The sequence below is a fragment of the Mangifera indica genome, chromosome 18, assembly GCF_011075055.1.
Source record: "Mangifera indica cultivar Alphonso chromosome 18, CATAS_Mindica_2.1, whole genome shotgun sequence".
NCBI classification, from domain to species: Eukaryota; Viridiplantae; Streptophyta; class Magnoliopsida; order Sapindales; family Anacardiaceae; genus Mangifera; species Mangifera indica.
The window spans coordinates 5,324,433-5,396,521 of NC_058154.1; the positions used below are offsets into that span (position 1 = coordinate 5,324,433).

Sequence of the window (72,089 nt, forward strand, 5' to 3'; positions counted from 1 at the left end):
AACTTAAGATAGAAGTAGAGAAATGTCAAAGGTTACCTATTCAAATGCCATCAGATGTATTATGTATGCTATGGTGTATACATGCCCAGATATTCATTTTTGATTGGGCTAGTTAGTCGATATAAGTAAATGTTGAAAAGAGCACTGAAAGATTGCATGTAGAATTTTGATATTTTTAAGGCTCTGTGGATGATTGATTATGTCATTGAGGATCAAACTTGCATTTGATTGGCTATTGAGATGCCAGTTGGGGAAGTGTTTTTAAACCAATGCAAATTAAATTATGGCTAAGTTTTCTTACTCCAAAAGGGCTTATATCTTAGAGCGATAAGAAATAGAGATGCATAGTCGTATCCACATCGGAAGCCTAATATATAGTCTGTTTAGTAAATGTGCAAGAAATTGTTTGATTGAGAAAATTCTTCGTGAATTTGAGTAAACAAGACAATATTATCGGAGCAATGATTGTCTATTGAAATGAAAGATCCTGAATTTTTATAAGATAACCAAACGTATCAACACTAGACACAATGTAATAGGAGACTCCATTTCCAAGAGGGAAATAAACGTATAATATAATTCTATGCATTGTATATTCACTAATCCTTTAACCAAGATTCTTTCAAGAAAAGTATATCTTGCACATGTTAAATTTCTTGGATTGTGTAGATAATGATTGATGAGTGTTGAGCTTATATATTGTACTGATGACACAATGTCGAAAACCATGAATTCAAGTTCATTTTATGTTTTGAACTTATGTCCCAAAATTCTTGGGTTTTCATTGCATACACATCATTTTTAGCTTAACAAGATTGTAATGTCACACAAGTTAGAGATTGGCTCACTCACACGATCAATCGTCTTTGACATTGAAAGAACGAGCAAAGATGAGACATTATTCTTCAGAAATGTGATGCTGAGAGAGCATACCAATGGGAGACAAGTTTCTCAAGAAAAGATTTATTGAAATAAAAATGTCGCCTTGATGATTAATCAAGATGAGGTCATAAAACGATACATTTGAAAAATGACCGATTTGGATTCCCCACGTCCAAAATAACTTGTGAATGTCAAATGTGAGTTCTTAATATAGATAAATACCTGCAAGTGTGAAGATGATTAAGAACTCAGGTTAGGCACTGGGGGTAGCAATTGAACTAAGATATATACAATGTTGTGAATGACATTTGAGAAAATACACACTTTAGCACATGATTCATACCATGTGTGCATAAGTAAGATGACCAGTTAAAGTAGTGGAAGGATGAATCCCTGCTCCTTCACTGTATGAGACTTTACGAGGATTGCCTCATGTTGGTACCCTTTGACTCTTTACTATTGTTCGATATTTACTCTTAGTGTTGTTATCTTAGCTTGAAACCTATGGCCACGCATGATTCGGTTTATGGAACATGACTAGAAAAACAGCTAAGTTTAAATTGAGAATTTCGAGTAGAAGAGGAAGACTTATATGTTACGTGTGTCCATTGGCCGATCGATCATGTCACTCATATGGAGATTGGACTTGATCATGGATACATAGGAAAATAAAACAATGATAAATGAGGAATTAAAGGGAGTTAGTGTTATCGAGTAAGTCTGGGGTGTTGTGAGCCTAAAGCTTTATTTTTGTTTTATTCGGGTTGAAGCGGCTATGCTATTCCTAGCAGATGCATAGTATTTAGCTCCCAAGTATAGGTTGCTCACGAGGTCGCACGACACATTTGCAAGTATGAAACGTACTACTATATAGGATTTATGTGGCTAAGCATTTGGTTCAAGTATTCCGTCATGTGTGAGTGTGAGATATTGGATCCGGGTCCACCCATGACGGGTCAACCCGATCCGATTTAATATAATTGCCATGGGCAGTTATGAAGGGCAGTTGGAGGGCAGTTGGACATATATAAATTGTCCAAACTGCCTCCTCATAAACATAACGCAATTGTTATTTTTTTTTTTTTAAAAGTTCTCTCCTCTCTTCTCCTGCCAATGCAATGCACAGTAGATCATGTCTCCAAATGGAAATCAATACATGGGTAAATGGTGTTATGGAAATAGACTAACATCAATATCTCGCGTAGAATTCGAAGACACTTCATCGAAAATTAAAACGGGTACGCAAAATCTTTATTTACAGATTTCATAGATTTTGATCCTGGCATGTTTAATTATCTCCAACATTGTACTTATTGTTAGTGGATATAATTTGAAGTAGGATATCATAGAAATAAGTATTTAAATATATAGAAGATGGGGATGGATGAGTTAAAAGAATAATCTTCTACAGGTTGTGTTCATAATTAGGAAGCATAAGTAAATGTGGATCACTTAGTTAGGTATTTAGGCAATATATTAGTTTAGAAATATGTTGAAGGGATATTGGATGGGTAGAGGCATATTCTTTTGCTTGAGGTTGAGTTATGTAGCCAAAAGACTAGGGTAGGAACAAAGACAAAATTCTGAAAAATTTGTGACAAACGTTTGTATGTCTTCAAGAAATTCTAACTGTGTAGAGTGAATACACAAGAGTGTGGAATTGGAAATAGACACAAGCATGGTATGGGACACATGGTTGTATGGACACATATTTACATTTAGATGGTTTTAGATATATTATTTAGATAGTGTTTGAATCGTTGTATTAATTTTTATAATACACTATTAAGATTGTGGGATTGTTTTCAATATATTACATTTAATAAATGTGATAGCATATTATGGAAGTTTAATAGGTCATGTCTCTTAGGATGTATATTTTAGATAGGGGTAAATGCCTAAAAAAAGGTATTATAATCTGATCCCCTCATCATAGTTATACCATTCTAAAAGTATGTTATTCATATGATCATATAAATAAATACATATGAGTTGAATAATAGTAAATCCTTTTATTAATGATTAATATAACATTACATCCATAAATTTCAAATACGATTGGCTTTAGGGTATTACACTAATACTTAAGGTCTTACAAGAGTTTTATGACGAAAATTCAAAGCAGTCAAATACGACACTCTTTGATATGAGACTAAAGGAAGGTATGCCTCTAGATGACCATATCATAAAGATGATAAATATTCTAAAACAGTTAAATGTCTATAAGGTTGTCATTCCTCATAAAGTCAAGGTGAATTTGACAATCCCTCTTAAACAGTCATAAACCATTTATAACAAACTACAATTTTAATATATTTGAACACACGTTTCTAGAGCTTCTAAATGAGATTCAAGAGTTTTGCAAGTAAAGGAAAGGGCATGGGAAAGTTAACATTACTTTTACCAGTAGGACGAAGTTGAAACAAAAACAACCCCTAAAAAGATCCAAAAGTTAGATCAAAGAAAAAGAATTTCAAGAAAATTAAAACCAATACAAAGAAGGCTAGGGCTAAGAGGCAGTGCTTCCATTGCGAGAAGAATGGATATTAGAAAAAAAAATTTTCATTTTTACCTTCAGAACTTAAAAGAAAAGAAAGCAGGTATATTTCCTTCTTTTGTGATAAAATCTGAGTTAACCATTAATTAAATGATCAATCCTGGATATTAGATTCAATCTCTACATTTACATATATGTATCATTTCATAATAGTTTTGTGCTATCTCCAAGCCAAGTGAAGTAAGAATAAGCCATTAACGTAGGTATAACTCTAAAACAACTTATAAGTGTTTATACATGTCCATGAAATCTATGTGCAAAATGGGTATCTTGGTTAGAGTTTTTCATGTTTGTTTTATTTTAAAATTTTTAATTCTATTGTGCTACTGGTTACTAGTGCCCCAAAAACCTAAAAATAGTATCAGAGCCACCATTTGACATATTTTTCATGGAAAATATAGTTGCGATTTGTTTTGATTAATTGTATGTGTTAATGCATATATTTGAGATTAATAAAAACTGATTTGAAATTTGGTATTGATGATTTGCATTCATGTTGTTGCATAAATTGTTGAACTTCATGTGCAATATAAAACTGTGTTAAATTATTGAGTTTTGGTTTCTAGATTTTTGTTTGGTTTTGTTGATATTACAGGTTCATAGTGGTTAAATGTCATAGATTACATATAGTTGTACAAAATCGTCTTCGAATCATGTTGTTGCATGATTTGAGGGTTATTATTGGTGTGACTACGATTTACGTGTCGTATTTCATCACCTTGATACTATGGCTTGCCAAAAATTGGGGAATTTTCTAGTAATATTCTTCACAGGAAAAAATGGAGAATTTGAGTTAGGAAAAACCACCTGCACATGTGTGGTTGGTGTCCGGCATGGGTGTTATTAGAACTAGTAACATCATCCTCGGTACACCTGGAAATTATATTAAAGGGCATAACTGGACATCCTCATGTCTAAGCTATGCTCTGTGTTTTTTCAGCCAAGCATAAGCAGCTTTTAGTCGACCCACCCAACTGTATATGCCCTTGGAATTTTGGTGAATTTTAGAAGCATGGCAAACACCCCTCTTACACACCCAACAAGGTGTGAAAGTTTCGATTTGGTCTTATTTAGGTGAACTAGGACTAAATTGAGATTTTTTTAACCTTGGGATTAAATACGATTATGTAAAACTTTAAGGACTAAACGAATTTTACTTGGTAAATAATAATTAAAATTTTTAATTTTTAATTGGTATTTATATGTATGGATATGTGTATGCATGGTGTTTAGTATACGACCAATGGACCTATGTTTGATGTTCCTATTTTTGGGTTTGTGATTCTATAAATAAGGTCTATACATTTTGTCTTCTTTTTATTCTTCTTTTTAAATTAGGTTTAAAAGTTTGTTTTCATAGAAATTTGTAACAAGGAAAAAAAGTCATGTATTTATCGAAGACTTAAAGATGAAGGACAAGCACAAAGATTTAAAGATAAAGACTGGACTAGATTGACTAGTCAAACCCCTCTTAGCTCGAAAGGCTTGACATTAGTTATGGTTATATACTGAAATATTTATTTTATGTTGTATAATGTATGTATAGGTTTTATTTTTGCAAATATCACCTAACATGTGGCTTAAAACTAATGAGACTATTTAATAAAACCCTCATTATTGAATATTAAATCTAAATTTAATTGATGTCTTCCAATATGATGCCTTAATTAAGCCTCTATTCATTAGAACTTTGTTCACCAAAGTAACAGGTACATTTCTATTAGTTGGAAAATTAGGACTTGACCATACTAGGTCTAACTTAACTATTGTACTTTGCTTGTTAATCAAAACAAAGGTGAGATATACAAAAGGCATGAGTAAGGAATGCATTTGTAGATATAAGGAGATATATAGTATCCACCTTGCTAATACCAAGAGTCACATTTGATGTCGCATAGTTTGTTAAGGTAACACCTGACTCGAGATCATGGGCTTTTGGTGATTAATTTGAAATTTACCTATTCGATTCATTTGAACTTGTTTGCAGAAACGAATGAGAGAATTAATGCAATTAGATCTCAGTCCATTAAGAAGTTCACCAAAACTTCTCGAGTACAATAGTGAGGGTTATTGGCTTGGAAAAATAGTATGAGCATTTTAATTAATTAAACATGTAATTAAAATGTACATTAATCAATTAAAATAAAATTCTTGATTCTTTTATTTGTAAATTGTCGATAATAAATCATCATGTCAAACCCAACATATCAATCAATTCTCGAAAAAGAAAATAAACTCACTAGAAACAATTTCATTTATTGGTACAAAAATCCTTAGATTATACTTTATCAGAAAATGAGGTTATATATTCTTAAAGGGTCACTACCTTATGAGCTCGGTCCCAATGCCACCAAAGAGAAAAATTATACTTTTAACAAGTGTCTAGATGATTCTATAGAGGTTCAATACCTCATGTTGACTTCCATATCACCTAACCTTAAAAAAAAATATGAGGAAATGGATGTGTCATCCATACTTACATACCTTCGAAAGTTATATCGCACTCGTGTAAGGGCTAAATGATATGAGGTGTCAAGTGTATTGTTTGATTGTAAACTCTCAAATGGAGTCCAAGTTGGCCTTTATGTGGTCAAGATGATTGGCTATATTAAGTGGTTGGCAAGCTTGGGTCTCATCATGGACAATAAGATAGCCATTGACCTAGTGTTGAAATCACTCCCTAAGTCTTGGGCTAATTTTATTATGAATTTTTGTTAGTGTATGCCCTAGGAACCATCTATGTTGTCGGTTCCAATTCATTTCATCTTATATATTTGTAATGATAATTTATTAATAAAAGAAAGAGTTCTTTTGTTCATATATATAAATTACTTTCTTTATTTGCTTTAATATAAAGTATATATGTGAACTGTTCAGATAATTTACTTAGTATGCAAAACTGAATTATCAAATTGTTCCCTACATATGTGATATAAGTTGGGCAATAATATCACATAATAGGTATACTAAATGCCTCTATTGAGTATCATGAATGAAATTAGTGCTGGCAGCGATAATGGCATGTCATTAAGGCAGTAGTATGGATTAACAGGTAGATAACTGTTTTTCGAACATGACCAATTAAGATAAGTCACATGACTATTATGATGTAGTCAATAACTTATTGTTTGATTATACTAGAGTACAAATTAATCTTTTGACTTGAGCTATTATGGTTAGATCTAGTATAGATACTTATGATTTATATGGTGTATGAATGTAAAGCTAGTCATGTTTCATATGAAATGACCATGTTGGTCATACGTTGTTTATATGTGGAGACAAATGATGATCAAGATAGGGTTTGTTGACTCAGAGTTATTGGATTCATAGTATCCATAGATTTTATCAAGTTTCAAGTTCCTATATGAACAGTAACAAATATTAAAAGCCAAAATCTTTGATTGGAGTATAATATAAGTCATATGAAGGGTGTTTGTGATGAAATATTTTGAACATATTGATCAATGATTCATAAAGTATCTAAATTAGGGTTTCGATGAACCGTGGGCCTAAACTCGATTAAGATTGGACAACAGAAGGATCTTACCCACACAAAACGTATGATTAGAAAATTAGGTTCGATAGAGCGTTTTTTCATTGTTGTTAACACATTGTTAGATGTTTATCATAGTCGTTGAGTTTTCAAACATATTTTTGAAATTCTCCAATAAAGGGCTCACAACTATGCCACCGTGAACCTAAAGGATCACACCAATAAACAAAGTATTTCTGGGAGAAAGGATTGATTATCTGGGGTTACCTAGCACCTTTCGAAGGGTAATAAAAGAAAAATGCCAAACGACTATTTCCCACCCAAGGTTTGATGTTTTCTCAAATATCCCCCTTTTAACTATGAAAACACCAAACAGCCACCCATGAGCAGTTAAAATTAACGGTGGTAAGGGTAAAATCGTTATTTTCTCTATAATATTAAAAAATAAACTAAAATATAATATATTTTTGCCCTCTTAAACTTTGAAAACTAAAATTTTCCCCCAGCCTAAGTTTTAAAAAATGGTAGTTTCACCCTAGGGTTTCGTTTTGAAATCTTTGGCTACATCTCCGACTCCATTGTGGATGACCTCTCCCTCCTGAAGCATCCTCTCCGTTCGGCGATCTCTTTCCTCCTATTTAGAGGCCCAATCGACGTCGGAGAAACTTTGGGAGACGAAGAACTTCGTCGGGGAAGACAAAGTTCTTCGTATTCCCAGACAAAGACGAAACTATCATCTTCACCTGGGAAGACCTCTGGAAGAAGACCTTCTTCCCAGATGAAGACGACAACTTCGTCTTTGTTTAGGAATACGAAGAACTTCGTCTTCCCTAACAAAGTTCTTCATCTCCCAAGGCGTCTCTGAAGCTGATCGGGCCTCCAAATGGGAGGAAAGAGATCATCGAAAGGAGATGATACTTCGGGAGGGTCAGCAATAGAGCCGGAGATGTCCTTGAAGATTTCAAAACGAAACCCTAGGGTGAAACTGTCATTTTTTAAAACTTAGGCTGGGGAAAAATTTTAGTTTTTAAAGTTTAGGGGGGCAAAAAGAGATAAAATTTTTAAGCGTTAGGGTTCTATTAAATTTAACCGGTCATGGGTGGGTGTTTGGTGTTTCCATAGTTAAAGGGGGGATATTTGAGAAAACATCAAACCTTGGGTAGGACATAGTCGTTTGGCCAAAGAAAAATCAATAAAGTGTTATATGGATACAAAATTAACATTTTAAAATTAAGGAGGCTAATGGATATGCATGATATACATGCATGGACATTGTTTAAATTAAGAATTTGCAAGGGTCATGCAACAATTATCTAATATTTAACTAAGTCTACTAAAATATAAAGCCAAAATTAGTTCATTTTTGGAGATATGAACTCATTTTGCGCTAAAACACTTCTCTCACTTTTTGCCCATTCTAGAATTTCGGCCATAGCTTATTTTGCTTGGTTCGGTGGACTTCTTTGGAGTCTTGACAAGTATGAAGCTATTTTATGTCATTCTACATCAAATACTCAGGTTTGGAGTAGATAAAAATCTAACCTTCTTCATATATGCATGCATTGTGTTGATTCTTGCATCATTGTCACATGCATGTTGTTTTTCATCAATTTTCTTCACCACATTCTTACAAATAGTATCAAAGCCATTTTAGGCTCCTTGCATGTTTGATTTTAAGCTAAATATGTGTTATTTATGCATAAAAGTATGTATAGGCAATATAAGTATGCGTGCATGTTGTTGATTTGCTATGAAATCATGTTTCCAAGCTTATTTTGGTAGTGTACATCTTAGCCTTGCCTACTTGGTTCAGTTTTTCTTTCATTTTTTGTGTGTTCTAATGATTTTAAGATAAAGAACACATGATTTAAGACACGTATATGATGAATGGTTCATGGGATTCATGTATATATGCTTGAATGTGACATACATGTACATATTTAGCTTGTAAATTGAATTTTCAATTTTGGAATCTCATTGCATGTCTTGGCCATGATGTATACGTTGATATACATTGCATTTTTTATGTTTTTTTTATGTATGGTACATGAAACATATGAGTTAGGGACATGCATATATCGTATATGTATGGTAAATGTCAAATATATGAAGATATGTTGATGTGTATGCATATATCCTTTTGAATTGTTCAAATAAAAATTCTGGTTTTTGAGATTATTGTTTAAACATGCTAAATAGAAACTTTAATAATGATTAAAGTAGTTTTGGGTGAACATTAAGATATATAGAATTAGTGTAATTGCATATAGATGAAATATATGATTTATGGTAAAAGGAGTTTCACATAACATAATGAATGGTGTAGAATGTATATGTGTCTTGAATGTTTAATGCATAATTTATTTTAATATGATTAAATAATAAATTATGTATATATGTCAACTAGCATTTAATTGTGATTAAGTTTAAGAAATTATTTAAAGTTGACATGATAAGAAATATATTGATATAATATAAATAAGATATGTAAAATATTGCATGTACCATTTTTCAATCGTGGACTAAAAATTAAATAAATATTATGAATATTTGGAGTATACAAATTATGCCATTTGTCCTTAAGTGCATGAATCCATGCATTTTTATTATATTGTTATTGATTTGATCAATTAGATTGTTAATATTTATTTTGATTATGAATGAGTTTATAATGTTTAATGAATTTTAATTTGGTTGATGAATGGATACAATTAGGGATCATCATGGGTGTAATTTATGATTTTTCATAATTTAAATATTTAGAATGTAATATTCTTTTATTAAGGGGGTTGTAATAATTAACCCTCTATTTTTTTTTTTTTTTTAACTTTATTACACATACATGCCTAAATTTCAAATGTAACTGGAACAACTTGATAAGGACCTGAACGTACCGGATAGAGATCTAATTGAAGATATAATCCTATGTAAATAGTTTACCTTTGGGATGTATTTTCAAAAACCTCACGATTATCCCATTATGTTTTAGTTTTAGTACATATGATTTGTGTTAGGGCATATGCCCTAAGGCCAATTGATTTGACATTTATAATTTTAATTTATCTCATTAATTAATAAAATGATTTATAGTTATTCAATTCATATGTTTGTCTATTATAGATTGTGTGAATAAAATGCCCTTAAAATGGTAGAACTGTGACGAGGGCATCATACAACTAATCATAGGAACCCTATGTACACATTAAGTAGTCATTCTAGAAATGTTCCTAAGTCCAACATTACAATGAGCAAAGGCATATGTAATGGTGATGAGATTATCATAGCATTGAGTAATCTCACCGAAAGGTGGCAACAATTTTCACATATGAAAACTGTTTGCCGATAGTTTGGTGTAACACATAGGTGCATGTTATAGACATATTCATCAAACTAACCTTATCAAAGAATATTCATATGGATGGTTGCTTCAGTATCTATGGAACAAATCCTCTGAACATTACGGATGTATGTGATCCTTTGACTTGAGGTTGTTAGACTGTTTTATATAAAGATCAATATGTTTTGATACTATTTAACGTATCATCATAATAGAAGCATCATAAAGGTAATGATTGGTCATACCATGAGATGCATGGAGGCTATGGTTGATTAATAAAGGATTTGTCACTCTTGAGCATAAAAGAAGATATCTCACATGCAAATGCTAAAAGACATTCATGACTACTTGAATCTATGGCCACAGTGGGATGAGGTTGTAGCCAAATCCGTGTAAGTCATTAATGTGTATCAACTCATATCAAGGAACTATTGAGATGACATACTTCTATGTCTCAATCTCAAGAGATATCGGTGTAAGAAATGATTGAATTAAATGTAACTGTAATTTTATAAAAGTTTATAGAGATGTTCACTGACACTCTATCGTTCGGATGGCCATAATGCTTTGCTAAAGGCCAATCTTAGTCTATGTCTAAATTTAACCTGAATTTAGACACTGTCAATTTGATAGAAAGTTTATAGGCCACACGTATTAAGAGGTTGATATGAACCAAGAGGTAAGGTTCATTTGATAACAATCCTAGGATCATGGAAAAAGAAAAACATATGGATGTATTTCAACTACGTGTGTAGGGTGTCATGTGGTATCATGCAAATACACTACATGGTTTCGGTTGAACCTACTTAGGAGTCCAACCAAGCAAGGCCAAATGATAGATATGAGTCAACTGGCTGAGTTAACTCATAAATAAGGTGTTTTAGTTAAACAAGAATTTTTTAGAGTCTTTGTTTGATAAAAAGTTTAGGTTAAGTTAGAATCCTAATTTAATTAGGATTCTAATGCATTAAAACTTTCAATAAATTAAAAGTCTTAATTTAATAAGAACTCTTAGACATCTTATCACATAAGTAGTTAGAATCCTAACTTACTTAGGATTCATGCACACTTTATAAATAAAGGTGTTTAGTTTGAGTCAAAAGTTTTTTTTTATAACAACCCAACACAAACATCCTAAACACACATTTTCACGCCTAAAACCTTGTTGGCACAATCTTCCAATGTCGTGAACTTCTTCTCACTTTGTTATGATCCAATTTCCAAGATCTAATTGATAAAAGCCCTAACAGCTTTCTTTCTAGATCGCCTCTCATTCGTGTTCTGCGTGGATACCAAAGCACCACCTCAAAAGGGTTGAATAGCAATCTTTACATAGCCATGTGAAGTCTTAGAGGAGCCAACAATGTGGGTATAATTTCTAAACACCCTATGTGTGTTTAACATGTCTATGACTCTATGTATTAAAATGGATATCCTGGATAAGTTTTAAGATCTTTGATGATTTTTAAAATTTTAATTTCGTTGTACTAATGATTAACGACCCCCTAAAACCTTACAATATGTATGTCTGTTAAATTAAAATGGATTTAATTAATTTTAAATTAAACCTAAAATCTCTCTAAATAAAATTATTAAATCTAAACCTTCCACCATGGAATAACTAAATTCTCTAATATAAATTTTAATATTCCAAAATTTCTATTATGTGAGGATATGATGAAAATGTCATATTTAAAAAAATATGATGGTTCAGATTTAATTAACTAAGAGTATCAAAATTTCTATTATGTGAGATATTGGAGCAAAGGGCGAGGAATAAGAATCAAGTCTTATATAAAGATAAAAATGGAAATGGTTTCTTACTTGTTGAATTTAGTTGACCAATATATCTATTAATTGGGGTTACTTAAATTTAATAAGAATTCAATTCCAAACTAGGAATTTAATTTGATGACAATTTCTAGATTCTATATAAGGGAGTGTGAGATACAAATAAAATAATGGGAGTTAATGAAATTATGTATTAAAAAGTTTAAATTTATACAAGACACTAATAAAAATTATTTTTCTTTGCATTACTCTCTAAATTTTTCTGATAAATTAAAAATGACCAATAACATACTCTTAAGAATTTTGAATAATAATATATTGATTGGACCAAATTTCAAGAATTGACTAAAGAATCTTAGAATAATCTTAGATTTTGAGAAGATAGTTTACATCTTGGAAGCACTTCTTCCCATTAACATAGCTTTTGATGCCTCTAAGGAAGAACAAAAAACATTCAAAACGTGGATTGAGGATAATAGAAGAGCTTGAGGCTACATGTTTGCCTTAATGAATAAAGAGCTCTAAACTAAATACGAAAATGTTTTGAGTACATATGATATCCTTATTGCTCTACAAGAGTTGCATAGCAAGAATTCAAAAGTGGTAGAATATGAGTTGTAAGGTTCGCTTTTTAATATGAGAGTCAGGGAAGGATTGCCACCATATGATCACGTTATAAAAATGATCAATGGATTAAGGTTGGATGTGTATAGAGGGTAGTTATGTCAGACTGTCTTAAAGTGAATCTAATTCTACAGTCCCTCTTGCCAAGTTATAAACCATTTATAACTAACTATAATCTAAACAAAATAGAGCAAACATTTCCCTAGTTGCTTAATGAACTTCAAGATTTTTATAAGGGAAGAAAGGAACGGGACATGAGGATATCTATATGGTTTCTACCAACAAGGCAAATAAAAAAACCCAAGAAGCAATAAATAAAGGATCCAAATGTTGGACCTAAGAAAGGAAATTTTATAAAGGATGCAGCCGAGGTGGAAATAGTACAAGGAAAGGGAAAGTGTTTCCATTACCAACAGGAGTGGAAGAAGAACTATCCTTAATACTTAGAAAGTTTCAAGAAGAACAAAACATGTATAATCCACTGTCAAGTTGTTGAATTTGAATTAAGTTTGGATTCAGATAATCATTCTTGGATACTAGATTTAACAGCTACATCTCATGCATGTATTTATATGTAGGAACTTCATAATAGTTCTGTTGTGTTAAAAGGAAAAATCCTTTTAAAGATGGCAAATAGGGCAAGAGCTATAGTCAAGACTATAGGGAATTGTCATATACGACTACTGTCGAGGCATATTTTGAGATTATGTAAAGTTCTATATTTTGAAAGGTTATTATGAACATCATTTCTATTTTTACTCAGCATAATGGTGTATCTAAAAGAAGTAATCGTACCCTATTAGATATAGTATAATCAACAATAAGTTTCTTAGACTTGCTAATGTCATTATAAGGATACGTCTTCCAAATTGTTGTACACGTCCTTAATTAGGTACCATCAAAATCTGTCTAGAAAATATCGTATGAGTTATGACATTTGTCCCAATCTTAATTATATGAGAATTTGGGGTTACCTAACTTATGTTAAAATAGTTAAAATACATAAGTTGGATGTTAAATCAAAGAAAGGCTGGTTTATAGGATATCCTAAAGATAGTTTAAGATATTACTTTTACTTTTCGACTGATCAAAGAATAACGATTAGTAGAAATGCACACTTTCTCGAGAAATAGTTCTTAGAAAAATGTGGTGTAGGAATAAACAATGAGCTTAAGGAAAAGTTCAAAGAGCCTTAAGTTGAAATTACTAAAGTTGGATCATCCATTTAGCGAACCTTCATATCAAATAATACAATTCTAGCATGAATATCTTTTAGAGTATGTAGACCTCCAAAAAGATAAGAATTTCTTCATAAGCAGGATTTCAAATTCTTCTTAGTGGGAGAAATAGATCATTATAATGATCATACAAGTTATAAGGAAGTTATACTGGATATTGATTCAAATAGATGGCTAGAAGTTATGAATTCTGAAATAAAATCTATGCATGTTAATCAAGTATGAACACTTGCTGATTCACCGAAATGAATTATTCTTATAGGCTGTAAATGGGTTTTCAAGAGAAAGATTAATAAGGATGGAAAGATGGAGACCTACAAAGCTCAATTGGTAGAAAAATGTGATACTCAAAAATAGGGGTTAGATTATGAGGAAACTTTTTTGCTTATATCTATGATTAAATCCATTCGAATAATGTTAGCCATTATTGTATATCATGATTATGAGATTTGGCAGATGGATGTTAAGATAGTGTTCCTCAATGGATTTATGTAGGAAAACATATTTATGGGCAAGCCTATAGGTTTTGTATTTATTGTTAAAAGATATAAGGTATGTAAGTTGCATCGATCTATTTATGGAATGAAAAAGCTTCAAAGGGCTAGAACATCTAATTCAATGAATCAATCAAATCATTTGGTTTCGTAAAAAAATTTAGATGAACCTTATATCTACAAATGGGTTAAGGATCACATAATCACGTTTCTCATATTGTATGTAGATGACATACTATTGGTGGGTAATGATATTAGTATGATGAATGAGGTTAAAATCTAGTTATTTAGAAACTTTATGATGAAAGACTTATGAGATGTGACCTATGTCTTTGGAATTCGTATCTATAGAGATAGAACAAAAAGGATAATCAGATTATCCTATAAATTGTACATAGAAAAATTGCTGAAGAGGTTCAGTATGGAAAACTCAAAAAAAGGACTTTTTCCTTTCACTTACAGTTTTTCATCTTTTTAAAGATACAGTTTTCATCGTACGTAAAACTATTTACAATACCTGATATAACATATGTCGTAAGTGTTACAAACAAATATCAAGTCAATCTAGGGAAAAACATTGGTTCATTTTAAAATCAATCCTTAAGTACTTAAGAAGAATTGAGGATCTAATTCTAAGTTATGGATGTTTAGAGTTAAACATTCGAGGATACTCAAATTTTGACTTTCAATCAAAGATGATGGAAAGTCCACGTCAAGGTTTACTTTCATATGTAATGAGGGTACGGTTAGTTGGTAAGGTTCTAAACAATCAACCATAGTTAACCCACTATAGAGGCTAAATATATCATTGTTTCATAAGCAACAAAAAAAATTGTATAATACACAAGTTTATATCCAAACTTAGTATGGCTCTAAATATGGCTTATTCGATAACTATATTCTGTCACAATACTGGTGTTACTACACAGGCAAAGGAACCAAGAGCATATCAAAAGTCTAAACATATTTAGCGAAAGTATCACATTTTGAGAGAATTTGTTAGAACTAGAAAGATATTAATACAAAAGACTCTATCAATAGAAAATGTCATTGATCCACTAACTAAGATTATGACACTAAAACAGTTTGGCCATTATCTTGAAAAGATGGGTATGAGATACAATAGTGAATGACTCTAATGCAAATGGGAGTTTTGTTAGTGTATGTCCTATGAACCATTCACATTATCATTTTCAAGGCATTTCATCTTGTATATTTGTAATGATAATTCATTAAGAAAAGAAAAAGTTTTTTTGTTCATATACATAAATTGTTTCTTTTATTTACTTTAACATAAAGTATATATGTGAATTATCCAAATAATTCACTTAGTATGTACAATTGAATTATTGAATTGTTCTTTATGGATGTGATATAAGTTAGGCAATAATATGACATAGTAGACATACTAAATGCCTCTACTGAATATCATGAGATGATATTAGTACATGTGACAATGATGTTCATGTTATTAGGGCATTAGTATGAATTTATAGTTAAAGAACTATTTTTCAAACTTAACTAGTTATGATAAGTCACATAGTCATTACAATATAGTTAGTGACATACTGTTTCATTGTAATAATGCACAAATTAATCATTTGACCTGATATATTGTGGTTGGATCTGGAACGAATACGTATTGTTCATATGGTTTATGAATATGGAGCTAGTCATGTTTCTTACAAAAAGACCATATTGGTCATGCATTGCTTGTATGCGGACACAAATGATGATTAAGATAAGATTCGTTGACTTGGAGTTATTGGATTTAAAGTATCTGCTAACTCTATCCAGTTCTGAGTTCTTACACGAACGTCAATAAATATTAGAAACTAAAATCCTTGACTAGAGTATAATATAAGTCATATAATGGGTGTTCATGATGACATATTTGAATATATCAATCGACAATTCGTAAAGTATCGAAATTAGGGTTTTAATGAACCATAAGTCCGAACTCGATCAAGATTGGATAATAAAATGATCTTACCTATATAAAAGATACAATTGGAAAATTAAGTTCGATGAAGTGTTTCTTCATTATGGTTTAGGGGCTATGACATATTACTAGACGTTTACTATAGTCATGAAGTTTCTAAACATATTTTTGGATCGTCTAAAAAAAGGCTCATGACTATGTCATGGTGAACCTAAAAGGTCACACCAATGAACTAAGCATTTCTAAGAGTAAGGATTGATTATTTGGGGTTGACTAACACCTTTTGAAGGGTAATAAAAGTAAAATCATATAAAGTGTTATATGGGTGAAAAAGTAATATTTTAAGAGATAAAATGTTTATCTGAAAAAATTGAGGGGGCTAATGTATATGTATGATATACATGCATAAACATTGTTTAAATGAAGAATTTGCAGGGATTATGGAACAAATATCGAATTACTAACTAAGTCCACTAATATATAAAGCCAAAATTAGTTTTTTTTCTGGAGAAAGCTTATTTTGCTTAAGCTAAAACACTTTTCTCACTCTAGAATTTCAGCTATAGCTTATTTTGCTTGGTTTGATAGACTTCTTTGTAGGCTTGACAAGTGTGAAGCTATTCTTTATCATTCTACTCAAATACTCAAGCTTGGAGTTGGTAAAAATCTAACCTTTTTCATATATGCTTGTATTGTGTTATTGTCAAATGTTATTTTTCATTAATTTTCTTTATCATATTTTCACAATTTTAGCTTGAACGAAAAGTATAAGTCCTTTGAGGAGTTACGATATATGCTCAGAATAGCTAAACAAGAAGTACATAAGGTTGTTTTGAATAATGTGTTTATGGTTGAAGCCAAGACACCCAAAGCCAAGGCTAAGGCCAAAGTAAAGAAATAACCTAATACTACAATTCAACCTACAGGTGGTATGGAAAAGGAATGGTTGTCTACTTATTTTGTGGCAAAACTAGTCATTAGAAGAAATAAGGCAAGACTTTCCTAAAGAGCAAAAAGAAGAAGGTCGTTGAAACCTCTACTTCAGGTATGCTTATCATTAAGATAAACCATTTCCCTTATTCATCGTAGGTTATAGACATTAGATGTGGTTCTCATGTTAAAGGAGACTATGACAAAGTAGATTACTTGCTAAAGGAGAAATTGACCTACGTGTAAAAAATAAAGCACTCACTACTATATTAGCTATAGAGGTTTATTATCTTAGATTACCTATTGGTCTCGTTGTATAACTGGCAGTGTAGTAAAACTTATAATTTAAAAAATAAAACAATCTTGAAAACCACAAACCAATTATGCATATGATTTATGAACAAGCAAAACACACATGAACAGCTACTTCAAAACTTTATATGGCTTGAGACAATACATTATCTAACCTTTGGGACATGGTGCCTTGGTATCCACACAAAACATGAACACGAAAGAGACAAATCCAGCAAAAAAACTACTAAGGCTCTTGATTGGATGTTCTTGTGTTTACAAGTAGGAGAAAAAGAAAGAAAGAGTGGTTAGGGTTTTCGCTCTATGTTTATTGCGTATTTGATGCCAATGCATGCTTTAATTTATACATGTGAGTTAGAAGTCCAAGCACGACTAGAAGACAACTTGCACACAAGTCTCCTAAAACACTTATGCATGGTTGACACTTAACAAAGTATGGTCAACATCCTTAACGCACATGCATGACCAACACTGCATGTATGTACTAGTTATCGCCATGCATGTGCATGGCTAGCACCACCTCCCACAAAGTGCATGACTAGCATGCTTTCATGGATGGTTCTACACTTGATCAAAGTATGGTCAAATCGAGCATTTTGAACCCAAATGGGCAAACCTAATCCATTTATAATCTCTCATCCTAAACACTAGGATTGCCAATAGACAATCTTCGCTTCTAAGTGTGATTCAACTCTTATATGCATGTAATCCGTAAGCTCTTTATCAAGCCGATAGTGTATAAATTCAAATTAAATTTAGACATAGATCAAGATTGGCCTCTAGCAAGGTGTCATGGCCATCTAAATGACAATGTCAACGAGCATCTCTTAAGCTTTTACAATATCATAGTTATATGCAATTCAATTATTTCATCAACCAATATCTCTCAAAGTTGAGATATAGAAGTGTGTCTTTCTCAATGGTTCCTTGATATGAATTGATACACATCAATGACCAACATGGATTAGACTATAATCCAATCCCATTCAGTATTCTTATGTGAGATATCTTCTCTATGCTTAGAATTGACAAATCTTCTATTGATCAACCATAATCTCCCTGTGTCTTATGATATAGACAAACACTACTTTTTTTGTTATCTTAGTTATGGTGATATGTTTGATAATATCAAACCATATAAATCCTTACAAGAGATGGTCTAGCAATCTCAATTCAAAGAATCACACACAGTTGTAGTGTTCAAAGAATCTATTCTATAGACACTGAAGGACTCATCTATATGGATATCTTTTAATCAAGTCAGTATGGTGAACACATTTATAACATGGATTCATGTATTACATCGAACTGTCTACAATAGCTTCGACACGTGAGAATTATTACCACCTTTAAGTAGGATTGCTCAACACTATGATAATCACATCATCATCACCTGTGCCCTTTTTCATTGTAATGTTGGAATTACAAATATTTCTAGAATGACCAATTAATTGTAAGAAATAAAGAAGAGGAATGAAGGAAAAATAGCATGTATGAACATATAATGCAAAAATCAAGCATAGAAAGAATATGCAAGGAAAAAATTGAATTTTTACCTACTTTCTTTGATAGAGAATGATGATGGGACTTTTCCACTTGCAAGACCTCTAAAGAAATCAAACTAACTAAGCTTTAATACACATGGCCAAAATTTTAGAGAGAAGAAAGAGCAAATAGTTTTTTGAGAGAGTGAATTAGATGAAATGAGTTAGGTTAGTTTAAAATGAACTAAAGGATCATATTTATACTAATGGCTAATTAACAATTATGTAATTGTCATTTGGTCCTTCTAAATTCCTAATTTAAATTATGACTATGCAAGTATATCAAACATATACTTTAGTAACCCTAGTTTTATCTTACTAACATCTTAACCTTTAAAATGTTACTTTTGCACTCATTTAACACTTTATATGATTTTAATTTTGTTATTCTTTGGAAAGTGCTAGACAACCTTGAATAATTAATCCTTACTCTCAAAATGTTTGGCTTATTGGTGTAACCATTTAGGTTTACCATGACATAGTCGTGAGTACTTTTTTAGAAGATCCAAAAATGCATCTGAAAACTCAATAGTTATGGTGAACATCTGACAATGTGTCATAACCCTTAAACCATAATGAAGAAATATTCCATCAAAACTAATATCCCCAATCATACATTTCATGTAAGTAATATCCTTCGCGGTCCAATTTTGATTGATTTTGGGCTTATGGTTCATTAAAGCCTTAATTTCAATTTTATATGAATCGTTGACTTACATATTTAGAACACATCATTACGAACATCTTTCGTATGATTTACATCATACACATTATGAATATCCATCGTATGATTTACATCATACCCCTAGCCAGGGACTTCGGTTTCCAATATTTATTAATGTTTGACCCAACTCAGATTCGGATCAAATCAATGGATATTCATAACCTTATATTTTCTAATTCAACGGATCTCATCTTAATCATCATTCATCTCTACATACAAATAACACATAACTAATATGACTTCTTTTATGAAATATGGTTAGTCCCATATTTGTACACCACATGAATTATATGCATTTATATCAAATTCGACCATGAAGTCAAAAGATTACTTTGTACACTAGTAAATGATAAGTTATTGACTACAATCATCATGTGACTTATCATTATTAGTCACTTTCAACAAATAGTTGTCTAACTGTTAGTTCATACTAATACGTTAATGACATGACCATCATCATCACCCACACTAATATCATCTCATAGAATTCAACAAAAACATTTAATATGTCTACTATGTGATATTATTGCCTAACTTATATCACATTTGTAGGGAATAACTTGATGATTCAGTTTGTTTATTAAGTGAGTACAATTCACATACATATTTTACACTAACATAAATAAATGAAGTAGTTTCATGCATATGAACAAAAAAGAATTATTTCTTTTATTAATAAATTATTACAAGTTTATAGATAAGATAAAATGCACTGAAATTGACAACATGAATGGTTCAAAGGGCATACACTAACATTAATGTGTGCATGGGTTCCCACGATCAGTCGTTCAATTCCCTAATCATAGTTCTATCATTCTAAACGCATGTTATTCATACAATCATATAATTAAGTAATATATGAATTGAATAATAATAAATCATTTATTAATTATTAATATAAAATTATAATTACAAATGTCAAATGTGATTAGTTCCAAGGCATATACCCTAACAATTATGTTCCTTTTGTTTCTAGAAATCTTATTTCTATGCCTATTTTGGACAAAGAAAGATATTTATTTTTAATTTTTGGTGGTGGTATAACCATTAGTTTAAATAATATTCTTTATGGAACAATATTCTAAAACTTGATAATGAAATTTTCAATATGCAAAATAATAAACGATTAAAATTGAATGAACTAAATATCACATATCTATGGCATTACAGGTTAGACCACATAGAACTGAAATATATACCAAGACTCTTAAAACAAATAGTCTTGTGATTATTTGATTGTCACTAATATGATGAATGCGAATCGTACTTATTAGATAAGATGACCAAAACACCCTTCATTGGACATAGTGAAAAGGCGACTAAACTATTAGAGATCATACACTGTGATGTGTATGGGCCTATGATAATACATAGTAGATATAGGGAAACCTACTTTGTCATATGTACTAATGACCTTAGTAGATATGACTATGTGTTTTTGATAAAACACAAGTTTGAATGCTTTGATAAATTCAAAGAATTTAAGAATAAGGTAGAAAAGCAACTTGGGAAACAAATTAAAATCCTCTTAAGTGATCAAGAAGGTGAACACCTAAATGTTGAATTTAGAAAATACTTGAAGGAAAATGGTATAATATCTCAACTCACTCCTTTTGGTACACCAAAGTATAATGATGTATCTAAATGAAGAAATAGGACTTTAATAAAAATGGTAAGATCCATGGATCTATCTATGTCTTTTTGGGGTTATGCCTTAGAAATTGTTACCAACACACTAAACCATGTCTAATCTAAATCTATGGACAAAACTTCATACAAGCTGTAGATTGGACAAAAGTTTAATTTAGATTACTTGAAGATTTGGGCTTGTGAGGCTTATGTCAAGAAACTGACTTTAAACAAGCTAAATGTTAAATCTAAATAGTGTATCTTTATAGAGTACCCAAAAGAAACTAAAGGATACTACTTCTATCACCTATAAGAGCAAATGATTTTTGTAGCTTATATTGGTATATTTATTGAGAAGAAATTTCTCCATATGACTAGTGGGAGAAGGGTGAGACTTGATAAAGTTTTTATACAATAAGATACTAGAAATTCTAGACTAGATAATGTGCTATTACAAATGGTTGATCATGATGAAGGAGTTCCTTTACCCCAAGTAGAATAACCTCATCGCACACAACGGTTATGTAGGTTTACACAAGTATGTCACGAGCTAGAGAGATATAGTTTTATCCTAACTTAGCACGATAATGCACTAGTCATCTACGATAATGAACCGATAACTTATGATGATGTTGTTTCAAGTCTAAATTCTGAAAAATAATTGGATGCCATGAAATCTAAAATAAACTCTATGTACCAAAACCAAGTATGGTCTTTCATGGATGCACTTGAAGCGGTAAAACCTATAAGGTATAAATGGGTTTTCAAAAAGAAAATTGATGTGGAAGGTAACACACATACTTATAAAGCACAATTGTTTGCTAAAGGTTTCACTCAAAAACATGGTATTGACTATAATGAAACATTTTCGCTGATCACTATGGTTAAGTTTATTAAGATTATGCTTGCTATAACTACATACCATGACTACAAAATCGTACATATGGATGTTAAAACTGTTTTCTGGAATGGTAACCTTGTAGAGGAAATCTATATGGTGTAACTCAATGGTTTCATTCTTGATAGACAAGTAGACAAGTTATGCAAGCTTCAAAAGTCTATTTATGGACTTAAACAAGCTTTGAAGAGCAGGAATATTCATTTTAATGAAGCCTTTCATGAGTCTGGATTCATGAAAAATAAAGATGAATTGTGTGTGTATAAGAAGGTTAATGGAAGCATGATAACATTTTTGATATTATATATCGATGACATATTGATTATTAGAAATGACATACTAAACTTGCAATTAGTAAAGGTTTGGTTATCCATGTGTTTCTCTATGAAAGACTTAAAAGAAACAACTTACATTTTTGGAATCAAAATTTATCAAGATAAAATGCTTACACTACTTGGTTTAAGTCAAAACATGCACATAAATAAGGTACTAACTAGATTCAGTATGAAAGAATCCAAGAGAAATTTTCTACCTATGTCACATAGTGTGTATCTTTCGAAAAAGATGTGTCCATGTATATAATTTGAGAGAGATAAAGTGAGTGTGATTCCATATGCCTTAACTATAGGAATGACCATATACGCCATGATATGTATAAGGGTAGATGTCTTGTATGTCTTAAGTGTTTGTAGTAGTTATCAATCTGATCCAAGTGAAAAACACTAAAAAAGTGTCAAAAACATCTTTAAGCACCTGAAAAAAACTAAGGATGCATTTTTCATTTATGGAAAGGATCTTGAAATCATTATTAGAGGCTACAGTGATTTCAAATTCCAAACTAATCAAGATGATTTTAAATCTCAATCAGGATTTGTTTTTTGTTTGAATAATGGTGTAGTAAACTGGAAAGCTCTAAGCAAAATATATAACGGTTGATTATATAATGGGACGAGTACATTACCCTCTCAAAAGCGTTAAAAGAAGTTGTATGGATTAAGATGCTCATGACAGAACTTGAAGTGGTTTCAAGCATTATCGAGTTTATTAATCTCTATTAGAAAAACAATACAATCATTGTAACATCCCTCCCCAGAAGTATTACCCACCGAAGGAGAAATGTTATAAATTAATATCCGGAGTATCTATTTAAAAAAAAAAACTTTAAAATGAACGCATCACTAAAAGTGTTTAAAAATTATTTTAAGAAAACTGAAAATCTGGAAGCAAACAAAAGATGTATATATCTCATATGAAAACTCATCTGAAACATCTAAGATCATAGAGTAATCATATACATGCCCCTAGATACAACGATACAACTATCTGAATAGGGCCAAAAATCAATAGTATCATATGTATGTAAAAAAAACCATAGGTAACCAGCCCCAGCCTGGGTTTATCTTCGCTGACCTAACCTTGCCTTACAGTTGCCTCGATCACCAGTACTTGCAATCATGAAAGAAAAGGAAGTGAGAGATAAGAACACTCAATAAGGGGAAAGAATTAAGTAAATTATCTCCTTTCCTATTATAACTCACTCTCGAGACTCAACCTCATATCATAACCTTCATTAGAAATCGAGGGGATAATCTAGTTCATTCTTTACTATTTGGGTCATACTTTGTCCCATTTGGTGTCTATTTAATACTTTTTGGAAGCTAAATATAGGGATTTGACACTTTTCTAAGCTCAAGTTCTCTTTCTTTATCTCACTACACCATTTTTGAATCTGAATTGAGTTCTACTATGAGCATGCTCTACTGCGAGTAGACCCTACTAGGGATCTATGTCCTACTACGAACGTGTCCTACTACGAACGTGCCATATTACGAACATGCCTTACTACATGCGGTGTAGTGTAAAGTGTCCTCTCATAGTTCATAGCATGCATGTGTGTCTTATATCTTACTAATCTTGCTTCCATCTAAATCTATTCATAACTCACTAGACCATACTCTTGGGACAACCCTTGAATCTTGAACCCCAAATTCCTTTTCTTACTTTTCTTTTTCTTTTATTTTTCTCTCATTTCTTTCCTTTCCTTTCTTTCTTTCTTTCTTTCTTTCCAAAAACTGTGAAATACTGTTCACAAAACTATTTATTTGGCAGGGCAGCCTTCTTTTTCATACCATTTAATAGTACAATCGATCTCTAATTCATACACGCTATATATCGTTGAAAAGAGGATTCAAAGAGCTTTCCAAAAAGCTATAATAGCACTCATGATTTATTAGATAAGACAATCAAAATGTCAGATGAAATCAGTGGCAAAAACTTGTATTTCCTGTTTATTTGGGTAAAGTAGTCTTTTTAGTTCATACAATATTTAATAGTCCAAACGATCTCTACTTCATACAAGCTATATATCATTGGAGAGAGGATTCAAAGAGCTTCCCAAAAAGATATAATAGCACACATGATTCATTAAATAAGGTAGCCAAAACGTGGGATGAAGTCAGTGGCAAAAAACTGTCTTTACTGTTTATTTGGTAAAGTAGTGTTTTTTTGTTCATGCCATTTAACAGTCCAAACAGTCTCTAATTCATACAAGCTATATATCATTGAAAAGAGGATTCAAAGAGCTTTCCAACAAGATATAATAGCACTTATGATTCATCAGATAAGACAGTCAAAACGTGAGACGAAATCAGTGACAAAACTGTAAATATTATCCAACTATCTGCCATGAACAAAATCACACACATAGATACCCCAAATGGCAAAACAACATTTCTCAACTCTAAAATCATTATTTATAACATGGATCCAAGGAACCAAATGCATAAAACTTGAAACATATCAAGGATAATACCCCTTACCTTGTTTCAAGCCAAATCTTTGCAAATTGGGTCTCTCCTATTTGTCTTCCTCCTCTTAACACCAAAATCACCTTAAATCAATACCAAAGCACACTAACATCTTTATATAACATGCATCCAATATATATATACATAGGAACAAGGAAAAAGAAAGAGATCTTTTGGTTACCAAAGCTCCAAAAGTGTTTCCTCTTTTTTTCTTTCCTTACTTTTCTTTCAAACCCTTCAAATCATCCACTTTCCTTCTAAAAAACAAAGAAAACAGGCACGAAGGAGGCTGTTTTTCTGGAAGAGGCAGAGAAGATAATGGAAAAAGATAGAATTGCCTTTTTTTGACTTTTCTCTCTTTATATATACATATTTATCTCTTTATCTTTATCTTTTTTATCTTTTTTTTTTTGTATTTCTTTATATATAAACACACATATACATGTGAATATATATATTTAAAATTGGAAATATCTCAAAACAGGGTCAAAAGACATAAATGCCTTTGAAACATACCTAAGGGTATTACAACTTTTCCCCCCTCACAAGAATTCCGTCCTCGGAATTCACAAAAACAACTCTAGATACTTCTCCTTCATGGTTTGCCCCATTTCCCAAGTGGCCTCCTCTACCTTCTGGTTTCTCCATAGGACTTTTACCAGAGGAATCTGTTGGTTCCTTAATTGCTTAATTCTCCTATCAAGTATCTGAATTGGTCTTTCTTCATAACAAAGGTCTTCTAATAATTGAATATCGTTTGTATTGATGACCTGTGAATGATCACTAAGGCATTTCCTCAAAGAGGAGACATGAAATACATTATGAATCTGATCCATACTTGCTAGTAAAGCTAATCTATAAGCCACTTTACCAACTCTCTCAATTATCTCATATGGACTAATGAATCTAGGGGCTAGCTTTCATTTCTTTCCAAATCTCATCAAATACTTGAATGGAGCAACCTTTACAAATACAAATTCACCTACATTGAATTCCAAGTCTCGGCATCGATGATCTGCATAGCTTTTCTATCGATCTTGGCCCTGTTATATTCTCTACCTGATCAGCTAGACATCATCAATCATTTTCTCGTTAACTCGGGCCTAAGGGATCGGGATAACATATCTCTCTCTCTCCTATCTCATCCCAATGAAGAGGAAAATGACACTTCCTACCATATAATCCTCATAAGGTGTTATCTGTATAGTTGTCTAGTAGCTATTATTGTAAGCAAACTCTACCAAGGGCAATATTTCTACCCACGTAGCTTTATAATCCAGGCAACAAGCTTTCAATATGTCCTCTAAAATCTGATTAACCTTCTCTGTCTACCCATTTGTCTGAGGATGATAAGTTGTACTAAATGACAAATTAGTACCCAAGGATCTTTGGAGGCTCTTCTAGAAAGTTGATACAAATCTCGTATCATAATCAAATATTATGGTCCTAGGTGCCCCATGTAATCTAATAATCTCCCTAACATATAATCTCCCTAGCTGATATGTGGTAGTAGTATCTTTGATAGGCAGAGAATGAGCTGACTTAGTCAATTTATCTATAATCACCTAGATAGCATTGCATCCATTCTGAACCTAAGGGAGTCCATTGATGAAGTCCATAGAGATATGCTCCTATTTCAATTCTAGAATAGACAAAGGTTGAAGCAACCCTAAAGGTCTCTGATGTTCAGCCTTAATTTATTGACAGGTGAGATATTTGGTAACAAACTCACTTATATCCCTTTTCATGTCTGACCACCAAAAATATCTTTTTAAATCTTGATACATCTTTACACTCCTAGGGTGGGCAGTGTAAAGAGAACTATGAGCCTTTATAAGAATTCTCTATCTCAATTTGGTTATCTAGGGAATATACACTCGATCTCTGAATTTGAGAACTCTATTTGATACCTGAAACTCTGTCTTGAGACCTTCTTGCACTTTCTAAATTTTCTGTTAACACCACTCATCTCTTGTCTGAGCCTCTCGAATCTCATCTATGAGAGTGGATTGAATCTCTAATTTGGTAAGGGCTCTAATCACAAGCTCAATCTACTCTCGGTTCATATCTCTCTGAATTTCTCTTTGGACCGTCAATTGTGATATCATCACATTTCTACTAAAGGTGTCTATAACCACATTAGCCTTACTTGGATGGTATTTAATATCACAGTCATAGTCTTTTACTAACTTAAGTCATCGACTCTTCCTCATATTTAACTCTTTCTGAGTGAAGAAATATCTGAGGCTCTTATGGTCAATATAAATATTACATTTTACCCTATACAAATAGTGTTTCCAGATTTTCAAAGTAAAAATTACCGCTACTAACTCCAAATCATGAGTAGGGTATCGGGTTTCGAATTCTTTCAACTGTCTTGAGGCATATGTTATCACCTTGCCTCGCTGCATCAATACTGCTCCTAAACCATCATGTGAGGCATCAGTGTATAAATCGTACTCAACTCCCTCCTCTAGAAGTGTTAAACATAGAAGCAGTAGTCAATCTTCTTTTTAATTCTTGGAAGCTTGCCTCACAAGTATCTGACCACTGAAATGTAAGAGGTCTGGCTAATCTAGCAAATCCTTCCACAAACCTCCGGTAATACCCTACCAAACCCAGGAAACTACGAACCTCCTTGATTGTCTTTGGTCTCTGTCATTCAACTATAGCCTCAATCTTACTAGGATCCACGGATATACCCTTTGCTAAAATCACATGCCCCAAAAAGGTAACTCTATCTAGCCAAAATTCACATTTCAAGAATTTGGCATATAGTTGTTTCTCTCTCAATCTCTGAAGGGTAAACCTCAAGTGCTACTCATGTTCCTCTCAACTGCAAGAATATACTAAGATATCATCAATGAATACCATAATAAATTTATCCAGGCAGTCATGTAATACCCTATTCATCAAATCCATAAATACCGCAGGGGCATTTGTTAATCCGAACTGCATCACTATAAACTCAATATGGTTATACCTTGTTTAAAAAGTTGTCTTGGGTATATCTTTCTTTGCCACTCTTACCAGGTGATAACCAGATCTCAAATCTATCTTGGAGAAGACTACGGATCCCCTCAACTGATCAAATAAGTCATCAATCCTAGGTAATGGATACTTGTTCTTAACTATGACTTTATTTAGCTCTCTATAATCAATATATATTCTTATGGACCCGTCTTTCTTTTTCACAAATTGGATGAGAGCTCCCCAAGGAGAATGGCTCGATCTGATAAAACCATGATCTAGTAACTCTTGAAGTTGCTTTTTTAATTCTTGTAACTCGGTAGGGGTTATTCGATAGAATGCTCTCAAAATAGGTGTTATGCCCGATGCCAACTCTATACTAAACTCAACTTCTCGTTTAAGAGCTAATCCCGGTAACTTACTCAAAAACACATCTAGAAGCTCCCGTACCACTGACGTCTCATTAATAGTTGGGTCTGACTCAACCTTGCTCACTACATGAACCAAATATCCTGTATACCCCTTTTTCAACATTTTACTAGCTTTCAACATACTGATCATCAAACTTCGGATATGACCCTCACCAAACTCGAATTGATTGCTAGAGTCCAGGTTAAATCTCACTTTCTTCTTTTTACAATCAATCTTAGCTTCGTATCTCCCCAAAAAGTCTATCCCTAAAATCATGTCAAAATTTGGCATTTCAAACACAATTAGATATACTAGTAACTGTCGACCCTGAATCACAATACTCTGTCCTAGTAGCATCATCTCACTAATAACTGAGCCCCATTAGGCAACTCAATCATAATCCTCTAGGCTATTCTAATGGGTTGTAACTTTAACCTCTCAAGCAAACTTTTGACTATAAAACAATGAGTAGCCCCATAATAAACTAAAACATAAATAAGAGTATCAAGATAGAGAATTTGACCCGTGACTGCTGATGGGTTAGCCTCTACTGGGCCCTGGGTGATCGTATAAACTTTGGCTGTGGCCCCTCCTATAAGTTGCTGTTGTTCTACTCTGACTAGGGGAGCTATACAAAAACGGGCGATATGTCTAGGCTGACGACATCTAAAACAAACTGTCTGGCCTGTCAGACACTCTCCTTTATGCTACTTCCCATATTTTTGGCAAGTTGGTATTTTAGGTCCTATCTGTTTCTTTCCACTTTTCTAGTTCTTTTTCATGCCTTTAAATTAGAGAGGTCATTTACTCTTCCTGTCTCATTTTGGAATAGGGTTTTTCTGTGCTGAAACTAAACCACTGCTCATCAAGGGAATTGGCATGGTAGTAGGGGGCATAACTTTTTGCCCTATAGTCTGATCGAACCTTCTCCTCATAAAAACCTCTGTTTTAAAGCATTGAGATGTCACCTATTTACTAAATGTTTTTCACTAATGCATTCCCTTTTTGTGGTTTTACAATTAGAGGTAAGTAGTGAGACAAATGGAAGAGTTAGCGGTCTAGCTCAATTCATTGCATGAGGTCAAGGGGCAAAGTCATCATTTCCAATTATTTGAGCTTCGTGTTTGTTTTGTAACATTTTAGACGTTATTAATGCTATGCACTTGTGTTTAAGAGTTTTTATTTCAAACACAATCATTATGAGACAGTTTCCAGTATTTATGAAATTTAGTTTTTTTTTTTTTTTGGTAAATAAAATTTGGTTGTTCTAATTACACCTTTTGCACACATTTAAGTATAAGTGTTTAATTAGATGCTCATAATTTTTGTTGTTTTGATTAAGAAGTTAAGTTATACACATCTCTTCAGGTCATCTTCTGTATAAGGGTATGTATTTGGATAGGGATGTTACACATGGTGGGAGCCAATGATCTAATTAATAGAGTTGTATGAGATAGAAAAGGCATTATAGTAATTTATGTTATGTCATTTTTAGTTTAGACTTCTTTTTGTTTATGCATAGACAAATCATGATTTTGGATTTTAGACATTACGTTTTTGTGGATGATTATATTTATTATATGAGATTGACATTGTTCAATATTTATATTTATACACCTTTTTGCACACAAGTTATTGAGTGTATCATGCTTTCTAGCTTTGCTGTGAATGTTTAAGTGAAGTTTAAAGTATACACATTTTTTAGGATCCATATTTCATCTAGGGATATTTATTTAGAGATAGGTGTTACATTAACCCTATCCCTAAGATGTAGGGGCCATTATACATATAAAAAGAGAGTTTCAGATGGTAAACTTGTGTTCGGTAGCTCCCTTAAATCAGAATCCACCTCGAATTCATCCTAAGCACTTCTACTACTCCTAACAATGTAGTAGGGCTTTACTCATCCACATGTAGACAACCATGAATATGTGACAATATGAAGGCTTGCTTGAGACACCAATGATTATTGAATAATTCCCACCTTGTTTGTGGTGAATATTTATTCCACCTTCCAAGGCTTGTTCTAAATGTTTCTCTCCCAAAATTGCTTTCCTCCGACAATAATGTTCTTGTGGTGTGAATTCCAAGAAAATTATAGAGCTTGTTTAGATGTTAGAGGGTGTTGGGTATAGTGGGAAGTTGAGTTGGAAGCTTAGAGTGCTCCAGTCGAGGTACACTTGGCTCTTGAGTTTAAGTTGTGATTGTAGGTTGTTGGCCTGGTTTTTTTTTCTTTTTTAGGAGAAGAAATTAGTGATGTTAGGTTAGGATAGTTTTTGTTGGGTTGGCTTTGGATAATTTCTTTGTTTGGGTTAGTTCTAGGCTAATTCTCTTAGTAGTGCTTATTATTTATTTATTTATTTTTCTCTCTTATGGTTTTTTTGTTTATGTAAAGGTTTTGGTGTTTTCTCTTTATCTACTTTTGAAATTTATATTTATGAGAATTTTGATAGATTTTCAAGGAAAGATGAATATGAGTTTTTTGGTTGTTTTGTTACCAAGGGAAATGTCTTTAGAACAAGTTTGTTTTTCTCTTTTTTGGGTAGTAATCTTTTTCTATGCTTGCTATTTCGAACCTTTCTTCTAGGATTGAGATAATTTTAGGTTATTCCCCATTTTTCTCTTTCTTAGAGGTTGCGGTTTGTTTTTGTTTATAGATATACTTAGTAAAAATTAAAGAGTTTCATGTCTTAAATAATTATAATTTGATAGTTATTTGTTAAATACATAATATTGAAAGTAAATGATTTTAAATATGTTTAAATTTTGATCAAATCGGATCAAATCGTATTTTTTAGTTTGATTTAATTTGATTTGAAATTTTTTAAATTTGATTTGAAAAATATTTTAAACCATAACAAATCAGGCCGCACATGCTTAACCAAATGATAATTAAATTGAGAAGTTTGTTATTTTTAAAAAAATTTAAAGAATTGATCATTCTGTTACTTTAAAGGGAAAATGACTATGTCTCACCCAAGTTTTAGCTAAAATTTAAAACATGATAGTTAAAAAACTTAAACTTTTACTTACGACCTAACTTCTATTAATTTTTTCTATTAGAAGTAATGGTAAAATGATTATTTTATTGTTTATATTAAAAAAATATAAAATTTGTTACTTTTCCCTTTTATATTTTAAAAACTAATAATTTCACCTTTACCAAAAGTTTTTAAACTTTGAAAAGTAATATTTTCACCCATAAACCTAAGGTTTATATATATTTTTAAACTGATCGCCCCCCCAAACTTTTCAAAAACAGTAGTTTCACCCCTACTCTTCAACTTCAGCTTTCAACATCCCTTTTGACGTCCTCTTCGGAATCCTCTTTGACCCCCTCTTTCTCTTGAGCTGACAGTAGGTGGTGCGATCTCTTTGTCGCATCACTTATCGTTGATTTAGGAGAAGAAGAAGGTCGGAAATAACGTCAAAAGGGATGTCGAAAGCTGAAGTTGAAGAGTGGGGTGAAACTGCTATTTTTGAGAGTTATGGGGGGCGACTGAGTTTAAAAAATGAAAACTTAGGTTTTGAGTTAATAAATATTACTTTTTAAAGTTTGAAAACTTAAAAAAATGATGAAATTATTAGTTTCTAAAATCTAGAAGGAAAAAAGTAACAAGTTTTATACCTTGTTAATATAAGTAGTAAAATATCATTTTATCTTTACTTTTATCAAAAAAAGTTAATAAAAGTTAGATTATAGGTGAAAGTCTAGATTTCCCAATCATCGTGAGTATGATTCTAAGTTTTAACTAAAATTGAGGTAGAAATAGATCTTTTCCCTTCCTTTAAACCAAAGGAAACGTTAGTCCACAATATTCATTCGCTGGTTACACCTCAGATTCTTCTGATTGCGCCGATCCTTGTCTAAAAATTCTAAGGCTGGTCTCTGGGCTACCACGAGAGCAGAGGTTAGAGGTTAGGTGAAGTAGGCTGTTTCATACGTAAGCGGGAGCAGGAATTCAAAGTAGTTAGAATCGAGGGATGATGTCAGATTTAGTATTTAGAGCAAGGCTTTAAGTATTTATATTTGATAGCTGTCAGTCTTCCTTCCTGCACCCGCAATAGCTCAATTTAAATACACACGATGCACCGTTTGACTGTCTGCAACTACAAGACTTTTGAGGGAGCAATGGAGTTTACGGAGCTAAGAGAAGCCATAGAGAAGATTCAGTTGGTGGACGGCCATGCTCACAACATAGTCGCCCTTGACTCCACCTTTCCTTTCGTCAATTCCTTCTCTGAAGCTCACGGTGACGCCTTGTCTGACGCTCCTCACTCCCTTTCCTTCAAGGTCCTTGCTATCGTTCGCTTAACTTTACTCATTATTGACTGTCGTTTTGCTATATGTTTATGACTACTTCTATTTGATTTTAGTTAAAAAGAAAATTAATCAAAGACTTTGGAGAAGTGAAATTTGTGTCTTGTAAAGGATTTGGTTTCGGATTCTATGCTTTATTTTAAATTGTGTAAAATGATTATATAATATTTCTGATAGACTTGGTTGCTTTGTTAATACCGTTGTTATATCTTGTCGTAACTGTCAAATCAGTGAAATACAACTATGATGAATGTCTCTCTTCTTATTTTCTTATGATGCATTCTTATTTGGTAACCTTCAAATTTTGTACTGAGTTGTATTTAGTTTGTTATTAAAGAGGAATTTGAGGAATATTGCTGAATTGTATGGCTGTGAATCAACTTTGCAAGTCGTTGAAGAATATCGCAGATCCTCAGGGTTGGAATTCATTAGCTCTGTATGCTTTAAAACTGCGAATATCTCAGCTGTACTCATTGATGATGGATTAAAGTTGGACAAGAAGCATGACCTTGAATGGCATAAAAGTTATGTTCCATTTGTTGGTAGAGTATTGCGCATTGAAAGTCTGGCAGAGGAGATTCTAGATCAAGTGAGATACTTTATTAATGTTCAGTTTTGACTTAGAATTATCCTGTAGTTATTTATTTAGTGATAAAATTATATGTATCCAGTTTTGAGTACTTAACTAAGTATCCAAATGATGTGTCATCATATGATTGAGTGATTTTGAATTGAGAATAAAGTAATACCTAATCACATGATAACATATTACGTATTTGAGTACTCAAAATTGGGTATACATATTATAGCTCTTTATATAATGAGCCAATGTTATAATGTAATTGCGATTTATGTGCTATTGTTTATCATCCTACTTTTCTACTATTTCATAATATATCTATTGTTCTGTTGCTACATTTCAGGTATTACATAATGATTTTTGTTGAATTTCAACTTCGTAGAAGTAGTTCAAAATAAGGGGAAGATGTGATTTTAATTATCCTTAATGTTTTTTCTTTGCCTTTACTTGATGCTTTTTCTGAGATTGACTATTGGCAAGTGATGAGGGAAATATATAATAATTTAATTTAACCTCATAGTCAATTTGTTTCCCTAATGGCTGGATGACGGAGCCCTTATGGCTACAATAGGAATTTACTCCACTTTGTAGCCAATTTTTTGATCCTATGGCATGTAATCATCCTACCAAACTAGAATACTATATGGTACATAATTGACTTTTCTATAAGGGTGGTTGGTCATTACTACTAATTGACCATGTGTTGAGTAATTCCTTAGGGAGTTCATGACACCTCTACAAGGAGACATTCAAGGTTTTTGTGAACTTATAAAGGGATGAAGAATAGTATTATGAAATATGTGGCAACCTGTGAAGTATGCCAACAACAAAAATATAAAGAAACCTCGCTAGCTGATCTATTTCAACGTTTGGTGCTGTCGACGACTGTTTGGGTAGATTTATCCCTAGACTTCATCTTGGGGCTTCCAATATTGTTGGGGTTTGATACATTATTGTAGTGGTTGATAGGTTCTCTAAATATGGGATTTTCTCCTACTTAAACATCTTTTTTTCACTAGAATGAGTGGCTGAGATTTATGCTAAAAAAGGTCGTTCTCCTCTATGCTATATCTTGGTTTATCGTAAGCAACTAAGGTCCAACTTTTTTTTGGGGGTAACGAGGAACTCTACTTGAGCTGGGCCACCCCTTAGTGATAAAACTGACTACACCAAATAGGTCAAACCTTGGTTCTAGTGATTAGTCTCACAATTATTGAACTAGATAGATCAAGAGTATTTTTTTGGTATGTTGTCAGGGGGGACTTGAACCTAAGCTTTCCACTTTCAAAGCCCACCCCTTTACCACTCAAGGCACTCCTTGGGGACAACTAAGATCCAACTTTCCTTAGACTAAATATTTTTTTTGGTAAGTAAGAAAATATATTAAAACAAAAAACTCAACAAGCCTTTGGATGAAAGGACTTGGGAACAACCTAAGCTCACCCTATCCAACGGGCAGTGACAACAAACCAAAAGACTAAGGTTGGCAAAGTCTACACTTGCTACATTTATAGCAAGAAAGAGTCCACTCCTCTTGAAGGTTTATCAATATTCCTACGATGATAGGGCTCAAGAGGAGGACATTACAACCACTAATCACATAAACATTAACAAGGGAGTGCGTTTGCCAGCCCTGACTACTTACAAAAAGCAAAAGATATCTACAATGCACAAAAATTCCATTGAGCTAGATTTTTTAAATTACAAGGAACCTATTTGGGAATGAGCTTAGCATACCATCCTGAAACTGATGGTTAGACAAAGGTTGTGAATAGGTGCATTAAAATTTACGTTGTTTTACAATAGATTAACCAAATAATGGAGTCATTGGGTCCATTGGCCACAGTGTTGGTACAAATTTTTAATTCAATCCATTATGAAATAGATGCCCTTCCAAATTTTGTATAACCAACCACCCTATAAGTTTCTTCGTTTTCTTCTAGGAGAATCAACGATTGACGGGATTGCTATTGTGTTGGATGATTGCAATGAGGTGATGCATCAACTCCACTATAACCTTGAACGGGCACAACACCACATGAAGGAACAAACATATTCATGTTGCCTTTTTTTCTCTTGATATCCCCTCACTTTTACAATATGTTTCATATTACAAATAAGTTTCGTTCAGTAGCTTATTATGTGAGGTTATCTAAGGGGTCTTGTGTCTATCTAGTATTTCATGTTTCTTTAAAAAGGTTGTTTGCGATCATTTCCAAGGTTGCTAGCTTCCAGCAGGATTGGAGATTGAATTAATTGTTGAGATAGAACCATTTGCGGCACTAGCCTTTAAGGACGTCATGCATGATGAAGTCTCCACTCAACAAGTCCTCATTCAATAGAAAGAATAGTCGATAAGCAAGGTAACCTAGGAAGAGCGAGACACTTTTCAAACACGATTTCCATTGTTCAACTTTGTGGACAAGACTATTGCAAAGGGAAAGGAATAGTTAGGCCCTTGATTATAGCAACATATCACAAGAGGCAACAAAAGGATAAAGAGATGAAAGTTTGCATAAGAAGGGAAATAGGAAAAAAGATGCAAGGAAGGTTAGAAGAGAAGATACGACAGAAGGAAATTGCTGAATAAGGCAAGAAGAGATATTGTAGCTTGTGGAAAAAGGTAGAAAAGCTATTGATATGGCAGATGGTGTAAAAATGCAAGAAAACTACTAATACGACAATTGGTGGAAAAGAGGAAGGAAAGCTATTGATATAGCAAATTAGGTTTAATAATAAAGTAGGGTATTTATTTAAGCAAGTGAAGGAAGGAATGCCATTCACTTGTTGATTAAGTTCCTTGCAAGCAAAAAAGCTTTTACAAGCACTGTAATAATCCAACAAAACACATGATTAACAAAATATGTGGATGCAATTTTCTTTCTTTCAATATCAGTATTCTTATCATAATTTTGGGTATCCTTCTTACAATTTGCTTGAGAGATTTTAGATCCTATCAAATGCACCTAAATATCACTATGAATAAGTATAAAGGGACATGATTCTTTGTATGATTTGATTGAATAAGACACACGGGTATCCTTTTCTATTTGAAAAATTTCACAAGATAATGAATTCAAAATTTTATTCAAAAATCATTTAGGGCACAAATGTTTTAGATAATTAAAATTGTGACGACCTAGTCTATGGTGCCATATTCTGATTATATTATTACTAAAAAATTTGAATGTCACCACAAGTGGCAATAAATATAACATGACAATTGCTTTTTGAAGTTATTTTACTAATTGATTGTAGATATCATGACAGATTTGAGACTAGAAAACACTAAATGAAGTATAAGCAAATTTGAAAATCGATTAGACACTGTCATGTGGTTTGATGCTCCTAAATCCATGATCCAAGGTTCGTAAAACTTAGTTCTAATATTTTGAGAATTGAAAGTAGTTCAATATGCGATCTAAACTCCTTACCAAAAATGATGTGATGATCCAACACTTCATTAGTAGAGATGAGCCCATCTAATCGGAGTATGTAATACTCCCTCTATAAAGTATTGCCCTTCAAAAGAAGATGTTACTGCCTAGACTATTAGAGAATGTGTAGACTTAAAAACTTGAATCATTCAAACTCATAATTTCATCATAACATTAAAATTATTGAAATAACTTAGCATAGTCAAACTGCGGAATCATGACAAAGGATGTCCATAAATACAAGAAAGCACCATCCAAACATAAATATAATGTGTAGTTGAATACATCTTATTAAAATTCTTATACATAAATTGAAAATGCCATAATGACAGAAATGCCTTTAGCTACTTTATACTAGTTGACCTTTACTTGCCTCGCAACTATCACGATCACCGGTATTTGCACACATGAAAGTAGGAGAGCTAGTGACAAAACACTTCGTAAGTAAGAGATTCTACTACTAATTTTACATATTTTCTAAAATACCCCTGGCTCGGCCCGTGCTATCTTTGTCATCTAAAGTCTATTACTAAACTCCCATTAGGATGATTATGGATCCTGTAACTCATAATTGTAATTGTCATTGTACTTTGAAACATCTAGATTACATATTATAACTCTTAGATCAAAATATGTCCCTTTCGGTCACCAAGGAACCACTCCTAGATCTCTAACTAGTATGAATATATCATCTCTAGGTGAAAACTCTATCATCTGGAAGTTATGTCCTATAGTTGCTGATGTGAAATCATTTGTAGTCACATCAATTGTATACTAGGCCAATCGAATTGGATCGAATACAAGGATTTGACATTTTGTCCATGTGAACACTCGTTATGCAGTCCTCTCACCTATACCACTATTGGACTGTTGAACATTATTATAACTGGACTTTATTGTAAGCTTGTACCTTACTGTGGGTATGGTGTCCTGCTGTAGATGTGCCCTATTGAGGGTGGTGTGGAAAATATGTATTTACGGTGCCCCTTCGTAATGACCCTGTGATGTCTAGCATGCATGTATCTTGAGCCTCAAATTACCTTAGACTCATCTTAGCTTTCACCTTAATCATAACTCGTGTCCTAACATAATCTCATCTCTTAGGTACATTGGGTTTACTGCATATCTAGAATCTCTATACTGTCTCTTGGGATGACCCATAACCTAGTTTTCTTTTTCTTTCTCTAATTTGCCCTTTAGACATGGGTATCCCTCTTACGGTACACGGGTATGTGCTACTCCTTTATACTTTGCACACCCTTCATTCACTGTGAAATCTCATGTTTTACGTTAAATACACACAGGAATGTGTCCCTCCAGGGACAGGCATGTGCTTACTTACATACTTAAAATTTTCCTAAACTTCACTTTGACCTTTGCACTTCTTAGGGATATTCTAATCATTTCACACCACACATGGTTGTACATATGACATAGATGGATGAATTTTGTGCACTAGTTGACCGCTCAACTGCCAACGACGTCCAACAGTTGTTGGAAAGCTAGAAAAACTCAATCTAAAATCTAGGTTTCATGCACATGGGTAGCACCTGATTGTGTGATGAACCCAAAATATAGAAGATTAGACCTAAAATTGCAAGCAGTTCATCCCTATGTGATTTCTATCACATTTTATCAAGTTTTGTATATTTCCAAGTGCCTACACAATCCCTTAAACACTATAATACTTGCATAGTTAGAGTTTATTTATCGGAACAAAATTTCCATGAATTTAACTCACACATCAAGAGTACATAATCACCTTAACCCAATCATCAAACATTATAAGCGTCCTCACGTAACAAATATTCAGAATAGCAACATCTTAGTTTCCAACATGGATTGTCATTAATCGATCTTCCAAAACAAGAATCGTTAACTCAAACGTGGTAATCTAACAATTTTCCACATTCACACAAAATCACAATTCAATAACATAGATCAATTGACCATACAACCTGCAGAGGGAAGACCCACAATCCACCATAGAATTGTGCAAAAACCGAAGTAGAGAAAACCTACTTATCTAAAAAACGTGTTGCTTGGAGACTTGGGTTTACTCTCTTTCTCCCCTTCTTCTTCCTATTGTAATTGCTGCCTTCTTTGTTGGAAAAACGCATTGGATTCTACCACCAACGATCAAAAATCACCCAAACCTCTCCTCTCTTTTTCTGTAAAGATTTGTGCTTTTGATTAGGGATAAAGATCCCTAAAGCGCAACTAACATGTCAAATATAAACTTATAGCATGTAACGCCACACATAGGTGTGTGCCTTCCCCACACATGGTCGTGTATCACTTAAATTAAAAATATCGCAACGTTTAACCATTTCGGCTGACGTGACAACAAACACACAGGTATGACCATCCCATGCATGGTCGCCCTTCCCATGAAATTCATAATTTAACATTATTTCACATAAACATGCTCATACATCAACAATGATCACATAAAATGACTATTGTGCCATTGAGATGTACTTGTGGGTGTTATGAGTATCTCATCCTCCACAACCTCAGCACAAAGCCAACATGACTAGTGACTTCTGTAGCACTTATGCATGCTGGAAATGTAAGAAGACATTGTAACACCCCCTTTTAGAAGTATTACCCTTCAGAGGGAAGTGCTACTAACAATGATAATAAAAACAATTATTTAAATAAAAATAAAAATAAATACATAATCTTAATGATAAAAGACCAAAATATCCTTTATTAAAACCAAGTGTGGAAAACGTGCAAAAGATGTCTTTAATACAAATAAATAAAAATACTCATGGTTCATCGTGATTTATTAAATATATAGTATGCTGAAAACATGAAAATACATAGTAATTTGAAATGACAATAAAGCCCTTCATTGCTCACGCCTGTCGAACCTCGCACCTTGACCATCATTGGGTTATATCTCTTGCAAAACATACAAAATTGGAAAATGTGAGTGATAAACACTCAGTAAGTAGGAATATAAAATATACTTTGCTTAATTCTTATTTTGCTCTATGATTAAGTTCACCCTAACTAGTCATCAAGAGTAAGCTGTTTACTTAATCTTGATGACTTGAACTCATACTTAACTGTCTAAAACTCGAGATCTACTGAGTCCCTCAAGTTTGCCTTATACCTTTATCCCTCCCGTTGGGCCTTTATTGACCCTTCAAGGTCTTAACTAAATAGACTCTTTATAGGTGAAAACTTCCTTAAAATTGAATTGTAAGTGACTTGCTAATCAAACTAAGTTGAAACAAGGATCTAATACCTTGACCATGCAAGGTTATACACACAACATAAATATACACATAATTTTTCATGCAACCTAACCATGGCTCATCAACATATGGCAAGAATCATTGCATTAACTAGCAAAGACATTCCAATCAACATAGATTATCATAAAAACAAACACATGATCTCATTAGAGAATCAAAGAAAACGTTTTCTACTTATCTTATGTGGAATTCAACACTTAACCTAGCTGTCGGACAAGTCTTCTCTTTTTACGATTTCCTTTCCTCGAACCATGCCGAAAGCTACCATCTAGAGCTAGAAATTGCAGTGTTGAACTTCTTCTCTCTAACGCATCCAAATGTCGGATTGAGTCATTTTCGTAGGTTTTGAAAAAATATCCCTAGTATCATGATAACATGCCCTTTGCAAAATGTAATTTCCATTACCGTATGAATGACCATTTGCCCTACAGGTGAACGGTCATTCATTGTGTTTAAAATTGCAAACTTGACTTTTATCTAGCTTATTGATGTGGAAGGCTATGAACGATCGTTTATGGACTCATGAACGATTGTTCATGGGATGAAATTAATTATTACTATTTAATTTCTACTCATTCTAGTCCACGATCAATTTGGGTTAAGATTTACTACTAGAAATGACTATTTTACCCCTAATCATACTTATGGGTGTTATAGGCGTGATGTATTCCATGAAGCCGTAAGAGTCATATTTTATTGACTCAACTTCGAATGGCAAGACTTGCGAAGTGTGCTTGGTTGCTAGTGAATGTGTATTCGTGCTTGAAGTTGTCGTTGAAGAGGCAAATTTGGTGATAGATCTACTAGAGAGCAAATTGAGTAAAGCGGTCGTGTCAAAGATTTTTTTTGGAGTTTTTGACTACTTTTGAAGTATCCTGACAGTGGTGAAAGAAGATCTACAATTTTTGGCAGCTTTTGAGAATTTCTGCTATTGATTAGGAGAAATTTGCAATTTTTGGCAGATTCTAAATAGAATTTGGCAAATTTTAGTAGATCGACAGGTTATGAGAACACTTTAGGGTTTCCGGTGAGATTGTGGTTTTTTCAACAAGATTTTCAAAAGGTGAATATGGATTTTTGACAAGGCTTAGACAATCTTTGATTGTTTCTAATGAGGTTATGGATGTTGGAGACTAAAAGAAAAAGAGTTTAGCATCTAATAAAAGTGAGTAAAATGAGTGGTATATTAGTATGGTGGATTAAACTTTAATACAAGTAAATTGGTTTTGTATAATATGAGTTTTGATCTCTACACTTATAGGCTTAATATATTTCTGACATGGTATCAAAGCATAAACCAAACGGCGGGTTTAACAGTCTAAAGTGTTTTTAAATACAAGTGTCAATGCACCAGTCCAAACAGACTCAGCCAAACAACGGGCCTAAAAGCCTATAATGGTTGTACTTGAGGGAGGGTATTTGAGAGTAAAAGAGAAAGAGTCTCTTATCTAATAAAAGTGAATAAAGTGAGTGGTATATAAGTGTGGTGGATTGGATCTTAACACAAGCAAATTGGTTTTGTGTAATATACGTTTCAATCTCCACACTTATAGGCCTAATATATTTCAACACACTCTTATGCCTTTTTACGTTTGAGGAGATTTTTTGATGACTATTCCAACGACTATTCCAACAAGGTGACTATTCTAGCAATAGGAAATATTTAATTTTCTCAAAATTTTTGCTTTGATGATGTTGATGGCTTTATGGCCAAAAAAATTACGATATTTTAAACGCTCAGCTTTCATATCGTGTAGTTTGTGAAAAAATTTTCTAGATTTTATTCATGAATGATTATAGCATATTTATGAAGAATAAAATATACATAATATTGTTATACAAAAGTAAGGAAATAAACTCCTAAGTTGGAGGATTTTCCAAATTCTTATTTTTTACATTCCTAAACTAAACAAATAAATCTCCTAAATATCAATCTTTAAAGACTTTTCCTAATATAACTTGAATCATAATTAGTAACCGTAGGTATGTTTCCAAAATTTTGCAATAGGCTGCTAACGGCTTTCAATTTTCTGTTCATGATTTAGGCAAAAATGGGATAGTATGTTAAACTGAACTTCACTGCCATATTAACCTTATCTCACATGAATTTTCATAATGTTATTTCTTTTATTATTCTGACTTTGTGTTTTACAGGAGATGCCAGATGGATCTGATTGGAGATTGGATACGTTCACTGAAACATTTTTGGAAACCTTGAGGTCATATCCTTTCGGTTAGTTTAGATATTTGAACCATGCTGCCTTTTGGTAGCTGTAGATGGTGTTGCACAAGGTACATGTTTTTACCATACAACAGCTTAACCACTAGTTCTCCATATCTTTGAGATGAGTATGGGCAGTGAGATTTATTTTAAAAATTAGATGATGGGTTTACAAAGTCTATGCTTCTAAATTTCTATTGTGTTTGTATCATCTAATGATAGATGCTGATAGACAAGAAAATATTCACTGATTGGTTTCCTTAAAACCTCTGTTACATTTGCTGATAAAATTGTTAGCTTGAAAAGCATAGCTGCATATCGTAGTGGTTTAGAAATTAATACTCAAGTGACTAAAGAAGATGCTGAGGAAGGTCTTACTGAAGTTTTAAGTGGTGAGTATAGCATATTGATTAAGAACGTTCCATAGTCTCACTGTGAATGATAATCATTTTCTTTTGCCAGTTGGAAAGCCAGTCCGCATCACAAATAAAAGCCTTATTGACTACTTATTCATACGTAGTTTGGAGGTTGCTGTATGTTTTGACTTGCCATTGCAAATACACACGGGGTAATAAAACATTTGATTTTGTTTGGCTTCCTTTGATGCTCTGATTAATGGTTGGAAAATGTAGACAAGAAATTAAAAAAATGAAGTTGAGACTGTCTGTGAATTTCAACTATGTTAGCTTTATTTGAGCTATAAATTTAAGTTTGTCGAGGAATACTTTGTTGCATGGGTGCTCAAGTCATTGCTAGAAATTGACTTCATATCTTGAAGTTGAGATCAATTTATGTCCGGGAATCGGGCCAACCTGGTCTGATCTACGTCTTTGGACTCTTGGACAGCTCATAAAAATTTGAAATTATTTTTCTTTTTGCTATGATAAGCCATCAACAGGACATAAAGCAACACGTATGCTGATTTAGTATTGCAGGTCCTAGGTAATGACATTGTTCTTTTTCTTTCCTATCAGCTTTGGAGACAAAGATTTGGATTTACGGATGGCCAATCCCCTTCATCTCCGAAAACTTCTTGAGGACAAGAGGTTTTCTAGAAGCCATATAGTGCTGTTACATGCATCATACCCATTTTCAAAAGAAGCCTCATATCTAGCATCTGTCTATAAACAGGTAAAATTTTCTGTTATGAATCAGTTTTACTTGTGTGTTCCCAATGTTCAGTTACCAAATTTCTGGGCAAATAATCCAATGCCATTACTTTCAGGTGTACCTTGACTTTGGGTTGGCTATTCCTAAGTTAAGTGTTCATGGGATGATCTCCTCGATCAAAGAACTTTTAGAGCTAGCCCCAATAAAGAAGGTGACAACATTTTCTCAACAATCTTTTTTCCAGGAGAACATTGGTGTTTGATGTACAGAAGCCTCTAAAAAGGATAATTGTCTGCAATGAAAATGAGCCTTAAAAATTCTCTAAAAAGGATTTTTTTTTTTTTTTCACTTAAAGTGGCATCTTTGAAGATTTTACTACAAGAGATGTCTATTCTGTTGTCAAGAACCTTTAAAAAATTACAAAAATTATTATTTAATTGAGGCATTTTGTGACAAATATCCTTTTTTTCCTCCACTATTATTTTCCTGCTATTAATATGTTTTATTCTTCACTAAAAAAATCTATCTCATAATAATGGTTATCTACATGTTTGAATTGTTTCAAAAAATTATCCACTTCTTTGTTAGAAGTTGTATCTTGACTCTGTTGATAATGTATAGAAAGACGAGGAGTTTCCCTAATTTATGTATGAATAACTTGCATAGTTTCTACTAAAAACTACCATTCTTAAACACAAATAACCTTGCAGGTCATGTTCAGCACCGATGGCTATGCATGTCCAGAAACTTTCTATTTAGGTTTGTTCAAATTATCATATTTATTGAATATTACCACACATGATCTCTATTATAAGTTTGATCTTTAATGTTCTCGATGTATTGCAATTATAAACTCTTCATATTATATTTTAGTTGGTTACTCTGTCTTGTAATCAAGATCTAGATTGATGAGCATTAGCTAACTATTTAAATCAATTGATGTCTTTTTGTGCTTTCAGTTTTTTTGGAAATATATTATCTCTTTTGAAAATTATTGTTTTTTTTAGGTGCAAAAAAGGCACGCGAAGTTGTCTTCTCTGTCCTATGCGATGCATGCATTGATGGTGATCTCTCTGTTGTTGAAGCTATTGAAGCAGCTGAAGATATTTTTGCTCAAAATGCAATCTACTTTTACAAAATTAAGTTACGTGTAAAGTCTAATGATTCTAAGCTTAATGTGCATCTCAATAATATGAAAGAGACTGACGTCTCTGAAAATGATGTTTCACTTGTTCGCATTATCTGGGTTGATGCTTCTGGACAACACAGATGTCGTGTGAGTTTTCTTTATTTATTCACATTTGTTTTTTTAATTACCTTGGGCTTTGATATTGAAGAAGTCTGGATATGTCTTCAAAAGTTGAACCATTTCACTTTATGTATGAAACTAGGAATAAAATCCCTGAACTTTATGGATTAAAATCCCAATTTAGTCATTGAATAATACTTTTTCTTAGTTTAGATTGATTTGATTCTTTTTTCTGGTTACCTTTATCTCCACATGGAAACAAATTCATTTATGTATTTTAGTTCCACTTTCAGAATCGGGAATATGCTCTGAATCATAGCTTGGTTGCACATTCCCTGATTCATCAGATGTTATTTAAATTCTTCTGTTACATAAATAGAAACATTGCAATGACAATGCTTACACATTACAATTACATCTTTATGTAATTTTGACTATCTATTTATTTATGTTAATTGGTTCCCCCTTAACTATATTTCTTAGTATGGCAGTTTTCTGTTTCCCATTAGAAGTTGATTTTATATTATAGTTTAAGTTGTTTTCCCATTCTTGTTAGGACTTTGGATACTACAAATGAGGGCTTAAAAGTAATTTGCTTGCAGAATTGATTAATGAGAATATAGAATAATTTCTCCTTCAGTTTATGCGTCTTTTTTCCTCTTTCTCTCATGTGTGATCTTCAAATTAGGTTATGGAGAGAATAAGTGATATAGGTAAATGAAGTATCTACAATGAACTTTTGACATCCTCTATAAGCATTATCAGTGGTAGATAAACTCAGTTTTAGACATTTGAACTCAAGGATATAGTGCTGCCTTTGGCTTGAGTTTTGTTCCTTGTCATCAGTTCAATAATCATCTGCAAGATACTGAAGGAATCATATTTGGTCTTTGTAGAAACTTATTTGAAGGAGGCATTTTTATATTAGTATTCAGAATAGGTGGGGTAAATTTAGGCAATATAGTTTGATATTAATCCTTAATTTGTGGTACATCATTTCAGGTTGTTCCAATAAAACGCTTCAATGATGTTGTTAAAAAGAATGGTGTTGGTTTGACATTTGCATGCATGGGAATGAGTTCAGCTGTTGATGGTCCGGCTGACGAGACTAATTTGACTGGAACGGGTGAGATCAGATTGATGCCTGATTTATCAACTAGATGGAGAATTCCATGGTACAGTACTTTTCTAGAATAACACTATTTGTTTTTACTTGAAGAATTACCCTGTGTGATGTGTTATTGTTGTTTTGTAAAATTTAAAACAAATTTAAAAATTAAAATATTTAACTTCTAGTCATCTGAATTTATATGTTGCTTCATATATATTGTATTCAGTAATAACTGATACAATTCTCTTTCTCTATAGGGAAAGCCAAGAGGAGATGGTTTTGGCAGACATGCATCTTAAACCCGGTGAACCTTGGGAATATTGCCCCAGAGAGGCCTTACGGAGGGTTTCAAAGGTTCTGATAGAAGAATTTAACTTGGTATGTAAGATATTTAATGCCTTAAATGTGAAACTGAAGAACTTGGATAGCTATTTTAGAAATGCTATATCTGCAGGTGATGAATGCTGGGTTTGAAAATGAGTTTTATCTCTTGAAGAGTGTACTGAGGTATTAAACCATATTCTCTAAGACTTTTTGTAATTGTAGCAGCTCTTTGACACCTAAATTTATTATTCAATTTAATTTACAAACTTGTGAAGGGAAGGGAAAGAAGAATGGGTACCGATTGACTCAACACCATACTGCTCTTCGTCAGGATACAATGCTGTTTCTTCTATATTTCATGAAGTAGTGGCTGATCTTCACTCCTTAAATATTGCAGTGGAGCAGGCAAGATATATAGTGTTTGCTTATCATAATTATTTAGATAGTGTCAATCTTGTTACACTCTTGATATAATGGCTTGATAGAAAGTCTATGTAATGTTATTCTTTGTTTATTTCCAATTCAGCTTGCAACTTTTAATGTTTGAAAGGGAATTTCTTATGTTCAAAATTGCATCACCTTGGTGAACATGTAGGGAAGGTTGAGACATTCTGGGTATAAAAGAAAAATGTTGTCTCTGTTGAGAAAAGCTATGGATCTGAAAAAAAAGGGGAAAAGTCCTCTTTAAAAATTCAAATCTCACGGTAAACTGTTAAGCATGTTGATGATTGGGCCCCGCTAGAAAGATTTTTTGTTTTTGTGTCAACTGTATCACATTCAAAGTGGCCCTAAGAAGAGCTTTTTAAGTCCCACTCTTACTACAAATGAGTGGACAGTGCAAAAAAAAAAAAAAGGTTGTTTTGGATGTTTATCTTTTGCACACGGTATACGAATTTTAGGAGAGAAACATTCTTGGTTTTTAGTGGAGGAGACAACTTTTATCAATTTTGTAATGAATAATTAATTTGGTTTCTATACAACATAGGAAGGTCCACTTGCATTTGCTTTAATCTGCACATGTCTACTTCTATTTTCTCCATATTTCTGTATGTTTTCTAGCTTATTCTCCTTGGTTTTCCTTCCTCTTCTTTTTTATGTTTTCCTTTACTTCACTGTAGTCAAATGTTAACTGTTTTATTAACTCCTTTGGCTTTTCAAATTGTCTTAGTTACATCCTGAAGCTGGGAAAGGTCAGTTTGAAATTGCTCTGGGGCATACTGCTTGTACAAAAGCTGCAGACAATTTGATTTTCACACGTGAAGTTGTGAGGGCTGTTGCAAGGAAACATGGGCTGTTGGCAACATTTGTACCAAAGTAGGTTCTTGATTCCCTTTATTTTGGTTTCTTTGCAATAGTAGATGACTGATATTTATTAACATGGTCAAATAATTTGTTTATTTGTATCTATAAGGCATACAACCAACTCAGTCTAACTTAGCCATCTAACTTATTTACCTGGATCTACCCCCAATCACTAGAAAGACTACTGTTAATAAAATGAGGCAACGTTCATCCAAGGTGTCAGTATGATCAAACAGTTACTTCTAAATGGTAGCTCTACTCTGTAATATATTGTCCATGGCAGAGGAGTCTATTCAATGATTTTGTATATCCTTTTAGTCGACCAGGTATTCTGTACCTTTTTCTAAACTTTCTTCCATAATTTGGAATGATGATGTAAAAATCGTAGGTGTAACTTATGCCATCCTTTGACCATAATTGATGTCCTAGCTTGTGAATTTTTGAATTTTGTGTTGTAAGGTTAAGAACCTAGTATTTTTAATTACTTAAGGATCTCTTTGTTTGTGTAGGTATGCTTTAGATGATATCGGTTCTGGATCCCATGTCCATTTGAGTTTGTGGCAGAATGGAGAAAATGTTTTTATGGCATCTGGTGGATCCAATCGCCATGGAATGTCTAGTATTGGCGAGGAGTTTATGGCAGGCGTTTTGCATCACCTTCCTTCACTTTTGGCTTTTACGGCCCCTGTTCCAAATAGGTTCCTCTAATATATATTGTGCATGTAGTTCATGCTAGTTCTTATTGTGGTACTATACAGAAGAATATGTTACTGGGGTACTATATGCGAGTTCATTTCATGAAACCCATAAATTTTTCTTGTTCTGGAATATGGTAATTTGATCAAATTCATTTTTGTGCATGCATTTGCAAAATAAAAATCTGCAACGTATTGAAAATATTTTCATAGAAGATTTTTCAACCCAGTTTTGTTGGTATCGTTTATAATAATCATGCTTTACTCCTGTCATTTTTTGGCTGTTTTGTAGGCAGGGTAAGGCATATATCCTTATTATATGATTTATAGTTACACGACCTGCATTTTCAAGAACATTAATGTTGAGTCTGGATATGGTAGCTAGATTTTTTTGGGCATACACAGAGAAGATATCTCTTAGGAATATGATCAAGATTTGTTTTGGTTTGTTACTTCATATCAAGATATGACCGGTACTTTGATTTTAGTTGCTGATTGTATCTGAACTTATTTTTTTGGAAATAATTTTACTTGCATCAAACAAATATTTGTGGTACTACTCAAAACAATATTAAATATTAGTGATTTGACAAATTTAGACTGTTTGTTTGATCTTCAAAACCCAAAAATATAAAGTATTACTGATTTGACAGTTATATACCATTTATTCAGTTATCAAAACCTTCTAGTAAAGAGTGTTATCTTCTTGTCACATCCTAAGTTATGTGCCTTGATTTGAATGACATTATTAGAGTTTACCACACCATTATTCCATTTCCTTGTTGCATCAACTTTTGAACTTGTTATGGTTTGACTGAAGTGCCCTATACAATGTTGTTTTAAGTTTTAACTGGCAAACATGCTATGGTCTTTCTGCTCTTACCTCCTTATAATTTATATAGTTATGATCGAATACAACCCAATACATGGAGTGGAGCGTACCAGTGCTGGGGAAAAGAAAATAGGGAAGCTCCATTGAGAACCGCATGCCCGCCTGGAACTCAGGATGGTCTGGTGAGCAACTTTGAAATAAAATCCTTTGATGGCTGTGCCAATCCACATCTGGGCTTGGCTGCTATAATTGCTAGTGGCATTGATGGCCTCCGCAGGCATCTTCGTCTTCCTGAACCTATAGGTAAATTGAATATTTTTTCGTATTTCCTGCATAAATCACTTATTTGACAATATATATGGGTGTTTTTGTAAATTAAACTTGTGAACTAGGAATGTGTGATTATTTTATTGTTTTATTTTTCATCTGTTTTTTTTTTTTTTTTGTGCAATTGAAAGTATATAAGAGACCAAAGCGAGGACATTGGATACTACGTTAGGTTCTTATACCCATAACCAACATGAAGCATTTAAGAAAATTGCTAAGAATTAAGTGCTTCCATTGTTCTCTACACCCTGTTTGCTTATCTCTATTCAGTGCTGGTATGCATTTCTTTTGTCGATCCATATTTTTCCATTTCTTTGATTTTGAAGTATTTCTCAACCATCCAAAAGTAGTGCTTTATTGATGATAATTCCCTCGATCAAGAAGTTATTATAGCTGAATCTAACACATTCTCAATTTTTAAGAGAGCGACAAATAGAAGCACATTATAACACATGCATGTTCTGCAGTATTGATTTCCCTTCTATATTTTCTTTTATGTGACTGGAGTTATGGTATCAGTATACCTTGTACAGTGGCAGTCCTTTGTAGTGTGTTGCTGTGTATACTTATGTGTTTTATTATGATAACAATGCTATGTATATTTATAATGAGTATAAAATTGGGTACCAATGATGATTTGTCATTATGTGATTGAGTATTATTTTATTTTAAATTTAAAATCATTAAATCATATAGAACATCATCATTGGTATCTAATTTGGTATACATAGTTTTATTGATATTGTAAACACAAAAATTGCTATAATATTAAGTCAAAGGAGAAGATACAAAGTTGGACACTAAGAGTCCAAAATGTAGACTAAAATCCAATCTCTGTTAGTATTTATTTTAAAACCCTTCCTAGAGAAAGTTATACTCACTTTGATTTTGTTAGGGATTGTGCGCACAAAATTGCTGTAAAAAGAGGTGTCAACTCTTTTCAAAGGTTGTAACCTTCCAATCAGCGAAAACTCCTCAAAATACTCAATTAATAATATCCTGTAGCAATCAAATACTAAATATTATCTTATATCAAATATTATTCAAATCAATCAAATATTATCTTTCTAATCAATATCTAATATTATATTCCTAATTTATATTTAATATCATCTTATGAATTTATATCTAATGTTATCTTAATTAGTATCAACTTCGTAATTAATATTATGTTTTCAATTAATATTATCCTAAGTTTCTACAATTACCTATTATCTTTCTAATTAATATTATCATAACATTTACAGTCTTTTTGATACCCACCTTGTCCTCAAACTAGGTAAATTAGAAAGTCTTTTGTTTTGGGTTTTTTTTTTCACCCTTTGATGAGTTCCTTTTTTTCTCTGTTCCTAACCAATTTGAAAAAATTGCTTCCATTTTCCCTTTATTCCAGTTGTCACTTGTGATTGGAAAGTCAACCTCTTACTTCCTTATTTTTTAGTGTCATCTTCATCAATCTTGGCTTGGTACGTCTTAGTCAACGTCTCATTTTCTTATTTTTGTTTCATGTTTTCTTTTCCATTTATTACTTGTTTTGTTTCCTTGACTAGCTTAATCAGATCACCAGATGAACAAATAGATTTGGAATTTGTTAGTTTAACCCTTGAATCTATTTACTGTTTTGATCAGCGTATTTGCCCAACTAAACCTCATAATATGTTGATTCCCTTTCTTTGTCTATCTTTAGCTTAATAACTTTGTCAAAACTAATCAATTTTTCATTGGAATCTACTAATTTACAATTTTGGGCCACTATCTCATTTAAAGTTACCAAATCCATTGCTCTTTCCTCTTGCTCCTTGTCACTCATGATTAAGATGCCACTGTCATCTGATTCGGTCTCATCCACTAACAAGATCGCCAATAACTTGAATTTACAGTCATAATTTTTGTCCTTATTCACTCCCATAGATAAATCCCTTTCTCTCCCATAGCTTGAGCTTTTGTTTTCGTGAATCGCTAGACCAAGAAACACCTTCCACTCTCAGCCTTGACAAAATCAAGTTTGCCTATTCGTAGAATCTCAATTGCTGTGATATCAATTTGTTAGGGACCAAACATATATACTATCAATATTAAAATAAACAATATTGACAGCAAGATGTGTCAACTTCTTGTAAAGGTCGTCTCCCAATCAATCAAAGGTTGCCCAAAATACCCAAACATTAATATTCTTCCATCCACCCCTTCTTTTATAATAAGCTCATCTCATTCCGCAGCAATCAAGTATCAAATGTTATTCAAATCAATCCAATATTTTACTTCTAATCAGTATCTAATATTACATACTAATTTATATTCAATATTATCTTAATTAACATTAACTTCTTAATTAATATTATTTTCTAATTAATATATCCTAATATTACCCATTATCCCTCTAATTAATATTACTTTCCTAGTTAATATTATGCTAACAGATTTCTTGGATTCTTTCTGTAAAACAGATGCAAATCCTGCTAGTCTTGATATAAAACTTCAAAGACTGCCTAAGTCACTCTCTGAATCTCTAGAAGCTCTCAAGAAAGATGATTTCTTGCATAAATTAATAGGTGAAAAGCTTTTGGTTGCCATAAAAGGAGTTCGTAAGGTATGTTTAGAATTTTTTTTTTCAATGGTATTCTCAAATTAAGTTTACTCAATGAGCTCAATTCAATATATCAGAATTGCGTGTGTCTGCATTTTCCCTTTTAGGCTGGCTGAATTTTGTTAATATTTACTTTAATTTGTTTCTTAGTTTAGTTAATGTGTAGCCAACCTTTGCATGATGTCAGAACCTACTTGAACTCTAATTTTTATTTTGGTTTATAAAAGAAGATCCATGTTAATTTATTTTGAGTTAGTGGCCCTAAGGCATCTCTTTTACATTACTTTGACATCCTAGATTAGTTCCATGGTAAGCCAGTCTTGTTGAATGGGTATGTTTCAATGACCTCCTTTAGGTTCCGTTTAACAGAAGACAGATTTGTTTGTCTTAGAAAGGGAAATTATCTGCACTTTTGATTATTTGGAAATTGTTGGAAGGGCCTCTGACCATTTCAAGGAAGATTTATGATGATTTTATAAAATGCTAGGGAGGATTCTGAGGAACTTTGAAGCCTAGCAATAACTGTAATATTGCTGACATTAGGGATTGCCAATCAAAGCCCCTTCATAAAACCATGTGAATTGTGAACATATTTACAAATTTGTCTTCATGTTTAGGAAAACCTGTATGCCAGTTTCTTTACTGAAGAATTACAAGGCTTTCAACTTTCTCTGGAACTAAGAAATTGTCCCTGAATTTTTTTTTTTGTTCTGTTAAAGTTGTTTTTGCAGTGTTTTACAAAATTCATTTGCTTCTTGATTTGTTGCTATTATTACTGTTTAATATTTTCAGTAGCCAAATTATAGAGCCATTCAGTAAGAAACTTTCTTTATTTCCTTTCAATTTCCAACCTAGTTGGATGCATCCACTGCAGAAATTAGCTTTTGAATCCCACTGTGTCATAATTTTGTTTTATAACCAGAGATCTCATAGTAGTTGAATCCCAGTCTGCAGTGTGTTGTCAACTCTCAGATTGAACAAACTAGTTTGAATGCCTTGTACCTAACATATTAACCATTTAGAGGTACGACAAAAATTAAGCTTGATTTGGTTTCAGTTGTTTTATATTGTGTGGCTTTGAAGCTACCCGGTTGTAGAATGAAATCATCTGAGCTGCTGCTGGAATTCTTTTGTTAAGCTCCAAACTAACAAGTCTGAGTATGACTTATTATTTGCAGGCTGAAATCAACTACTACTCAAAAGATAAGGAAGCATACAAGCAACTTATACATCGCTACTGAGCTTATTTTCTTGTTGGGCAGAATGAGGGCTCTGGGAATCCTTTCTCCTGATTGGTTTCTCTTTAGCTCAACATGTTATGTTAAGGCTTAAACTTATTTGATAACTTCAACACCACTGCCAGGCCGATAACATAATTGATTCATCAGCGTATAGCGTTTTGTATTTATAATTGACAAGAAAGTATTTCGACCATAGTTTTTTAAACCCTTGAATCGTGCATTAGCTTTCATTCATCCTATTACATTGTTGTATATGTGATAGTAACCCACCCATATTATTACTATAGAACCAATTACAGTGGACAACAAGAGGTGCCAACTCAATAAAGATGCTTTTTCTCCTGATGAGTCAAAAGGTGTCCCAAAAACCTAGTTAAACAATCTCCACTCTTTTTACAATACTCGTTTCTTTTTATATATAACTCATTAAATATTATTTTAATAATATCTTTATTAGATATTATCCTATAAATATTATATTAATCTTATATATAATCTCATAATTTTATTCTAATATTAAATATCTTATTTTAATTATATATTTTACCCTAATTTAATATCATCTTAATCAATTAATAATATTAATATTATCCTAATTTAATATTATTTTAATTAATTATTATTATTATTATAAAAGTAAATATAGTTGGTAACAAGAGGTGTATAGAGGTGTTTCTCTTCTCTCAATCGATAAAGGTTGTCCAGAAAACTCAAATAATAATAATAATCTCCTCTTTTATAATACTCATTCCTTTTTATATATAACTCATTAAATATTATCCTAATAATATCTTTATCAGATATTATCCCATAAATTTTATCTTATATTTATATATAATATCTTAATCTTATTATAATATTAAATATCTTGCCTTATTTGTATATTTTATTCTAATATTAATCAATTAATAATAATAATAATAATAATAATATTTTAATATAATATTAATAAAATTAATTTTTATTATTATTAAGAAGTTCCAACAATATGCTTGTCGTGTATTTGCAAATCTAAGGGTATTTGTAGTATATAAATTCTAGTCCACTGGACCAGCCTATGATCCATACAGAATGCTGTAAGATAATATGACATGCAAAACTTCTAAAAAGTTGGTGGATCTTTCTTCTGTTTGAAAGGAGGGACGAAGATATAATGGCAACATTTTCTTAATTACACAGAACCACTGACATCCTCACAAAATATATCATAGCTGAAAAAAGCACAGTGTACTTGATCTCTACCGCAATATATATCCTTGCAATCTATGATACTTAAACAACAAGACAATGATTAGGAGAGTAATTATAAAATCGGCTTGCCCAACCTCTTTTACTGTCACCGTGGCATCGCCCGCAAAAACCGTCTCATTTATATATATATTTATATGTTTAGCTTCAGCGCTTCCTGAGTGCCATGCTAACGCCCAACACGCTTTGGGCCCTCGTTCCCGTCCTGTAGCGTATTTTAAACATCACAGACCAAAATTTAAGCCGGTTCTTTGGAAAAAAACCTCAGTGCTACTCTCCGCAACATTTGGTAAATAAATATTATGATTGGATTTAAACTAAATCGAACTCAAATTTAACTTGACTTGTGTGGAGATAAGTTCAAGTTTAAGCTTAAGCTTGTTGAACTCTCTTTAAACGGGTTTAAGTTTGATTCGTTTGAGAAAAACTAAACTCAAATTTGGTGCAAAAATGAGCTTGAACCAAGCTTTGAGCTTGACTCAATACTGTAGCCAAGAAAAACTATTAAAACCAACATTGCATTGATGTATATTAGTCAAAATAATATTATTTTAATTGTTTTGTATCAAATTTTTTCACTTGTGAGCTTAATCAGTCTAACATTGTCAAGGTGTTAAATCATTTTATTTGAGTAAGTCTAATCAGCCACCCTAGTATATACCTAAAGATGTAGCTTTCAGATGATAGTGCTTTCACTTAAAGATGATAAGGTCACACTAGTGAGAATCCAAGGAGTGTTTCCTTAGTAAAAGAGCAGGAAAAAAATTTGATCCAAGAGTTATGATGTGTAGCCTAAATGTTTTTGAGATCAGCATGAGTATAGATATGAGTTATGGGACCTAACATCATCTTAATGTTAGTTTTAGTAATAGACTCCGAATGACAAAGTTAGTATGGGTCAAGTCAAGGGCATTCTGGGGATTATGTCAAAGTTGATAGTAGGTCTCCTGCTTACTGAATGTTTCATCACTTACTCCCTTGCTTTCATGTGTGTAAGTACATACAATCATGATGGTTGTGGGATGAGCACTGATTAGTGAGCATAGAGTTAAGGAGGTCATTTTTGTCATTTCACTTATCTTATCAATTTGTGTTACAAACTTTTATTTTAATTTAGGCCAAAGGACTATTTCCCACTCAAAGTATGCTGTTTTCTCAAGTTTTCCCTCGTTAACTTTGAAAATCTTATTTACTCACCCATGAACGGTTAAAATTAACTTAGTCCGTTAGTTATATTATTTCCCCTCAATCCAAGTTTTTGAAAACATCATTTTCCCCCCTAGGGTTTCCAAGTTTTTAGATTCAATTTTTCGGCGACGTTTCTTTGTCTCCGACAACCTCCAAGCGACGTTTCTTTCTCTCTAATGCAACCTCTTTCTAGTGGTCATTCTCAGTGTCATCATCAACAACGATAAACCATTTTCGTCTCTGACAAAAACGCTGAGGACAATTATCGAAAGGAGGCCACGCTAAAGAGGAAGAGATGTCACCTGGAGGTCATTGGAGAGGAGGAAAAGTTGTCAAAAAATGGACTATGAAAAATTGGAAACCCTATGAGGGAAAATGCTATTTTTGAAAACTTGGATAAGGAAAAATTGTTAGTTTTTAGGGTTTAGGGGAGAAAAATAAAATCAAGTTTAAGTTTATTTTTAATATTACAGATAAAATAATAATTTTGCCCTTAAAACTATTAATTTTAATTGCCTATGGGTGGATAAATGAGATTTTCAAAGTTAATGAGGGGAAACTTAAGAAAACAACATACTTTGGGTGGGAAATAGTCCTTTGGCCTTTAATTTATTTGGCTACATATACTATGATGAGGATATTGATACTTTTATGACATAGACATGTTTTGAACGCTTCCAATAGTTTTTGTTAAAAAGGGTATTTTCATATTTTTAAGAATTTATGAGTAAAGTGTTATTCAAGTTTTTTTTTTTTTTTTTTATAGGATTCATTTATGAGTTTTGAAACAAATACATGCTCAAATGGTCTAATATATGATATCTCCTTTTGGAGGGTAGTACTTCTAGACAGGGGTGTTACAGTTTACCATTGTGATGTCGCTGTGTCCCACTCGTAAGTGCACAAGTTGTCAAGTAATATAGTAAATATTGATCTCACAAAGATTAAAAAATTAACTATTAATTTATTTCAAAGCCTATATTAGCTAAGGATGTTGTAATGGAAGACAGTAATTGTAACACTTATAGATAATCCTAAAGACATTTTAGGATTTTTCTTTATTTTAAATTGAGTCAATAATGTTTTCCAGAGGGATGCATGCTCGTGTGTGTGGGCATGCACGACCATGCATCATCAGCAGATTTGAATTTTTAGATAAGATCATGATCATGACAAAATCGGATGAATTTCATAATTGTTTGACATGACACATGCCCATGTAGAGTTCATACATGCTTGTGTGTCGTGTTTAGGAGGCAAAAATAAAAACGCGTTTAACCTAATCTCTCATATTATTCTCACATCCAACCACACCCAAATGAGATGGTAGTGAAATGAGAGATTCTTGGTCGTCGAAGGAAGTCACTGATTGCTAGGAAACTAGTAGCCATACTAAGAGTTCGCTTGATCGCCATAAGTCAAGTAAGTTTGTATTTCCTTTGGCCAAATCCAATGAGACTTTTGATGAAGTTTTGATTGTGGTTAGAAACCATGATTCGTGAATGCTTAATGATGTTATAGTGATCATTGTATGTGAGCATGTGGTTGTTTACATGACCTCAATTAATTAAAGATGCTAAAAGGATGAGACTTGAGTAGTAAATTGAGGATAAGTGAATTCTGGTTATGAAATTCTGTGTTAGGGGATGTATGTGTATGTTCTGATTAATAACAATAGATTGTGGGTATGTGTGATGCCTTAATTGTCCCTTTGAGTGATCATAAATTTGTGTATGATGATAAGCTAATGTAATTATGTATGTTAATCTGTTATGCTTGGATGAATATTATATATCTTGAATGATGATGACTGTACTAGAGATGTTGATTGGTGTTTGAGTTTTTAGTTAAAGATATACATGTTTAGATGTTAAGAGATATGATCTGAGTATGTGTGTTTGACTGGTTGTCAGAAGGTAACTAGAATAATATATAATTAGTAGAATTTGTAACCTTTAGATTGTGATACATGACTGTCTATGACATCATACATGCCTATGTGTCTGTAGTGAAAATAGAAAATTTCTTAATTTTTGCATGCTAGTTCTGAGGGAATGCATACATAACTGTATAGTATAGGACACACTCTTGTGTGTGACTTTCCAAAAGTAAATGTCGTGCTTAAAAAGTGGCACACAAGGATGCATCTTTGGCATACACCTATGTAGTTAGTTAAAAGACCGTTTTACCCCTAGTTCAAGCACAATAAAGGGGAAGAAAAAGAAGAAGAAATAAAAAAGAAAGAATACCAAACTTTAGTAAGAAAGACAAACCAAATAGAATTAGAAATAGTGTCTAACTATGCGAAAGACAACATAAGACCCTGACTGAGTTAGATCTAGGTAAAAAATTAAAAAGGCTAAAGAAAATGGTTCACATCTAGTTCGCCACTAGCTATGTGCAAAGGTGGCAAGATATATGGAAGTGATAGGGCTGGATGCCTATGAGATGTATCATGCACTCAACACCTATATGCATAACTACTTAGTTTAATTCAGGTATGCATGATAAGAGATTGTGGCTTTTCAGGTATTTCCTTACATGGTCAGTAAGATGCATGATTATGTACCCATGGTAGAGGCTATCTCATGAGGATTTAGATAGTAGTTTCAATTAGCTTATATGATAGGGGAAGATACCACTACAAGATTTTTTCTCATGTAACTAGGGTGTCTCAATTAGCTAGCCTAATAAGCCATATGACATGTGCACAAAACATATGTCTTATGCCTTCACTAGGGCAGTCAATTTCAACTTAGGCCTTAGTAATTCTTTGTGGATGGCTTATGTTAGGGCATGAGGATGCCGAGTTATAACTATATTTAGAATCACAAATGAAACGTTGGTTTTATCAGATTTATATGGATATCGATAGGTAATCAACTTACTGAGTATTTTCACTCATGCATTCCTTTATATTGTTTTATAGGTAGGGGTAAATAATGAAGCATATGGGGGAGCCAACGGTCTAGTGAGCAGCTATGCGAGTGTGAGGGACATAATTGTTATTTTAAGACTATCTTTTCATTTATGTACTTTTAGATGGAGTTTTAAAACATTTTTTGCATTTATGAGTTTTAATAAATAAGGTATTTATTCATATTTCACCTTTTTGCATGCTTGAATATTTATGATCATGCATTAAATTGCAAGGTTTTGAATTAAATATTTTAGTCATGCACATCTCTTCAGGTCATATTCCAGATAAGGATATGTATGTAGAGAGAAGTGTTACAACATTATGTACGAAATGTAACTATCACTAATACTAAATTAATCAAACTTATATGCATCTAAAGTAATAAATGAAATATTATCAAAACATTACTACTGATACTTGTATAGGTAAAGACTTCTAGGACTTTAGGTTCATTGGCAACCTTTGCATTAATCTATAGTATGGTAAAACAATTAAGGTAATCATAATGTAATTGCTAGTTGGATATCTTATGTTGACCTAGTTCCCTTTGCAAGGTTGACTACTTTCGTGATAACTCATACAATAATTACCCATTATGCTTTGTGATTCCAATTATTCCGTAAAAAGTTGACTTATCTCTAGTATTAGTGATCCAAGTTTAATGAATGCATGAACTAACCCAGTATCAACATTTCGATAGTCTACGTGAGCTTACTAAAATGTGTAAAGATAGGCCTGAATCTTTATCTCAAGCAAGGAATAACTATTTAATGAAGCAAAACCTAACGATTTATTAATAAAAGAAAGCATTTTTTGGTCTACATGCGTAAGCTACTTCTTTTATTTGTTTGAATATAAAGTATGTTTGTGAATTGTTCAGATAATTCACTTTATAAGTAAAACTGGACTATCGAATTGTTCTCTACGGATTTGATATTAGTTGGGTGATGATGATGGTCATGCCACTATGGTATTAGTATAGATTAATAGTTAGTGAATTGTTTTTTAAGCGTGACCAATTGCAATAAGTCACATGGTCATTACAATGTAGTTAATGACTTAGTGTATGATTGTATTAGCGTACGAAGTAATTTTTTGACCTGAGATATCATTGTCAGATCTAGTACCGATACGTACGGTTTATATTACGGTAAATATAAAGCTAATCATATTTCGTATAAAAAGACCATGTTGGCTATGCATTGTGTATATATGGAGACGAATCATGATCAAGACAAAGTCTATTGTCTTTGACTTATTGGATTTAGAGTAAAAAAGAAAGATGAATCAGTAAGGATGTGCATCAACTATAGAGAGTTGAACAAAGTAACAGTAAAAAATAAATATCCACTTCCAAGGATCGATGACTTGTTTGATCAGCTTATAGGTGTTTCAGTGTTCTTCAAGTAGACTTAAGGCAAGGTTATCATTAGGTTCGGGTTACCGAGTAAGATATAGCCAAGACTATATTCAAAGCCCAAATATGGGCATTATGAGTTTATGGTTATGTCCTTCAGGTTGACTAATGCCTTAGTAGTATTTATGAACCTTATGAACAAAGTGTTCTAAGACTGCCTAGACAAGTTTTTGGTAAGGTTTATAGAAGACATCCTTGTATACTTGAGGACTTGAGAAGAGCATGCATAATATATGAGGTTTATGTTACAAAGATTAAGAGAGAAGCAGTTGCATGCCAAATTTTCCAAATATGAGTTCTGGCTAGACATAGTGGCTTTTCTTGAACATATAGCCTCAGTAGATGGTATCTCGGTAGACTCCAATAAAGTAAAGTTTTTATTAGAGTGGCAAAGGGTCAAGTTAGTTCATAAGGTGAGGAGTTTCCTTGGGTTGATAGGTTATTATACGCATTTTGTTAAGGGTTTTGCCAAGTTAGACTGATTGCTCATAGAGTAAACTCACAGGGATTTTTTTTAGGTGTTTTGATCCCTGCAAGTAGAGTTTTGAGGAATTAAAAAGGAGGTTAACATCAGTTCCAGTCTTAGTCTTGCCAACAGAAGATAAAAAATATGAACTTTTTTATATATGCCTCACATTAGGGTTTGAGAGTAGTTTTGATATAAAACGGTAAAATGATAGCTTATGCCCCTACTAGTTGAATGATTATAAGACCGAGTACTCGACACATGACCTTGTGTTGACAGCTATCATGTTGGCTTTTAAGATATGGCGACATTATTTATATAAGGTAAAAAGTAACATATACACAGATCAGAAGAGCCTTAAGTATTTCTTTTTCTTAGAAGGAGCTCAATATGAGGTAGAAACAGTGGTTAGAGTTAGTGAAAGATTATGAGTGTGAGATCATATACCACCTAGACAAGCTTAATGTAGTTATAGATGCTCTAAAGAGAAAAGTAGTTTTATCATAGATTACCGCTTATTAAGAGTTACAACAGAAGTTAGTGAAGAAGCACATAAATGTAATCACAGTTAGTTGGCAAGCTTGTAAATTTAATCAACCCTTCTAGATGAGATTCTTGTGGCCTAAATTTTAGATGACTAGCATGTCCAAAATAGGTAGAGAGTTGTCGAGGGTAGAGAGCTAGATTTCGGGGCTGTAGAAGGCATTATGAGATTTAGAGGCTAAGTATGTGTTCGCTAAGACCAGAGTTTGATAGATAGCATCCTTACCGAGGTGTATAATTCCCTTTACACTACCCACCCTAGGACTATAAAAATGTATTAAGATATTAGAAGATTTTTCTGGTGGTTAATGTGTGTATTTTTATATACACATTTATAGCTTTTAATTAGTTCGTTTTAGGTAAATTTTGGTTATTTTTGATTATTTTTCTTAATTTGTGTTCTTTTTTTAAGGTTTAATTTTATTTGGTACTTTGAATAATATTTTAAGGTGATTTGGAAAGGCTTAGATCTGTTTGGGACAAGAATTAAATGATCAAAACAAGAAATGGATGTGAATTATTATGTAATGGCAGAAGTCCATTATGGTCATAATAACTTTTAATTATGCCCATAATTACTAGGCAAAAATAAAAAAACGTAGAATTAAAAAAAAAAGGATTAATTGGCAATGCTGTAAAAAGAAAGGGACATCTCTTATCAAAAAAAGGTAGTTACAACAACCTTGAGGGAAAATTTTAAGGAAGAACCCATAAAATCCAAGAAGGAGATTCAAGATCCAAGATAAAAAAACCAATCAATCAAGCTTGAAGACCCAAGAATTTTCTCTATGCTCTTTTTCTTGATGATTTCTTCCTCGATTTGAGTATTACGAACTTCTCTTTAATTGATTTTTGTGGATTTATTGTGATGGCTATAAGTAGCTAAATTTTTTATCTAGGATTTATGATAGATCTATGAATCTTTGTGATTGTTGACGGATTTATGGTTTAATTTAATGTTGATGAAGCTTTGATTTAGTGATTTTGAGCTTATTTCTTGCTAGGTGTTTTAGGCCCAACATTTAGCTTGTTTATAGGTTGATTTTAAGCTATTGAAGGATAGATAAACAATTAGTTTCAATTTTTTTAAAGAAATGAAAAGAATTACAAAAAAAAAGTACAAAATATGAGTATGTTCAAAAACAAAACTCAATGAACATACAAGCTCCCAATAGAAAATAAACAAAACCTGTTAAAGAATGACAACAAGAGTAAAAACTCAAACAAAAGAAAAATCAACAAGTTAAATGCCAAATAGCCCGAAACTGTGGTGAGATCTCATATCTATACTTCATGGAAATGATCATTGCACAAACAACATCACAAATATCAGAAACAATCTATTTGCTATAACGACGAGCCTAATGGAAGACTTAATTATTCCTCTCATACCATAAAAAGTTTACAATGGTAGACAAGGGTAATTAGGAAAGGAAGTACCCGAAATCTTTCCTCAACATAAGGTGTAAAGATGTCTAGTGTATAAGGGAGGATGAAGAAAAACTAGGCCATGCCAAAAAAGTCTTAGCTTTGATTTCCCCTCATACAATAGCAGAGAAATCACGACCAACAAATAAAATGGTCATGAGTTTCAACAACAGACCTATACAGAACACAAACAGTAGAATGAACAATCCTATAATGTAAAGGGTGATCCATGGTATGAAGATGACTCATAACGGCAAGCTAGAGAATAAAAGAGTATCGTGAAACATGTCTTTAGAACTAGAGTTGATGATAAACAAAAGTAACATCTTTCTGGGCCTATATCATATCCTAAACAAAGTCAACAAAAAACCTACTAGAAGAATGGCCTTTCTAAATAAAATGATTAGGAACCCCATTACGTGAGTGGATACGGATAGAGTTTTAGGTCTGTTGAAGCTCTAAACTACTTAGTGGAAAGGTCCATATGTTATCATGAATAATATCAGTGATTATGGAATCCCAAGGGAGACTAGTAGTTGATAAGACCTTAAAAGAGAAAAGATCGCATAACAGACCCTATGGAAGCCAATAATCAAGCCATAGTGAGGTATTCTAACCATCCCCAATATAACTAACAAAAAGACCTCTACACTAATCCCTGCTAATAAGAATCTTCCTTTAAAACCATGAAACGCTAGAAGGAACTCTGGCCTACCAAAATGAGCAACCTTTGAGTAGAACCTTATGGACCCAAGATGACCAAATAGATACGTGATTTGTAAGGAGTTTCCAAACATGTTTCAAAACTGTTACCTTGTTCCAATCCTTACACCCCTTTATCCCTAAACCTTTCTCCCTCAGAGGGTAACAGATAAATGCTTAGGCCACTTTTGCTCCCAAATATAGAAAAGGTGCCTCATTACAAAAACCCTCGTAAGATACCCTCAATCTTCCTTATGGTAGCTGCAGGAAGAATAAACATGGATGGCCAATATAATTATACAAAAAATAAAACTAACTTGATCAGTTACAAACGTCTAGCATAAATGAGTGCAACTAAAGTCTATAGTTTGATCCTAGCTAGAATCTACTTAATCTAAGACTGATAATCAAAATGTCTAAGACGAGTGGTCACCAAAGGCATACCCAAATACCAGATAGGGAGAACACCTATCTGAAACCCTAATATAAACGAAGATGCATTTAAACCTCCTTTGTGACCTGTGACAAGGAATGATAACTCTTTTTTTAATTTTTGACTAGACTAGATACTCTAGTAAACCTATCCAGGAAAGACTTGATAACTCCCACTGAAAAGACATTTGCATGGTAAAATACCATAAGATCATCAACAAAGGAAAAGTGAGTAATACCTGTTTGATGGCAACACTAATGGTAATGGAAAGCTGGATCTAGTGTAGCCTTCTACTAAATACCGTTGAGGCCTTTTATAGCCAACACAAAAAGGTATGGTGATAATTAGTCCCCCTATCTAACTACCCTGGATGAAGAGAAAAAACCATGTAACTTTTCATTCAAAGTTATCGAGAAGTACGACGAGATCATGCATGTCTCAATCCATTGCACCAACTTATCTAGGATGCTAATTGTTCATAACACTAAGAGCATGAAGTCTCAACTAACTATGTCAAAAGCCTTACGAATGTCTACCTTTAGAGCACATTGAGCTAGAGAAGCCCTAACATGATAATTATATAGAAACTCCTATGTCAACATAATATTATTTGTAATCTGTTTCCCTAAAACAAAAGCTGACTAAAAGTTCCCGATGATGTTAGATAGTACACATTTAAACCTTTTCACGAGCACTTTAAAGATACACTTGTAAAGCATGTTGCAATAAGAAATTGGTCTAAAATCACCCATGCTCTTAGGACTCTCCACCATTGGAACCAAAACTATTCTCATAGCATTGACACATCTAGGTAGCTTATTGATACCAAAAAAATACCTTACTGCAGCTCTAAAGTCAACCCTAATAGTTTTCCATACCTATTGCAATACATCTAGTAAAGTACCTTGAGGCATCTCTAATAGGTGGCCTAGTTAGGGCACTAAATAAGCCTTGATAGAACCTTAGAACCATTCTACCAAGATCTTGTTGATAAGAAATAATGGCTCTACTTTCATCCCTTAAACTTATAACTTTGTTCTTAACCTGTTTGTGAATCAAAGACTTGTGGAAGAATTCTGTATGTTGATCCCCCAAAGCCAACTATTGAATCCTAGATCTCTGTTTGTAAAAAGCCTCATTATCATTGCAAAGTGAGAAATGTCTTTTTGCTAGGTCTCTCTCCAACAAGATGTGTTCAATAGACAGTGGATTCTGATCTAGGTTAGCTTATGCAATTGCCCATTGTTCTTTTGCTTCCCTCACACTAGTAAAAATATAGCTTGAATCTTTGATGTGAAGAAATTTTAGTTCCCTCTTCAATTTTTGTAATTTCTACATTAGGCAAAGCATTAGGTTACCCTCAATAGATGACTCCTACATTCTCTAAACTATCTCTAGAAAACTTGCATGATTAATCCAAAAATTTAGAAATTTGAATGGGGTGAGTGTTTTATCTTACCGAGGCCCAACCTAAACAATCATAGCTCTATGATTTGAGACATCCCTAACCAAATCAATTATTTCATGCAACTACTAAACTTGGAATTTTGATTTAGAAATAGATTTGGGTTCCTTATGGATTTTGTAATCATCATAAAACAATTTAATGGGTTTTGATTAATACTTGATCATGAAAGTAAGTAATTTCTTAATCTTTACAAGGTAATCAACTTTGAAAGAAGAATTAAGTAATTTAGGCTGATTACCTATCAAATTCTTATCAATTTATTGCTTTAGATATGATCTGTTATCAATTATAAGTGATTCATAGTGAAATCGTAAATTCTAGACAAGTTTGTTGGATAACTAGTCCTTTAATTTTCTGTTTTATTAGTTTCCTTATTTAATTTTAATTAGTTTGTTGCATTTATTTCAATTTTCTAAATTAAATATTTGGTTTTTCTAGCTAATTTGAATTACAAAACAAACTAGTACTTAATAACCAATCCCTGTAGGATCGACTTTTTTCTATATTATTTAATTGGCTCTATATTTGTAAGCTATAGACAACAAGTTTTTGGCACAATTGCTAGGGGTTGGTGTCTTATTAATATTAGTACAATTTGTACTTCGACTAGACTAGAGTTTATTTCTTTTATTTTTTTTGTTTTATTTGATTTCTATGTGTTTTTATTCATTTTATAGGGGTTATTTGGTTGATGTTCAAACTTGAAGATTTTGAATTATTAGAATTCTATCTGGAGATAAAAAGAACATTCAGAAGACTTAGAAAGGAAAGAAAGGAAGAAAAAGAGAAATAAAAAATGGAAAACAATAATTAGAGAGCTCTTTGAGAATATGCTATACCAACCACTCATGATGTTATTTCAAGTGTTGTAAGGTCATCGGTGGATGTGAACAATTTTGAAATCAAGCTTTCCATTGTACAGATGATACCACAAAATTAGTTTAAGGGTATGCCTAATAAGGATCCACATGTGCATCTATCACGATTTTCTTAGATTTGTGATACCTTCAAGATGAATAGGGTTCCTAAAGATGCAATAAAGTTGAGATTATTTCCATTCTCTTTATAGGATATAGCCACAACTTGGTTAGATTCTAGACTAGTATGTAGTTTTACCACTTGGCTGACACTTTCACAAACATTCCTTACTCAATATTTTCCCCCTAGCAAGATAGCTAAATTAAAAAATGAGATAAATACCTTCTACTAGAAAGATGATGAGACATAGTATGAAGTTTAGGAAATGTTCAAAGAATTGTAGATAGTGTCATTGCCATAGGTTGACTAATTGGTTGCTTCTACAACCATTGTATAATAGGCTTCAAGATTCTTTGAGAAATATTCTGGATGCAGCTTCTAACGGTTAGCCATTAAAAAAGACATCTGATGAAGCCACATAATTGATTGAAGAAATGACTTTTGATAGCTTTCGATGGTCTAATAAAAGAATTAATCGTAGGCGAGTTTTAGGAGTACATTAAGTGGATGGAATTTTTATGGTAAATGCTAAATTAGATGCATTGGCTAAGAGATTAGAAAGTTTGGATGTGAAGTTTGTACTTATGCCTACTTATGATATATGTAAGGAAAGCCACAATCAATATGAATGTCAAATGAATGGCCAATTTTCATGGTAATCTTTAAGTGAGCAAGTGAGTTATGTGAATTACAATCAAATGGGTTAAAAAAAATCCTTTTTCAAGCACTTATAACCTAGGTTGGAGAAATCACCTTAATTTCATATAGTTAACCCAAGTAAATAGTTCTAGTCCTAATTCTGGCTCTAATTTCGACTTTAAAGAAAAAATCTAACCTAGAGGTGATGATGAAAAATTTCATTCTAGTTCAGAAACAATAGGTTGATGCATAAGATAAAGCCATTTGACAGCTAAAGCCATTTGACAGCTCACTGCTAAAGTTGATAAGTTGGCTAAAAAGTTCAAGGACAGTCTTCCTTTTACAACCCAGTCACTGATTAGAATGAATATGATCAAACCAAGTGGGCATAAACGATATTAGTTCATTAAAGATGAAGAGGAATAGACTCCACCTCTGGAATAAGAACTTACACAAGAAGTTCCTTTTCTAGAGTAAGGAAATGAAGATGAGCTTGAGTTGCCTTACTTCTCGTTAAGAGACACTCTAAAGTCAAGTTCAAGAATTGAAAAAAGGCACTAAGTTGAGGATGAATAAGAAAGAACCATTTAGGGCTTATGACCATGATGAGCTTCATTGGAAAAGGTTTTTAGTCTCTCCATTTTAGCATAAAAAATGTGTATACTCGATTGAACAAATAAGAAGAAAGAACAGATGGTATGAGCATAATGATCATTGTTATGGATGCACATCATCTGACTTCTCTTTAGTGTCAAGATTAGCTTTATCAAAGACAAGAGTAGATCATCCAAATTCAGACTCAGATTATGTAGAGACAGTATAAAATTATTAAAGATTAAACTCGCCTCTAGCAAGAGCTCTAAGAATGGATTAAGAATATCATTGACCATCTTTTCATCTTATATTCATCACAAGCCAAACGACTATTTCCCACCCAAGGTTTGATGTTTTCTCAAATATCCCCCCTTTAACTATGGAAATGTCAAACACCCACCCATGAGCAGTTAAAATTAATGGTGGTAAGGGTAAAATCGTCATTTTCTCTATAATATTAAAAAATAAACTAAAATATAAGCTGTTTTTACCCCCCTAAACTTTGAAAACTAAACGTTTCCCCCAGTCTAAGTTTTAAAAAATGACAGTTTCACCCTAGGGTTTCGTTTTGAAATCTCCGGTGACATCTTCGGCTCTATTGCTGACGGCCTCTCCCTCCCGAAGCATCCTCTCCTTTCGGCGATCTCTTTCCTCCTATTTGAAGGCCCGATTAGCGTCGGAGACACCTTGAGAGACGAAGGTAAAGTTGTCATCTTTATCTGGGAAGACGGTCGTTTTCCCAGAGGTCTTCTTTTGGGAAGAAGATCGTCTTCCTAGACGAGACGAAGACGACGGCTTCGTCTTCGTCTCCAAAGGTGTCTCTGACACCGATCAAGCCTTCAAATAGGAGGAAAGAGATCGTCGGAAGGAGAGGATGCTTCAAGAGGGAGAGGTCGTCGGCAATGGAGCCGAAGATGTTACCAGAGATTTCAAAATGAAACCCTAGGGTGAAACTGCCATTTTTTAAAACTTAGGCTAGGGGAAATTTTTAGTTTTTAAAGTTTAGGGGGGCAAAAAGAGATAAAATTTTTAGGCGCTAGAGTTTTGTTAAATTTAACCGGCCATGGGTGGGTGTTTGGTGTTTCCATAGTTAAAGGGGGGATATTTGAGAAAAAATCAAACCTTGGGTGGGAAATAGTCGTTTGGCCTTCATTATATCTTATGACTTTTTGCACCAGACCCATATTTTGGTCTTTTGTGATGATAATTTATAATTTCTATGATAATACCTCATATTTTATTCTCTGATGAAGATATGTTTACTCTAATGATGATGACAGTGAAATTGCGTTTTATTGTTGATTGATATTACAATAGATTGAGGTTATTAATTGTTGGATGATTTTTTTATTGTTAGCAAAAAAGGGGGAAAGAATGCTATATGAACGAACAAATGACAAATACATCAATTTTTTTTTTTTTTGAGTTGTTAAATAAATGTGTAAAAGTAAGGAGGAGTCTTAAGCTTTAACAAAAATGGAGCTTAAATAATGTATTTTTCAAAATTTGACTTATTTTTGGAAATATTCTTTTGATCTCAACTTAGTTATTATTATCAATCATAATGGGGGAGATTTCGAGGATGAAAATCATTTAAGGGGAGAGGATTGTAACACTCACAAGTAAGCCTGAGGGCATTTTAATCTTTTTTTTTTTTGTTTTAAATTGATTAATAAATGCTTTCTAAAGGGATGCACAGTCACGTGTGCGTTATTGGCAAATTTGAATTTTGAGATAAGATCACAATCGCGACAAAATCACTCAGTATATTGGTTTAAGGCTATGAATGACTGGTACATTCAAATGTATCAATCAACACCAGGTGATAGGAGTATTTATTATCAATTGTTGGAAACTCTTATCAAAATTGACCATACATCAAAATTGTAGGTACTAACTGTTCCTCTGAAATGTCTAAATCGATCATGCATCGTTTTTCAGAGAAAATCTTCTCTCTTCATTTCCAACGGGAAAATTTTTAAGGATAATGACTCTATTCCATTTCAAGTAACATTTTCACTATAAAAGGAGCAAAAATCAAGTGAAAAAGGGTTAGAAAAACTATTAATCATACATACATACTCATTCTTCTTTCTATCACTCTTAAATAGCTTACATTAAAATTCTTTGAGAGGCTAAGTGCACTTAACTTGTATTTTCAACCTTAGAAAGACAATTTAATACTTCAAATTTCTTGTTATCATACTCTTGAAGGTGCAATCTGGAAGAACTAATGTATTGGGTGCAATCTGGAAGAACTAATGTATTGGGTGTAAATTTGTTAGTGGAACTCTAAGATGAATGAGTTAAAAAAATGGATGTACGAGGCTTGCAAGAGAAAGCTTTGAATCATTATAAATTGAGCTTTTCCAAACTTTATGCCTTGTAGTTGCTTTTATTAATTGTGTAATATTTATTGCTCAACATTTATAGTTAGTTTACATTAATTGTTTAGTTGCATTGATTTAGTTGTGGTCATTTACATTGGCATTAATTGTTTTTTTGTCTTAAGTCAATTAGAGATGTTTAAAAGAATCCAAACTTTTTTAGAAAACCTATTCATCACCTTTCTAGGTTTCTTTTAGCCATTCACAAAGGTTTTACAAATCGAATGAATTCTATAATTGTGTGACATAACACATGCCTATGTAAAGTCTATACATGTTGGTGTGTCACTCTAAGAGGCAAAAATAAAAGTGTGTTTAACCTAATCTCTTATATTATTCTCACATCCAATCGCACCCAAATGAGAGAGTAGTGAAAGGGCAAATTCTTGGTCACTAGAGCAAGCTACCGATCATCAAAAAACTATCAACCACGCTAAGAGTTTGCTTGATCGTCGAAAGTCACTTAAGTTAGTATTTCCTTTGGCCAAATCCAATGAGCTTTTGATGAAGTTATGATTGTGGTTAGAAATCATGATTCATGAATGCTTAATGATGTTATAGGATTATTGTGTGTGTGTGTGTGTGGTTGTTTACATGACCTAAATTAATTGTAGTTGCTAAAATGACGAGACTTGAGTAGTAAATTAAGGATGAGTGAATTTTTGTTATGAATTTATGTGTTAAAGGATATGTGTGTACATTATGATTAATAATAATAGATTCTGGGTATGTATGATACCTTGATTGTCCCTTTGAGTGATCATAAATTTATGGATGATGATAGGCAAATGTAATTGTGTATGCTAATCTATTATGCTTGGATGAATATTATGTATCTTGAATGATAATAGTCGTACTAGAGATGTTTATTAGGTATTTGAGTTTTTAGCTAAGATAAACATGCATAGATGTTAAGAGATATGTTCTGAGTTTGTGTTTTTGATTGGTTGCTAGAAGGATAGCCATAATAGTCTACAACTAGTAGAATTAGTAACCTCTAGACTGTGCTACACGATTCTGTATGGCATTATACACATTTGTGTATCCTTAATGAAAAATAAGAAATTTTGTAATTTTTGCGCATTCGTTCTAAAGAAAGGTATACACGATTGTGTGGTATGAGATACACACCCATGTGTAACTTTCTAAAAGTAGATGTTGTGCTTAAAAAAAGGCACATAGGATGCATCCTAGGCACACAACTAAAAGACTATTTTACCCTTAGTTTAAGCATAATGAAGGGGAAGAAAAAGAAAATAGAGGAAAGAATAAAAGACTTTAGTAAGAAAGACAAGTTAGATAGAATTACAAAAATTGTCTGACTATGTGGAAGACAACGCAAAACCCTGACCCAGCTAGATCTAGGTAAAAAATCAAAAAAACTGAGAAAAGTGATTCACATCTAGTTCACAAACATCTATATGCAGAAGTGGCAAGATATGTGGAAATGATAGGTTGGATACCTATAAGATGTATCATGCACTAGACACATAGTCATTTAGTTTAATTTAGGTGTGCATGGTAAGAGATTGTGGCTTTTCAAGTATTTTCTCATATGGTCAATAGGATGCATCGCATATGTACCCATAGTAAGAGCCATCCTAAGATGGTTTAGATAACAATTCTAATTAGTTTATGTGATAAGGGAAAAAATTGTTATAAGATTTTTCCCACATGACCAAGGTGTCCCAATTAGCTAGTCCAATAGGGCTTATGGCATGTGCGTAAGGTATGACAGATAGTAATACACAAGGTGTCTTATGCTTTCACTAAGGCATCAGATATATCAATTTCAACTTAGGCTTTAGTAATCCTTTGTGAAAGGCCTATGTTAGGGCACAATGATGCCAAGTTATAATCATATTTAGAATCACAAATAGAATGCCAGGTTTATCTGATTTATATAGGTGTTGATAGGTCACCGACTTACTGAATGTTTTCACTTCCATGTTTTTTTTTATTGTTTTGCAAACAAAGGTGATTAGTGGGGCATGTGGGAGAGCCAACAATCCAGCGAGTAGTTGCTCGAAGGTAAGGATTATAATTGTAATTTTTAGACTTTCTTTCCATTTTTGTATTTTTATCATTTCAAATATAGTTTGATATTTGTTTATGCATAATAACCATTCAGATGGAGTTTTTAGACATTTCTTGCATTTATGATTTTTAATAAATGAGGTATTTATTTAGATTTCACCTTTTTACACATTTGAATATTTATGATCATACATTAAATTACAAGGTTTTGAATTAAATAGTTTAGTTGTTTATGTCTCTTTGGGTCATATTCTAGGTAAGGGTATGTATCTAGAGAAGGGTGTTACACTAATATGTATAAATATGACTATCAATAATACTAAACTAATCAAACTAATATGTATCTAAAGTTATAAATGAAATATTATCAAAACACTACTACTGATACTTGTACAGATAAAGACTTCTAGGACTTCAGGTTTACTAGTAACCTCCACATAATATTTAGT

The 72,089-nt window shown here is 32.7% G+C and overlaps 1 protein-coding gene across 3 annotated transcripts; it reads left to right on the forward strand.

Moving 5' to 3' along the window:
* The first annotated feature begins 32,423 nt into the window (after positions 1 to 32,423).
* On the forward strand, positions 32,424 to 53,540 carry LOC123201930 (protein fluG). Of its 3 annotated transcripts, XM_044617545.1 has the most exons (19): positions 32,424 to 32,880; positions 33,245 to 33,496; positions 42,348 to 42,415; positions 42,691 to 42,806; positions 42,877 to 42,982; positions 43,389 to 43,545; positions 43,640 to 43,735; positions 44,235 to 44,283; positions 44,532 to 44,667; positions 44,794 to 44,800; positions 45,776 to 45,948; positions 46,142 to 46,262; positions 46,339 to 46,391; positions 46,484 to 46,613; positions 47,377 to 47,522; positions 48,020 to 48,208; positions 49,108 to 49,340; positions 51,812 to 51,954; positions 53,130 to 53,540. In XM_044617545.1, the coding sequence occupies exons 1-19, from the start codon at positions 32,674 to 32,676 to the stop codon at positions 53,190 to 53,192; spliced, it is 2,445 nt and encodes an 814-aa protein (XP_044473480.1). In that variant the 5' UTR covers positions 32,424 to 32,673; the 3' UTR covers positions 53,193 to 53,540. The 3 variants fall into 3 exon arrangements, with proteins under 3 accessions (XP_044473480.1, XP_044473479.1, XP_044473481.1); XM_044617544.1 differs by having other exon boundaries at positions 44,532 to 44,800; XM_044617546.1 differs by lacking the exon at positions 33,245 to 33,496 and having other exon boundaries at positions 44,532 to 44,800.
* The last annotated feature ends 18,549 nt before the right edge of the window (positions 53,541 to 72,089 follow it).

Coding starts and splice junctions, on each gene's coding strand:
- LOC123201930 (XM_044617544.1), top strand. CDS start 32,674: ATGCACCGTTTGACTGTCTGCAACTACAAGACTTTTGAGGGAGCAATG. Junction 43,736..44,234: donor AGCTAGCCCCAATAAAGAAG/GTGACAACATTT, acceptor ATAACCTTGCAG/GTCATGTTCAGCACCGATGG. Junction 49,341..51,811: donor TCGTCTTCCTGAACCTATAG/GTAAATTGAATA, acceptor TCTGTAAAACAG/ATGCAAATCCTGCTAGTCTT.